The following is a 72089-nucleotide window of genomic DNA, read 5'->3' on the forward strand; positions in this document are numbered from 1 at the left end:
TAACGGATACACTCGGTATACAACGCTGCCATCCAGCGCTTGCTCCAAAGCCTCCCCGCAACGCACCACCCAGATCGCTGGTTCTCTGCTTCTTAGAGCACAGAGTAAAGGAACAGGTGCTGTCCACAGCATGGAGAAAAAAGGAGGTGCGAGTTGAGGACAAGAGGATTTATTTTGACCATGACTACCCCTCTGAGATCTTAAAGAAAAGGAAGACATACGCGGGGATACTGAGGGTACTCAAGTCCAAGGGGATTTGTTTCCAAACGCCGTACCCGGCTAAATTAAGAGTATTCTTCGAGAACGGTGCCCAAAGCTACGAGAGTGCAGCCGAGGCGGCCAAGGACTTGAGTATAAGAGGACTTCCGATGGAAAATGTTAGAGTACTGGACTCGTCAGCCAAAGAACAACTGAACACAACAACTCGGAAGGCGGTAGGACCAGAGCGAAACCGCACCAAAGTAGACAAGGATTGGATAAGGAAAAAACTAAAGAGCTTCCAATGGAGTCAGTCCAGACCCTAGTGACTGAGAAGGATAATCAGAATGCTTGTGTCCCCTGACGAGATTGAGGGGTAAGTTAGTAAAGACTTTTAAAGGGAAAATACGCTTTAAAATTGACTGATAACACCCACACAGACTTTGGGATTTGATATAACTGGGGAAATTGGACACTTACTAGGGGGACTGAAGTTAAAATGAGTCAAAGCGTATAACTAAGGGGAAAAATATTTATACTCCAATCCGGGACAAAGCTTGGATTACCGGGTTACTCTCAATAGTTAATGTTTGGTGTTATATATAAATGTTAAATAAACCTATCACTATTTTTCGAACCTGTTTAAGTTAAAAGTCGAAACTGATTGAACTGGGACAGTTGGGAAACAACAACAGTGCTCTATACACCTGAGAGTGCTTTTGACGGCACTGTAGAGAGGCCCTCGACGGACGCGAGGATTTCCTCTCCATTGGATGGTTGCAGGTCAAACCATGGACATGGAAGTCAACTGTCTTTTGTTACGTTTTTTATTTTTGTTGCTAAAAATGTATGTAAATTGTTAATTATGTTAAGCAGGTTGTCATGGGAAAAGGCTCAAATAATCACGTGGTACGAAACTAAGGCATGCATAAACAGGAATATACAGTAGTAACGCTTAATGTCAATGGTTTGCACAGTCCAATTAAGAGAAGCAAGATCATCGCTAAAATGAAAAGGGAAAGAATACAAATAATTTATTGGCAAGAGACTCATTTGCCCTCATCAGAACATGAGAAACTGAAGAAAATGGGTTTTCAAAATACATATTATTCATCTCACAAATCCGGGCGTAGAAGAGGAGTGGCCATTTTGATTTCTAATAGTGTAAATTTCGAATTTATCTGAAACTAAAGATAAAGAAGGCAGGTACATTCTAGTAAGAGGCAGATTAGACGGCGAGGAAGTCACATTGCTCAATGTATACGGGGTATAAGCAATAAGGGGTTTTTCAAGAAAATATTTTATTTAATAGCAACAGAATCACATGGAACACTTATATGTGGTGGAGACTTAAATGTCCAGCTCCAGCCAAGGGTAGATACAACAAACCCCTCTAAATCAAAGAGCCCATATGCTAAAATGATTCATAAATTACTAAAAGAAATGGATTTATGTGATGTATGGAGAGACCAACACCCAACGGATAGGCAATTTTCCTTTTACTCAGCCGCACACAATATGCATTCAAGAATTGATTATATATTTATGGAAAACTCAGACAGACACAAAATCAAGAATTGCTACATGGGGATTAGAGATGTGTCTGACCATGCAGGGGTATATCTTATTATACGTCTCGGAAATCGAAAGAAAGACACGATCTGGAAACTCAATACAAGTATATTAAACGACAAAACGATCCAGAAACAGATACAGAACGAATTTGAGTTGTATTTTCAAGAAAACGATAACGGTGAAGTGACGCCAAGCACTCTGTGGGATGCTGCTAAGGCAGTACTCCGGGGTAGAATTATTGCCATCTCGTCCGCACGTAAAAAAGAAAAACAGAAAAGGCTTTTAAACATACAAGAAGAAATGAGAAATCTGGAGACAGAATATGCTAAACACAAAAACTTACAAACATTGGCCGAACTAAACAAACTGAAACAAGAGCTGAATGGGATATACGATGACGAAATAGAAAGACAACTCAAATTTGCTAAACAAAAATACTATGAGACGGGACCTAAAGCAACTAAATTATTAGCGTGGCGGATACGGAAACAGCGGATAAAAAATACAGTAAATAGAATTAAGAATCCGAGGACACAGAAAACAGGCAGTGAATTAAACGATATTCAGGAATCCTTTGAGTTATTCTACAAAAACCTATACACTCAACCAACTAGGCCAGATACCCCAATCCTAAAAAACTTCCTAGAATCATTAGATTTACCCTCAATAGGAGAAAAACAAAATGATGCACTAACGGCGGAAATTACGGAGGAACAATTAAATAAGGCAATATCAAAGTTGAAAGCCAACAAAGCACCGGGTGCAGACGGATTTCCGTCTGAATTCTACAAAACGTTCCGTGCACAAATAACACCCAATTTACTACATTGCTTTAATTACATATTAAGAGGAGGGGTAGCCCCACAGTCCTGGAAAGAAGCAATTATTTCGGTTATCCCAAAGGAAGGGAAAGATAGGGAGGAATGTGGTTCATATAGACCAATATCCGTCCTAAATGTGGACTACAAATTATTTGCCTCTATTTTATCTAATAGACTGGAGGGTATTATTCCAGAGATGATAGATCTGGACCAAACCGGATTTATATTGGAGAGACAGACACAGGATAATCTAAGGAGAACGGTGCAAATATTGAGTCATATCACAAAAGAAAATACAAGTACGGTGTTATTGAGTCTAGACGCTGAGAAAGCTTTCGACTCCGTGGGATGGGTCTATTTGTATCAGGTACTAACTAGATTCGGCTTTAACAGCAAATTTATTAATTGTGTTAAAACATTGTATTCCTCACCAACAGCCAGAATAAAAATTAACGGACACCTATCTAAAACAATCACCCTAGAAAGGGGAACACGTCAGGGATGCCCACTAAGCCCCTCTCTGTTCGCATTATTTATTGAACCATTGGCACAAGCAATAAGAGAGGACTCTGAGATAAAAGGAATTATAATTAAAGGAGACGAACACAAGATATGTATGTACGCAGACGATGTTCTGCTATTCCTGACGAGCCCTAATTCTAGCCTTCCGAAACTGATGTCTCTCTTAAAAACATACAATATATACTCAGGATACAAGATAAATATACATAAGACACAAGCACTAGTTTATAACTTTAAGCCTAATTTAAACATGAGGCAACAATGTAAATTCAAGTGGAATTCTTCTTCGTTAAAATATCTAGGAATAACTTTAACAAAAGACATATCAAAACTCTATGAACACAACTATGGACCTATCTGCAAAGAGATTAAATCTGACATAACTAACTGGAATTTGCTTCCACTAGATATGAGCAATCGCATAGAAATAATTAAAATGAATGTGTTGCCACGGTTACTCTATCTTTTCCAATCCTTGCCGTTGGACATACCACAAAGACAATTTAACGAATGGGATGCGATGATCTCAAGGTTTATCTGGAATGGCCGAAGGCCAAGAATTAGATTTAAGACACTGCAACTGGCAAAGGAGAAAGGAGGGCTGGCCCTACCGTGCATACAAGGTTATTTTTTTGCTGCACAACTAAAACCCCTGATATGCTGGTGTATGCCAAGCTATGAGTCTAGGTGGAAAACGCTGGAAATCTCTCAGATGGCCACTCCTCAGCAATCACTGCTTGGGAATAGAAACCTAGCGGAAAGGAACTACGGAAACATGAGTGTGTGGACTGTGTTTTCAGTCAAGCTATGGTTTAGGGTCTTGAGGAAATTAAAAATAGAAAGTCAGGCAGGGCCACTGAAGTGGATAGCATATGACCCAGATTTCGAACCCTCGAAATTGGATGCAAGGTTTAAATACTGGGCACAGAGGGGAATTACTTCGTATTGCTCGATCACCTCGAAGGGAAAGTTACTGAGCTACCAAACACTGTCGGAGACATATAGTCTGGAACAGCAAGATTTTTATAGATACTTACAAGTTAGGGATTACTTTAATAAGAAACTTAAGAGTACAGAAGTAGAGGAAGATAATATAATCACAGCAAAAGGCGAACCATTTCCATATCTTCTGGGAGTGTCCAAGAATACAAACTTACTGGAGGGAAGTAGCAGCAGAAATTGGAAAAATATTAGGAGAGGAGCTGGCTTTCTCATTTGTTACGCTGTACCTTGGAAAAACACATGAAATCATACTGGATAGTGATAAATATCTGTTAAAGATACTCTTAGCAAGTGGCCGGAAAGCCATAACCCGAAAATGGTTCCAGAGAGACCCTCCAACAAAGGATCAATGGAGAGCAATTGTGGACGACATATATAATATGGAGAGGCTTACATTTATGGTGAGATACAAAATGGACAAATGCATTGAACATTGGGTGAAATGGATTATGTATACAAGCCTTTGAAGAACAAAGTGATAATATACTGTTAAATATACAAGGAAAAAAGTACTATTTTGACTCTGTATTGCCCATGATGACCTGTTGTTTGTTGTTTCTTGTTCTCAAAATGTATAAAAAAATAAAAAAAATAAAAAAAAAATGTGACCAAGTATAGCCTTATTTCTATACCACATAAAAAAATAAAAAATAATAATGAAGCTCTAGTGTTTGAAGCCAAAAAGGTACTTTTCAATAGAAGAACAGTAGTGAATCTTAGATCAGTTGTATCCCACTCCTGACCAAATCCTTGTGTGTTGCATATGGCAAACTCCATATTCGACTTAAAAGTGGCATAGTCCTTGTGCAAGGGGAGACACAAGCAGTTCACGCATGTGTTTGCAGTTGGAAACTTCTCTCTCACTGAAGCAGACAAAGGTAAGTTATCTACAGCGTGTAAGAACTCAATGGATGGCTGTGGCTTTAATCCAATTGCAGGCAGAACATTACATCCAGTTGCAAACATAAGGATTTTGTCCAGTGAGCAGATAGAGCTGCCTTCTGAAAAATAAGAGAAGAATGTGAAAAGGCTGAGTACTAAGATATGTAGGAGTTTTATTTATGTGTGTGTTAATGGTCTATGCCTTTTTTTATGTGCACTAACTGTTCCAATTACCCAAGAAACCACAAATACCAATCGGTCCGATTACTTGCCTTCTGCATCCAGAAGATAGTCCCTCCAAAAGGCTACTGTAAGGTTTTCTACTGCCCGCCTGTTACTTCCAGCATTGGAGTAACGAATTTCAAATAATTCATCCAGGCTGTCTGCAGTAAGTGGCTTTTGAGGGCTGCAAAAAAGGGGTCTGAAGGCATCTTTATGTTTAACAACAACATCCAACAATCCTAGAGTCTTCAGGCCCTCCTTGAATCTTCAGGAAAAATAAGAAAAATGGGATGCTGGAGTTAGTTGTTAAATCAGAAACTAATCCTAAACAGGGTAATCACAACATGGAGAAGAGGAGACAACCTGACTCAACAAATGTACTCATTTTCAAGAGACAGGATCACTAGTTGAAAAAGTTAAAAAAAAAGGACAACAGGCTAAATTTGAATTGGCATAAAACCCACTCCATTGTTAATCCTTACAAGTAAAATAGTATGGCATTCAGACCTATGCCATACTATCCAAATATGTCAAAAATATTATGAAATATCATCATTATTAATGAGTTTAATGGTCTACGATTTAAGTATTAAGTATAAAAGTATTCTTGAGAGCCGAGTAATCATACATCATACTTACCGTTCAAGCGGACCGTGGAGTCTGTTCACAACTTGGAACAAGAGGATGTCTTGCAAAAGCAGATCTTTGTCTTGCAGGCACTTTACAGCTCGAAGGCAGCCTGCATTTGCTAGGTATTCACTCATACCCTCTGTTGCCTGATAAAACTCCTCCATGGATGCAGCATGTGAAATCTGCAGAATTATAAGCATTTTTAAACCCGTTATGTATATTGTGAAATGAAAGTAAAAACATTTTTGAATACGACAATGTACAGTTATTTAATTTAGAAAAAATACGTTTGTGAATTTAGCTGTCAAGTCAAAGTCATTCACATCTTCGATGGTGGGTGACACATTGCCATTGGTGAGGCACTCAAATAAGGTGGGTGAAATAAAATCCTGGCGATGGTCCCCCATGAACCATGCTGACAGCAATTGCTGTTCCAATAAAGTAGTATCGATCTTCTCTCACAGCTAAGGTGAAAAAATTGACAATAATTATATGGTTGTGAAGGATGACACACCAGATTCAGTATCAGTCAAAACTGTCTTAAACATTCTTCCACCCAAACTGAAAATCCTAGTTATATGGTGACTTGCCTACTGACTCAAGAGCAAGGTTTTTCCGTCCATCTGGGCCTGCAAACATTGAAGATTTCTCAATCTCCTCTGTAAGCAAGGTGAGGAACTCTCTCCTTGGGCCTCCCAAATCAACAGCTTCCTCAAAATTTCCACATTCATCAGAGAATTTGACAGAAATTCTCTTGAAGGGATTGTAGGACTTCCAACTAAACGCTCTGAGTGCACCATCCAGCACATTTTTCCTATTTATATTAAATCTGCAACTTGAATTGTAGTTTATTTCTTTCCCAAGTTCCAAAAGTATATTTTCTGTAGAACATTCCAAGTTCCTAACAATGCCATAAGGTATACAAAAAAAAGTATTAACAAACAATTGAAACAAACAAAAAATTGTAAGTGCACACAAATTAGTTTAAAGCAACAATTTCAAGCACAATATAAACTACTTACACAACTTCAGAAGCATCTAGAAGTTCATCTGGCTCCAGAATCTCATTGTCTGGCATTATCTCAATCTCATTGTCTGGCATTATGTCAATGTAGTTGGAGTATGTTGCTGATCCAGGATCTAGTACTTGTAAGTCACCTACAACCTGAATGTGATCGGAGTACATATCTTCCAGAGAAGGTACTTCAAGGTCATCACTAACTTCAGATTGATCTGACGTTCGCGAAACAACTAGATGTTGCTGTTGAAAAATGTCCTTTGAGAAAATAACACAAAACAAGCATAAATTATTACAAGTAAAAATCTGTCATATATCCAATTTTGGTAATACGTTATATGTCATAAATTAAAAGGATTTAAACACAATGGTAGTGTAAGTGGACCCTTAAATTATGTGTGGCTTTAGATCATCCTGTAATAGTTAGAAACACTTATGGGAATTTATTCACCTGCACATCCTGGATGTCCATCCATCGAACATGAATGTTCATGGGGAAATTAAAGTAGTGAATAAGAAGAGTTCCAGAAACTGTGTTGATAATAGATACAAAGGGTGTAGCTGCCCTAATGTAGAAATATTCACTGGCTAAAGGATGTGAGCCAATGAAGTCAAACACAACCTGAAAAACAGAAAATAATTTTACTGACCACACAGTCCAAGTGTATTTGCTTTGAGGTAGGTTTTGGCACATATTCACATTTGGTTAATCGGTTTGGTTGCACTATTTGTTCTGAAGTCTAAATGTTGCAAGCAGGTTGCAAGCTCGAAGTGATGTAACTTCAAAGCAATTTCAATACATAGCTAAAAGCACTTAAAAATCTTAAAATTGTTTCCACGATTTGACCAATAGTTGGCGCTGTTGCGTGAACAAAACAAATGCAAGCCAATGGGGACCAACGGTTTTCTGTTTACCAACATTCTTCAAAATATCTTACTATTTGTTCTGCAGTAGAACGTAAAAAAGGTTCGAAATGACAGGAAGGTTAGTAAATAATGACAGAATTTTCATTTTTAAGGTGAACTATTCCTTTCGCATTTTGTTTAATTATAGGGCTATACCCATAAATCCAAAAAAACTCTTCATATATATTAGCTATGGCGGTTTCATCAAAAACAGAGTGCGATTGAACAAAAATGTATGTGAAAGTGTTGGTCGGGAAAGAGGGACTTGTTTGGAGCCTTCAAATTTGCCAAGGTAACATTTTAGACTGTTCTATGTAAAAAATTGGATGACATTTTATACATAGACACAACGGTAGAAGAAGAAAACTACCAGTTTGTCGTTAAGGGTCAAGCCCTGCATATGACATTGTCTTAATTATTCAACATCTTTTACCTGTATTTGTTCTGATGTTAGGAACTTTCTAATTTCTACTGTCCCATCTGGGAAAGTAAATTTTAGAGGTATGCCATCAGCAGGTTCCTCAGTCCTCCTGCTTTGTCTTTCTTCTATTCTCTGAGACAGAAATATATGACACTGCCTTTGAAAACCAGGCTGAAGTCTCAAAATGTCATTATGCGATAACGACCATCAGTTTTATTGGAAGCATTAATGTCACTATGATTTCATTATTTTACACACTCTTACTCAGTTAATATAAAATATATCAAGATAACAGTTTCATATTCACACAATTTATTTAGAAAACAGTAAAACACAAAGAAAATTCGCAAACTGGGTCACATACTATATTTTTCGTAGGTAACCCAATGTAATAGGCAGAAGACTTCTAAAGACTGATTTTCTGAGAAAATGTAAGAAAAAACAGACAATGCACCTTTAAGCGTCGTTCTTCAAATTCTTCAAATTCCTGTCTTCGCCGATCCTGTCAATATGTGAAATCATCAGTATACAAGTATCAAGAATATTTTGGGTCACATTGGCATAAACATATACAATGCTAAAAAAAGAATTACTTTTCCCTGATCAGCTCTTAATGATTCATTATATTCTATGTCTTGTTGCCTCCTTAAAGCCCTCCATTCCTATAAAGACATTTTCATGACGTCATTAATTTTTATATAATGTATTGGTAACAACATTTAAGAAATAAGGATAAAAGCATTGCAGTCCTAAAAAAGACAGCAAAGTTACCAATGACCTAGCAATAAAACAAAATCACATTATAATCTCAATTCATGAATTCAACTGAATATTTCTTAAGAATAGAATCACCTCTAAATCACTTGCTGTTACAGGAAGCATCTCCTGTAGACTGCTTGCAGGATCTGTTGCAGTAATGTTTGGAGGTTGACTCTGAGGCACGTTGCTTGTCTGTAAATTGCATCACCATGATTTGTTAAAATATTTCAGAAAACATGGATAACATAATTGCAGTGCTAAGAACAAGTGTTACAACAATGCATATCAAAGACCGTTAAGTCCTACAAGTAGAGCTCAATTGGGAGATAATTGCGCTAGCAATACAAAGGGTTGTGGGTGCAAACCCAGGGGACACACATAATGATAAAAGACGATTATAGGCTAAATACACAGTAAGCTGCTTTGGACAAAAGTGTCCGCTAAATACAATAATGTAAATGCAAAGTTACCATAGCAATAAACAACATCAGATTAGAATCTCAATTCATGTGATCAACTGAATAACTCTTAAGAATAGAATCACCTCTAAATCACTTGCTGTTACAGGAAGCATCTCCTGTAGACTGCTTTCTGGATCTGTTGCAGTAATGTTTGGAGGTTGACTATTAGGCACGTTGCTTGTCTGTAATTGCATCACCATGATTTGATAAAATATTTCAGAAAACATGGATAAAATCATAAAATCAGTAGCTACCAAAGCAATAAACATTATGTTCTGTACCTGGCTCACTTCAGCACGCGGGAGAACATAAAGCGTGCTTTTCCCGACAACCTTCTTCAGATCTCTCACAGAGTTTGCTTGGACCTTCTTGATTTTTTTACCCTTGTCAACTTTAGCCAACTCAAAGCCCACAAGATTCAAACTAACCATAGGGAAGCTCTGAAAAACAAAACGGTTTAGATCTGCCAGGTTCCAGTTTAAGTCTATAGTTGACAGCATGCCATCTGCTACCTCTTTTGCTGGAACTCCTTGAAAAATATATTGTAAATAAAAAAGTTTATAGAGAACAATTCTTTTCAAAACTTAAAGTGTAAGCGCTGACTTAAATTTTTTTACAATTATGCATTGTAAACAACATTGTAAAAATTTTTATAATACAATGAATTACTCCATTGCTTAGGAGTACATGACAAACCTAATCCATTATTCGTGAGAGCATTCCGGTCAAACAAGGATGGAAGGCTCTGAATGTCTGGTCCTGGGAGAAGAAAAAGGCCCACTTGCCAGGATGAACGTCCTCTTCTTGTGGATGCGCCTAATCAAAAGATGTATTGTGAATGTTGTTGTTCAGAATCATTCTCCTGTTGGGTTCTTATCAATACATCAACTTATTATTCCTGGTTTTGTTTAAAGAAAAGGACATATCATCATATCATAGTCTCCACTGAGAGTAAGTAGTTGCATTAAGGAAAGGGCTCAAAATTGACCTTGCAAGTTGGACAATTCCAAATTTAGCTGTTTTGTCGCCTGCAAATGTCAGCAATGGAAGAGAACGTTTACAAAAACCTTTACATTTTTATTGCATTTGATCCCTTCCAAATCGTACCCATTGATCTATATAAATGACTGGATTGCTCATAGATCGTAACGGAAAGGCAACGGAAGTGTTTGAGCAGCCATGTTGGTATGCCCAAAAACCGAAGCTTTTTCTATGCGGTTTGGCCATTCGTCCACACGAACGCAGTACCCGGTCACTGAAACTGAACTTTGGGGAAGATTTTTAGGAACTCCATTTTTAGTGTTGTCGTGTAGACGGTGAAAGCAGAGATTTGGGGTATGATGTTGGAATGCGTGCAGCTATATCCTTTGTTTGACGTCAGATTCCAGTCTTCTGATTAGCCAACATGGTTTTATGGTTAGGGTTATATCGCCAGCTGCTGGTTTGGCATGCTTTTGACAGCGCTTAAAAGCGTGTTTTTGTGTGGATGCGGTCCAGAGGCAGTGTTTTTTAATGGATGGCAGTGTAGCAAATGTTGCAAAAACTCACTTAAGGCATTATCATGTATTTAATATATTGGACGATGGCTTGCAGGTTTCAGCAGTTATGAGAAAACTTGGACTGTACTAACTAAAACTGCATGTATGCATATGATGCTGATGCAGTTTTATTAAAAAGAGAGACATGAGGAATCTATAAATAATATATTGTATATTTGTTGTATATTTTAATGAAAATTAAATGTTTCAATAAATACATTTGAAATGTAATGATCATGTTCAATGCATTTTAATGTAAAATAAACAAATAAATAAATATAAAGGTAGGTTACGTTATTTAAATACAGTATTTATACTGTATATAAGAGTATCCCTGCACAGTTCCAGACATCATCCGTAATATAAGTGCACTTCTTTTTTTTTGAGAATTTTCAATGTGAATGCACTAGTATTTTTACAACAAAATGGTGTAGAATGTTGCATATGTGCGCGATTTTGGACGCACCTTGTGCCTGTGCATCAGACGTTTAGTAAACGGCCCGTGGGCATGACGTCCTGTCTGAGGCTGGGACTCTCTTCTCTCGAGACTTGGCCGTAGTTTCGGCGCCAATTCTGACAAAATTTCTAACCCGCATATGCGCTTCTTCAAGTCGCCGCAAAAAGTGCAACACACTTAGTTCAAATGTAATATCTAAATTAAGTAACATTAAAAGTATTGACATTAAGACATTAATGTTACAAATTATTTACTAACACAAAAAAATGTTAAGTACATTAAAGGAACGCAGCACGAGTCCACGAAAACTAAATTCCACAAAAACGCACCCTTTGAGACCTATAATTCCTGCGCAGGCTTTGGTTGGGAAATTACTGGGATTGCGCTGTCTAACGTTAAGCCCATAGCACATTGAGTCCGAAATTTGCGTCCGAAATTCCCGCACATTAAAAACTAAATACGACCTCACGTTGTGTCATTTACATTTACACACTGCCTATGATATTTTCGTCCGTCATAAAAAAATATGACCGGGTTCGATTTTCTGCTTTTTCCGCATCCGTCAAGCATTTTGAGTGGCCTTTTATAACAATTCGGAGACACCGTACAAACGAGAGCCAATTACGAAAAACGCATACAAAATTTCGGCCTGTATGTGCAAAACATAATGTTACTCTCAATTTTGTCAGCGAATATTTTTATATGCCCTACGTTTTTTGAATAATACATCACATTTTAATGACAAGGTCATCCCCAATGCTTACTAAGTGTAATGTATGTATATCCACTGAAAATTACTAACCTTGAACCTGATTCAAGGTTACTAACCTTGAACCTGATTCTGAACTTTGATCAGAGTTACAAATGATCTGCTTTTAGCGTCTGACCATGGCTGTATTTCGTTATTGGTGCTGCTAGACCTCAGTGCCGCATTTGACACCATTGACCACAGCATACTTCTACATAGACTCGAAAATTACGTCGGCATTAACGGAATAGCATTGAAATGGTTTAAGTCTTATTTATCCGACTGTTTTCAATTTGTAGCAATAAACAATGAGGTGTCCCGCAAATCACAAGTCCAGTACGGCGTACCACAGGGCTCAGTCTTGGGACCTCTGCTCTTCGCATTATACATGCTACCTCTAGGAGATATAATAAAGCGACACGGAATTAGCTTTCACTGTTATGCTGATGATAATCAACTTTATATTTCCTCGATGCCTCATGAAACCCAGCAGTTTCATCGAATAAAGGATTGCATAGTTGACTTAAAAATGTGGATGAGTAACAATTTTTTACTACTAAACTCGGACAAAACAGAAGTGTTACTTACTGGACCGAAAACTGCTATGCGTAACAACCAAGAATACTGCTTAACGATTGACGGATGCACTATAAAATCCTCGTCATCAGCTAAGAATCTTGGCGTTGTATTCGACAGTACTCTGTCATTTGAAAGCCATGTCGCCAACACCTGTAAAATTGCATTTTTCCATTTTAAGAATATATCTAAATTACGTCATATGCTGTCACTGTCAGATGCAGAGAAATTAATTCATGCATTCATGAAATCAAGACTAGATTACTGTAATGCACTTCTAGGTGGTTGCCCTGCGGGCCTATTACAAAAACTGCAACTGGTTCAAAACGCGGCAGCTCGAGTTCTTACACGTACAAAAAAGTATGAGCATATAACCCCGGTTCTGTCAACCTTGCACTGGTTACCTATAAAGCATCGCATTAACTTTAAGATCTTGCTTATTACCTATAAAGCCCTAAATGGTCTAGCGCCGCAGTATTTGAATGAACTTCTATTGTATTACAGACCTCCACGTACATTACGCTCTCAGGGGTCCTGTCAGTTGGTAATACCTAGAATTTCAAAATCAAGTGCAGGTGGTAGATCCTTTTCTTATCTAGCGCCTAAACTTTGGAATATTCTTCCCTGCACGGTCCGGTAGGCAGACACACTCTGTCAGTTCAAATCTAGACTAAAGACTCATTTTTTTAATCTTGCATAGACTACGCCTCCATAATATTAATCCTCAGAGGATTTAGGCTGCATTATTTAGATCAACCGGAACCAGGAACACATCCAACAACAAATTATGTACTTGTTGCATCAAAGAGTGCAGAACAGTACTCTACTCTCAGCCAGTCTTGTCTCTTTGTTCCAAGGTTACCGCAGGATGCAGTTCATGCCCAGACCTGATGGCAGAGAGCTAAGAGGATAGAGCTGGATAAAGGACGCGACAACTTTGTTTTTCCAACAACATTTCAAATGCTATTAGATTGTTAATGATAATCTTAAATCCTTAATTTTTATATTTTTATTAAGCCTTGTTGTGCAAGCACTGTTGAGCTTGTGCAGAGGCAGCAGCTTTTGCCAGAGGGGAACTGGAATCCCCTGGTTGGGCCTGGGTTCCCTGAGGTTTTTTTTCTCGATGGGACTTTTGGGTTCCTCACCACCGTTTGCATATTGTTTTGCACTATCTGCCTGGCTGGGGGGGTTCTTTAGAATTCATACTTGTATTAAATGTGTCTCATGTACAGCTGCTTTGTAACAATGAAAATTGTAAAAAGCGCTATATAAATAAAGTTGAGTTGATTTCTACGTCTCCTGAAGAGCAATCTGGTCTGGGTCAAAATGTTGGATGCTCCATTAGCTGATGTGGAAGCCATTAATTCGTGTCTTGCACGCTGAAGGGCATTAAACACTCTATCAAAAACGGCTACTACAGGTTGCTCATGCTCAGTTTGTAATAAATTGGAGCCGGCTTGTTGTTGCGTGTCATCCATAACAACTATTCGATATCATTACGTTGCAGTAGTATGCTTATAAAAAAGTGCGGCAATGCGACGTCACTACACTAGGGGCTGGGCATATAAAATGGGAACATGACGTTGGCAACGAAATGGATTCTGGGACTTTAGGACAGCAGTAGAGTAGGGAATTATAGTGGAGTTTGCTGTTTAAATGTTTATTATACCATTAAAACACAACAGAAAGTAGAACGTTTGCTGTGATATGAACTAAAATATCTGCTCTCATCTCATGACCGGAGTGTAAAACGGATCTGAAAAGATCTTTCCATCTTAGAAACAACTTCATGGTGGAAGTGAAACTTGGATGAAAATAAAAACTTGACCAAACGCGCCTTATCATATTCGTATTTATTATTACAGATTCATTATTTCTGATCCGATAGCCCTATGTAAGTGCTCACACCATAATGTGTGAAAATACCTTTATGTCGTTTGTAGCTCGTTGTGGTCACTCCGTGGGAGCACAAGGATTTAAAATATTAGTCAATTTATTCCAAGTGATAACAGGAAGACAGTTTTGGAGGGTGCAGCGCATCTTACTCTATAATCACGGACACAATACAATATGACATGCATAAAAGTTGTAAATATATTACAAAAAAATTAGGACATAAAGATGTATATGAAGCGTTCATTTGCAAAAACAGATAACTCGATTAACATAATTAAATTGAATGTCCATTGGACAATGCACAATAAAAACATGATTAATGAAGATTAATAAATACTTGGTTATCCACTTTTGCAGATCATCTATTTATAATAAACCGTGATATTGTCACAAAAAAACACAACATGAACAAAACAAAAGCGCTTTCTGTCCACAATAAGTGAAAACGGAGACCAATAGGAAACATAACATTATCTATTTGAACAGGTTCTACAAATGATAAACTATTATATTTAGAGCTGTGTACTTGCAATCATGCAAAGGTGCACACTACAACACGTGTAAGTATGTGGTTATATGTGTGTGCGTGAGTGAAGATAAGTTACACATTGTTACCTTCGAACCCATCAGTATGGACGAAGGTAACACACTGGATTTTTGTGTTACTCTGGTTTTTATTTTTAAACTGACCATGACCTTGTTAATATGTAACTGCAAACACCTTATGTATTTTATCTTTGAAAAAAAATATTAAATTACATTTGATTTTAAATTTCAGTTTGATCAAACGTTTAAAAAAAAACGATAGTACAAACTTGAATTGTTTTGAATATTTTATGATTGGTTATGTCAATGCATTTTATAAAAAGTTTTTATACTTTGAACAATATGAAAATTAAATTAATTTAAATCAGCATAATCTAATTACATTAGCAAAGGAATGAAAGTAAGTGTTACTTTTATCCCGACAGGAACTCCAGACATTTAAACCCGATTTACTTTTATAATGAAAAACTCTGACAAGACAGACTTCAGGATGTGTTACAGGACTGAATCACCTGTAGATTGATCATTACTGTGACACATGAAACATGAAGCATTTAGCAGGTTCGAGCAGTTTAAGGCATCTATGAGGTCTTGCTGTCGTTGACCAGAACCACATTGTATGTCAGTACTCCAAATGCAAAAAAATGCCATGGTTAATCACTGATACTTAAGACAGACAACATATGCATACATACATACACACATATAATAATCATTGCAGTGCAGCAGACTGCAACACCCTAGAGTGGACAGTGAATACAGCTGAGAAAATCTTCCGTGCCCCCTCCCCTTTATTATAGATATATTTATCTACAAATTTTGCTACGGGCGTGACTTGGCACCTGTCAATTGATAATTCACCAAGCCACCAGGAAAACTAACCAACCTCGGTCCTCTACGATGTTCTACTGCAGAGATTTAGGTCTTGCTATAAACGATGGCTAAAATAATCTGTTTGGCTATGAGAGATGGCATTGCAACTTCCAACTGATAATACGCAAGCAACAAGTGAAACGAACCAGCTCTCATGTCCCTAAAGTGTTTGATGGAGAGATGAAGGTCTACCTAGATGGTTGCTAATGTAATCTGCTTGGTTTCTAGGCAGTGGATTTGCAGCTGCCAATTAATGATTCCCCGACTCATGAGTGAATCAAACCAAACACCATATCTCTATGATGTTGTGATGCATAGACATAGGTCTTGCTAAACGGTTGCAAAGGTATGCTGTTTGGTTGTTAGGCAGTGGCCTGGCAATTGTAAATTGATGATAGACCAAAGGCTTCTTGCCGGTATGAATCATAAACCACACCCTATGGCTCAATGATGTACGGATTTGAAAATATCCCTGTTTGACACATCCACAACGGATGACACTCTCCCACACCAATTAAAATGACAATAATGGTCAGTTATGTTAATTACAGACTATGCATGCTTACAGTAATATGCATAAAAAGGGTGTAAACTGATAATACCTAAGGGACTATAGTGCAATAAACCAATCCTCATGCCTCAAACATAACATTTTGTTTAATTTTTTACTTCTCATATAATAATTAATTCTCTGCATAACGTTTCCATATGTTTCTTTCTTTTATTTTCTCTTATCTGGTGTGCATAGTGTTTTTGTGTCATTATGCATGTTATCTCTCGAGCAGTGCTCTGTGCATATCTGTGTGTCTTTGTTTTATGCATGTGTTGTGTGCCTGTGTTTTGTCCGCTGTGTGAGTGTGAGCATGTGTGTGTGTGTTTAGCTGTGCAGCTTGACTTCTTCAAGTGTGTTGGAGACATTGCCACAGGTCTTCTGGAATAAGTCTGTCTCTCATTTTTTTCTATTTAATGTAATAATAAACAGACTAGATGAGGACAAGACCACATCTCTGTGTGGAGCATATCTATTGTTGTCAAACTCTGAGTACATTCAAAAATCTCGCTGGATTATCAGAAATAATGACAAAGGGAATGCTTGGAAATGTAAACTTTAATTTCCTAGAGACAAAATTCACCAAAATATAAATAACTGGCTTAAAACATTTTGTAGGGGTGAAAAAACTAAAACGTGCCTAGGACTTTTGCACAGTACTGTACATATGCATGTATAATACACACCAGAAAGCAAGGCCCTACAGTTGACCATATATTTTGTGATAATATTCAGATAATTTGTGTCCCTTTCCACTTTATCCTGGACATGTTTATTGTTCCTTCATCAAAGCTACATTCATTGTGATCTGGTGAGTCTGAAGGCCATTGAAGTGCAGTAAGCTCCTTGTCATATTCAGAAAACCAGTCTGAGATCATTTGAGCTTTCTGACGTGGTCCATTATCCTGCAAAAAAAGGCATTAAAATGCATGATATTTCACCCTTTTTGACTGTTAAAAAATGTTAAAAGTAGTTAAAAGTTGACTGTTAAAAGTAGCTTCACTGCATAATTGCTAGATAATATTTCGTAACATGGATGAGGTTAAATTGATATTTTTAAGTAACTTAACTTACAGTTTCACTGTTTGAGAAGAGACCTCTTAGCAACAATCAGGGCAGTGCAATTTCAAAGATTGGTGGGAAACTTTGGCTATTTCTAATTATTCTGGGAGCTATCCCACCATCAAAGTGTCTATGGCAGGGGTTCTCAAACTGGGGTGCAGGGAACCCTGGTGGTCTGCAATCCATAGCCATTGGGTCCGTAATATTATCTATAAATGAAAAAAATGTGGTTGATTATTGTAACACCCATTTTAATGGTAAGTCTTAAGAAAAAAGGATATGTATAAATGCTGCAATGAAACCATGTGAAGGTGGTATTTAACATGATTCAATGTAAAATGTGTTTTAATTTTTCACTATTACACGGGTCTGAAGTATTAAGGTTGGGAAATACAAAATAAATAGTTTAATCCTATCTAAGGGTGCAACTGTTATATTTTTCAAGGGGTCCTTGAAAAATAATCTCCCATGTAAGGGGTCCCTGGCTCCAAAGTGTTTGAGAACTCCTATGGACCTTACAACACTGGGATTACTTGACTATCCAACATAAAAAGTAGACTACTGATATAGAAAAATATCTTCATTTTGTGCGTGTAGCAGTCTCTGATATAATCTACAGACATGATTCACATTCATATACTTTAATTACACCAAAAAGACCTCCAGGAGAAGCAGCAGTGTAGTCCCAGAGTACAGAGGGATTATTTTTGGCAGCCTGTAAAAGAGAAAGACATTGAAAAACCGCAGTTAGGACTCTTTCCTTTAACCAGAAAGTGCTTCAGCATTCTGACATATGCATCAAATGCTGTAGAGCGGTACATTTTGTTTAACCAGTTTAAGGACCATTCCCATTTTGGTAAGGACGAGATATGCAGTTAATTTGCCCATCTACAAAACCTTCACCACGTTAGAAAAATATGAAAACTCCTGAACTACCAACTGAGCATTGAGCTGCTCAGCATCTTTCCCTGCGATTGTGAACTACCTGCAATTACTGGGTTTGTTTGCTTTTGGACCTAAATGATAAAATGCTGAATACAAACGATTCCCTTGTTTTGGAAAATGTATTTTGTATTACAGTAGGACATATTAGATTAGATTCAACTTTATTGTCATTACACATATACAAGTACAGTGTAACGAAATGTAGTTTAGGTCTAACCAGAAGTGCAATTAGCAAGTGCAGGATATAGTGTGAATAATTACAGAATACAATGTTAGGAAAATTCTTTACATTGGGCATGTACTATGAAAATACTTTACAGAAGGAATGTTCTATGACAGTAGGTATGTACTATGAACAATATAAACAGAAGGCTATATACTGTGAACATTAATGTACAGGTGGTTATGAACAGATAGCAATTTAGACTATACAATAGTACAAGTGACTTAAGTGTGCATTAATTATAGACATTAGCTATTAAAGTTACAGTGCAATAGATGAGTTACTGTGGTTATTGAAGTTACAGTGCAGTAGATGAGTTAATGCAGTTATTAAGGTTACAGTGCAGTAGATGAGGTAATGCAGTTATGAAAGTTACAGTGCAGTAGATGAGGTAATGCAGTTATACATTTACAGTGCAGTAGATTAGTTAGTGCAGTTATTGAAGTTACAGTGCAGTAGATGAGTTAATGCAGTTATTAAGGTTACAGTGCAGTAGATGAGGTAATGCAGTTATTGAAGTTACAGTGCAGTAGATGAGGTAATGCAGTTATTGAAGTTACAGTGCAATAGATGAGTTAATGCGGTTATTGAAGTTACAGTGCAGTAGAGAAGTTGGTGCAGTTATTGAAGTTACAGTGCAGTAGATGAGGTAATGCAGTTATGAAAGTTACAGTGCAGTAGATGAGGTAATGCAGTTATGAAAGTTACAGTGCAGTAGATGAGGTAATGCAGTTATGAGAGTAGTCCATTAGTGCAAATGAGCATTCAGTATAATATTCCTGGTGTGCAAGTGAGCAGTATAGAGTGAAGTTGATGCTATGTGTGTGTAAACAGTCCGGTAGAGCAGATACATGAATTACTGGTGTGTACAGTTCAGTCATGCATGGCAGCCCTGTAGTGCAATGTAAACAATGCAATAGCAGCATTAAAGTTATAGTTATGAGGGGTAGTGGAATCAGTGGGGGGCAGAGTTCAATAATGAAACAGTTCTGGGAAAAAAGCAAACAATCACTTAATTTGAGGTGTTTTTTTCAGAAAACAAGACATCATTTCTTATTATATTTCATGTGGCTAGTAAATGTATCTTGATTTAAGATTTTTTTGATATTTGAACTGACAACAGGACAAAACTACTAAGTTAGAAAAGCAATTTTTGCAGTGTATATTCTGTGCTTTGTCCCATGTAGGTTATTATTGACAAATATATTTGTGTGTGTTCTTTTATAGCACTCGGTCATCTTAAGCTTTGTTAAAATGTGGTGTTTAAATGAAGCTTGCACTTACTACAATGATGGTAATAATTTAATGAATAAGCTTCAAGTGAATTTGAGAGAGAGTGTGTGTGTGTGTGTCAGTGTGAGAGATTGTGAGTATGTGCGTCTGCAAAAGTGTGTGCGTCTGCGAGTGTGTGCATCTGCGGGTGTCTGTCTGCAGTTTAGTGTAGAGAACAAGTTCTGACATTAAAACAAATCCTGTCAAATTTTCTGATTTGTATTGTTCTTTATTTTTTATAAATTATTTATTGTTCTGACAGCTCAGGTGGCACTTTATTTAAAAATAAGTCTATATATTTGGCAGATGTAAAACATACATGTGTATGTTTTTTGTGTTAGTCCATTTTTATTTTATTATTATTATAACAGCTCAGGGATGTTCAAGGAGCAACATGTTTGTGCAGTTTCTAAAGATTTAAGTTCTGTTTTTGAATAAAGGGTTGGAAATGAATGCTTTTCTTGGTTTATGTTTTTATCAGATTCATCGATTAATCGAAAAAATAATTTATAGATTAATCGATTATTAAAATAATCGTTAGTTGCAGCCCTAGTCCCCAGGAACTTAAAACTGCAAACACGTTCAACAGCCATCCTATTAATGTGGATGGGGTCGTGTGTGCCTCCTTTCGCCTTCCTGAAGTCCACGATGATCTCCTTTGTCTTGGAGGTGTTAAGTGGCAGGCTGTTGTTTGAGCACCATGGGCCCAGGTGCCGGTCCTCCTCCCTGTAATTCAATTCAATTCAACAAGAGAAATATGACCATCAGACCATCCCAGCTCAGACCACTACATCCCCAACCAAGAGCAAAGACTGACTATTTGTCTTATTAATGCTGAAGTTACAATATTTGGTATTAAATGCTAAACTTAAATCACATGTCAGCAGTTTGACTGCAGCTATGACACGTCAGAGGGGATCTGGCCCTCCCCGTTGAGCCTGGTTTCTCCCGAGGTTTTTTTCTCCATTAATCAATCATTGGAGTTTGGGTTCCTCGCCACAGCAGGGCAGTGTTGGCCTGCTCACCGGGAGACTGCATTCATTCATCTATTTATTTATTTAGAAATTAGATATTATTTATTAGAATAAAACACCATTTGTATACTCGTTGTATAAACACCATGCACTGTGCTGTGTTCTAACTTATCTGTTTTTCCTGTTTGCCCCTGTAAAGCTGCTTTGAAACAATACACATTGTGAAAAGCGCTATATAAATAAACTTGAATTGAATTGAATAATTAGATTGCAGTCTTTGATTGAAAAATATTGCCACCTTTGAAATGTGAGATGAACTGAGCAGCTTCAGTGTGCCTTATTTACAGTTGAACTGCAAAGTAACAAATCCCTGTTTTTAACTCAACTCAACTTTATTTATATAGCGCTTTTTTACAATTTTCATTGTTACAAAGCAGCTGTACATGAGACACATTTAATACAAGTATGAATTCTAAAGCAGCCCCCCCGGCCAGGCAGATAGTGCAAAACAATATGCAAACGGTGGTGAGGAACCCAAAACTCCCATCGAGAAAAAAAACCCTCAACAGTGCTTGCACAACAAGGCTTAATAAAAATATAAAAATTAAGGATTTAAGATTATCATTAACAATCTAATATCATTTGAAATGTTGTAGGAAAAACAAAGTTGTCGCGTCCTTTATCCAGCTCTATCCTCTTAGCTCTTGTCAGGTCACCGCTTCCCATTCTCAGCTCTGCCATCAGGTCTGGGCATGAACTGCATCCTTCGGTAACCTTGGAACAAAGAGACAAGACTGGCTGAGAGTAGAGTACTGTTCTGCACTCTTTGATGCAACAAGTACATCATTTGTTGTTGGACGTGTTCCTGGTTCCGGTTGATCTAAATATTGCAGCCTAAATCCTCTCAGGATTAATATTATGGAGGTGTAGTGTATGCAAGATTAAAAAGATGACTCTTTAGTCTAGATTTAAACTAACAGAGTGTGTCTGCCTCCCGGACCGTGCAGGGAAGAATATTCCAAAGTTTAGGCGCTAGATAAGAAAAGGATCTACCACCTGCACTTGATTTTGAAATTCTAGGTATTACCAACTGACAGGACCCCTTAGAGCGTAATGTACGTGGAGGTCTGTAATACAATAGAAGTTCATTCAAATACTGCAGCGCTAGACCATGTAGGGCTTTATAGGTAATAAGCAAGATCTTAAAGTTAATGCGATGCTTTATAGGTAACCAGTGCAAGGTTGACAGAACCGGGTTATATGCTCATACTTTTTTGTATGTGTAAGAACTCGAGCTGCCGCGTTTTGAACCAGTTGCAGTTTTTGTAATAGGCCCGCAGGGCAACCACCTAGAAGTGCATTACAGTAATCTAGTCTTGATGTCATGAATGCATGAATTAATTTCTCTGCATCTGACAGTGACAGCATATGACGTAATTTAGATATATTCTTAAAATGGAAAAATGCAATTTTACAGGTGTTGGCGACATGGCTTTCAAATGACAGAGTACTGTCGAATACAACGCCAAGATTCTTAGCTGATGACGAGGATTTTATGGAGCATCCGTCAATCGTTAAGCAGGTTGTTACGCATAGCAGTTTTCGGTCCAGTAAGTAACACTTCTGTTTTGTCCGAGTTTAGTAGTAAAAAATTGTTACTCATCCACATTTTTAAGTCAACTATGCAATCCTTTATTCGATGAAACTGCTGGGTTTCATGAGGCATCGAGGAAATATAAAGTTGTGTATCATCAGCATAACAGTGAAAGCTAATTCCGTGTCGCTTTTTTTATTTTAGTATCAAAAACGCCACTGCCCTAGCACCAGTCAACTGCTGTAGTTCAATCAGCTCACCTTAAGTGTGGTCTTTGCCTCCACAGCACGCCAAGTCTATCTCGGCTCAGCCTGAGACAGTTTGTATTGCCTTTTCCATCTCATCCTCGGTAAAGTGTGTCAGGGCACCATTACTAAGAACTGACATCAATAATGTATGTGGAACATGGGTATATAAACAATACAAAGATTTCAACCTTTTACTTTCCATTCTAAAAATAAAACACCATCACACTCCCTTTAACAACCACTACCACCTTCCATTTCCAAACCCTTTACTGTTTTACAAGCGCAGTCAAATTATTATTTTTGGCTAGACCACACAGTTATAAACAAGTGCTAATCATGTGTGGCATACCTTTCTAAAAGTATAAGATTGTTGCTAAACATACCGGGAACCTGTATGAAACAGAGAGACAAGAAAAAGCATACTTACTGATTATAATCACACTTCCATCCAACACTGATACTCAACAAAATTACTGATAAAGACAAAAACTGAAGAAAAATGATTTATTATTACGTATTTTAATGCCTTACCTCAGCTAACGTAGTCTGCTAATGGCATGCTAATGCGCACGCAGTAGTGATGGGAAGTTCGGATCATTTTACTGACTCGGACCTTTGAGTCTCGTTCAGCAAAATGAACGAATCTTTTTTCGAGTCATATCGTTAATTTTAGCAAAATATAATTCAAATATTACAGGTTACTTTCCAAACACATCTACTACTTATGCAAACGTTTATTACATTACAAACAATACACAACGTTAATGTTATAAGAAACAGAAAAGATAAATTAATTGTTAACATGGGTCTTAAGTCTATGATTAGCTCACCTCATCTGACAACAAGTCTTCGGGTCTGACGCGTTCGTTCATCACGTGACAGCCCCGTACGCATAAGCAATGCAGTCAGAGCCGGAAAGAGAATTGATTAGTTCACCTTGTCGCTACCCGATCCGTCCCGGAAACACGATTTGTTCCGCGCATGCGCGAAAGTGCGTCTACTTCCGGTAATTCCCATTTTCACGACAGTCGACTCGATGCGTTCTAATTGGCGCCACTTCCTGTTATTGTTACGAGTTTCAAATGTGTAACTGGAGTAACAAATGATTTCTTTTATAGCTTGGGGTTCACTTATCTCAGCTCTGGAAAACAGAATCACAGAATTAGTGAGTGAAAAAGCGAACCGCCATCTTCGTCTCCGAATCTCTGTCTCTGTCTCTTTATTACAAATTTCAATTTTACAAAACAATAAAACATTTCCCAAGTGTAATCATGTTTCAGTATACATTTGTTAATTTCAATTTAAACATTACAGGTTTTCTATACTCTCCACAGATCAGTGAGCAACATCTTTCATACTCACATTCACAGAAAATAATTGTGTCTTTACAAAAATCAACATCACTCTTTTGTTAAAGTGCAATAATATCAAAAGGATAAATCATGTCTTATACTTAGATATATTTGTTTTCTTTTCTTTTTTTACCTCAGGAATCCACCATAATACTAATGTAATCATGAATCATAAACCCTCTTTGGCTGTAAATGAATTACAATAATGACTTTAAAGTCAACACATGAATCACCATACACGTAGGGAAAACTGTTTAACTTACTATACCTTTTTTTAAACCCAGGACAGTCACCAAACTGCTTCCGTATAACATTAGGAAATAACTCCCCTTTTAGTTTTAAACAACATACCCCCATTAACATCTTATCTTAACATTAAGTGGCATATATAGTCTGTCAGGATACCTTAAAAACCCGAAACAAATCGTTATTAGAGTGAGAGGACACCAGCACACAGATTCACACATACGGTCACCATATACACGCCTCTTATTCGGCCGCTAGCGTAATTGTTGACAAAATGTGCTTCCCGCGATTATAGCCTAACGTGGCTTTTTAACTCAGCTTCACACGTCAAAAGTTCCATCACCAACTCATCACAGTTTCAATACGCGACATCCACTTCAGGAGGAAACTCAACCTTACAATTTTTACAGAATACTAACCTGGAAAACAGAATCACAGAATTAGTGAGTGAAAAAGCGAACCGCCATCTTCGTCTCCGAATCTCTGTCTGAGAGAAGAGGAAGGCGTCCGTCATCTAGGTAACGTGGTGTAACGATACCTACTCTTTGGTTCCGCTTTGTTTGGTTCCCCCCCCAAACTAATATTGTTTTCATAAATAAAAGTTTCAATTATACTAAAACGCTGATGGTTACTGTGTTCTCACGTAAGGGTGCATCACATTATCTTAGATGTTTTACGACAGTCTGTTAGTGGCGATGTTGGAGAGTACAAAAATGGTTGACCGCGCTATGGATTCGTTTGTGTTTTATGAACGACTTCAGAAATTTCTCTTAAAAGGAGAGATTCCTGACTGTCCTTCAGAGCGTCGTTAGGTTGACTGAGTGGGTGGGTGGGGTTTGGGTGGTTGTTTGGAATAACCAAATGTGTAAATAAATGTAATAAATACATAAATAACTTTTTCTGTGTGTTTCTTAAATGCAGACATTTGTTAAAATATTAGAAAAGTAAGGGCAATGCCCTGTTCCTTAATCAGCAATTTAAGTAAATGAATAGATGTTTGATTGTGTGACTGAGAGAGGCTGGGTGGGAGGTTGAGATTTAGTGAATGACTAAAGAAAATAAGGAACAAATGTAAAAATAAATTGGATGAATTCTGAAAATCCTACTTGTCAAGGGCAACCATGTAAGGATTTCAATAATCTAATTAGGTTATCAATTTGTGCCACAATTTGTGCCACATATAATTTTTTGCCAAAAAAAGGTTTTAAGAGAATCACTAATAAACATATTCATTTTAAGTTTATAGTTTTTCTATAAATAAAGAAGTATTTTTATATATAAAAATCAGTTTCTCACTCCTGACATATAATATTTTGTCATATTGTATTTTCTTGGAATCAAAAAATATAATAAAAAGAAACATAAAGATTATTAGAAAAAAAACTACTTTTCACTCACTTTTTTATTAAAACTGCCGTAAATTGTTTCGAACAGAAGTAGACGGAGTTTCACGCATGAGCGGAACAAATCGTGTTTGCCGTAAATTATTTCGGCCGGAAGTAGACGCACTTTCGCGCATGCGCGGAACAAATCGTGTTTCCAGGACTGATCGGGTAGCGACACACCTCTCGAGTCTTCGGGTTTGAGTCGTTCCTTCATCACGTGACAGCCCCGTACGCATAAGCAATGCAGTCAGAGCCGGAAAGAGAATTGATTAGTTCATCTCTCGAGTCTTCGGGTTTGAGTCGTTCCTTCATCACGTGCACGCAGCCATCCACTGTGACAGCATAAACAAAATGAGCACACGCTATTTATCTGCCAATCATTCCAACATTCCACACTGAAAAACACGAGAGCTAATGTTAGTTCAAGTCAGCTATAAAATATTGTAAAAAAATGGTAACTTAATTAGTGCTCAAATTCTGGTAACGCATAAAACGTAAACAGTCATTTGAAAAATAGCTAAGTTCCGTGACCGTTGGCAAGTTACATTTACATTTATGCATTTGGCAGACGCTTTTATCCAAAGCGACTTGCATTGCATTGTCCTATACATTTGTTTCTAAGCATGTGCAATCCCCTGGGATCGAACTAGTTAGTTAGTTAGTTTAGTGCCACAGTCTAATTTATCTATGCTGTAGTACAGCGGGTGCTTAACCATCAACATTATAGAGTCAAATAATTAACAAAATATGTTTTTTTCTAATTTACATCGGCTGAAAGTTTACCTGAAAACATCCGCCTCGCCTCTCTGCTGGGTTGCAAAAAGATGAATGTGCATGCGCAAATAGATAAGGGAGGCATCGGCTTGCCGCAATGAGGCGACATAAAGCCGATGTAAGGGAGAGCTGGGTAGAGCACTAAGTGGATAAATTATCCGCCTATGCCTGGCCGATATTAATTCGCGTTGTTTGGAAGGGGGCCCGACGTTTGCTATCTGGGTGTCGTCCCCGCTCTCCTCCATGAAAAGGGCTAAATCCACCGTTAGGCTACATCAAATATTAGTGCCCGCGTGCAAGATCTCAAATTTAACTTTACCATCTAACAAAGTTAAACTTATCACTATATTTCACATCAAAAACAATAAATAGTGATACTAAACACATCCTTATTTGTGTTTTTGTGCTAACCGATTAGCCAGACAAGCTAACATACAATGCCATCGTCATTTTGCATAGTATTAGTATGTTAACTCTGATTGGATGACAGATGGGTAATCATGTTTATGCAATAATGTGTTTTAATCAAGATATCTTTTTTTTTTATTATTGCTTCGAGCAAAATGCATAATACAACTACCATAACATAGTACAAAGAATGGTAACTTTTAGTATATTGCATTACATTCACGATATAAATGTTCACCATAAATATCTATTAACATCGAGACATTTCAGTGTACCATAAAATGAAAAAAAATACGAAAAAATATAATAATGAAAAATAAAAATAGAGGAAAGAAACGAGGATTATAACCAATCCAGCTTTGCTTTTTTTACGTATATTGCGTTCCTGACAGAGTCAATAAATCATAGTATTACTTTTCCTTGAGGAGTACATTCAATATTTTGAGAGTTTTAATTAATTACTTTCTTACTTTTATTCATTTTACAAAGGGTTACAAACATTTTCACTAACAGTTCACTACAAAAAACAGTAATATTAGGGCTAGAGCATGTAACTTTACATTTGTGTATGTATTTTTTTCCTAGCAAGCATACATTTTTAATAGCATTGTCTATTTCAATAGAACCAGTGTCTGAGTATAAACATAGGACCATTTCTTCTTTAATGTCAATCAGCTTATTGAAAGAATTAAAAACCAAAAGGGAAATCTCTATCCAAAATGATCTGGTAATTTTACATCTAAAGAACAAATGGATAATTGATTCATCTTCATCACCACAGAGAGAACATTCTGGTTGAATATCCATAAACTTAGACAAAAATAACTTGCATGGATAAATTTTATGGAGAATTTTAATATGAATTTCGGTAGCTTTGTTTGGAATCATAAAATTATTGTTTGTAGACCAAATATTGTGCGAAATTAATGAAGGATACATCTGTTTCCAAAACACTGTAGTTCTCGGGGCACTACTATTTATACCGATTATTGTTTTTCTAATATGCCAGTTATTACATTTTTTTCCAAGTAGGTCTACTCCACCTATCATTAGACGAGGCATTTCATCCCTTAACCTTGAATATTGAAATGATGATTTGACGAGGTGTAAAAGTTTAGGAGATATCCCCTTGATTACCCTTTGATATTCCATTCTTGTGATATTGACTTGGTTATATTCAATACATTTTTCATAGCTTATTCGGTTTACATTTTGTTCTATAAATTGGGACATGAAAATAACATTCTTTTCAAAACATTTTTTGTTAAAGATAGTCCTATTTTTATATAACACATATTGATTATTCCACGCAATGCATTTATGGGGTGAAAAGTTGTGCTTGAAGGCCAATTTCCATGACTCCAGTGCCTGCTTGTGAAAATTTGCTAACTTGACTGGTAATTTACCACATGCAAAATTACAGGTCAACAAAAACTTTAGCCCCCCACATCTATCAAATAACAGATTTGGTATAAAGAACCAAGGAGCATTTCTTCCTAGAATACAATATTTAATCCTGTTAATTTTGAAGACCTGGATGATCGTTTTGAAATCAATAGCATTTAATCCTCCTTCAGCATAACTCCTAATAATTGTCTTTCTTCTGATGTACTCAGTTTTGTTTTTCCAAATAAATTTGAATAGAATCGAGTCGATTGAAGATATTGTTTTTGAGTCCACGTACAAAGATAAGGCCGGGTAAACCAATCTGGAAATTCCTTCAGCCTTTGACAACAAAGTCCTTCCTTGTATAGTTAAGTCCCTTTGAAGCCATCCATTGAAGGTAGTCCTTGCTTTTTTTAACTTAAAAGTAAAATTGTCGTTCATTCTGTCCTTTGCAGATTTATTAATTGTAATTCAAGATATTTTACAGATTGTTTGACCTTAATTCCCTTGATATTGGTTTTGTTGGATTCATGAACAAATAATATTTCACTTTTGTCTGTGTTAATAATGAGACCAGAAGCTTTTGAAAAGATCTCTAAACCTTCCAGAACTTTCAACACCTGTCTGTCATCTTTAAGAAAAATACAAGTGTCATCTGCAAGATGAGAAATCAAAATGGAATTGTCACCAATTTTTATGCCTTCAGCATTGATACAGTTGACCATATAAAGATTTAATAATTCTGCTGCAATCAAAAATAAAAAAGGTGAAATAGGGCAATCCTGTCGAATACCTCTGCTAAGATTGAAACGTTTAGATGTACCTTCCGCTAATGATACACTACTATTGATATCTTTGTATATAGTTTTTACCATCTTTTTAAATTTGAGTCCAAAACCAAATTTATCTACAGCAATGTTTATGAAATCATGTTCTATTGAATCGAAGGCCTTATAAAAATCTATGAAAAAAATAAGGGCCTCTTTGTCAATGAGATCAGAATAATCCAATATGTCTAACACAAGTCGTATGTTATTTGCTATGTGTCTTCCCTTCATAAATCCAGATTGGGTAGTAGAGATAATTCCTTCAAACTATGGTTTTAATCTATTTGCAAATAAAGATGTTAGCAATTTATAATCTGAATTTAATAAAGTTATGGGACGCCAGTTTTCAATGTGATGAGCATCTTTATTTGGTTAAGGCAATAGAGTTATGAGACCTTGTTTCATGGACTCCACTAATTCACTAGAATTTAGGCATTCTTCGAAAACTAATAGTAACATTTCTCTAATATCCTTCCAAAACATTCTGTAAAATTCAAATGGTAGTCCATCAGGCCCAGGACTTTTATTTAAGGGAGTCTTGGACAAAATATTATCTAACTCTTCTAATTCTAGGGGGCTTTCACAATCGTTAGATTGCTGTAAGGACACTTTAGGTATGAATTGATCAACTTTTTGATAAAACATTTCAATCCATGTAGTATTATCCGATGAAGTATAAAGCTTTTGATAGAAAGATGAAACGTATGAATTAATAGATTTACTGTCAGAGGTTAGAGTGTTATTTATATACAAAGTTTGTATTTTTTTTAACTGTCCTCGTTGTTTTTCCAAATTGAAAAAGAAATTTGATTTTTTTTCTCCTTGTTCAAGCCATCTAGCTCTGGATCTTATAAAAGCACCTTTTGCTTTTTCTATGTATAACTTATCCAGAGTCTCTTTTAGTGTATGTAAAGTTTTAATTTCACTCTCATTTAGTTGTGCTTCCTTAAGGAGGGTGTTTATTTTTTCTTTTGAGTTTGTATTTTCTTTTTAGCGTCTTCTTTCCCATATTTAATTGAGAAATGCCTACATTAATTTTTTAATAATTCCCATTTTAAGGATATTGATATATCTTTCATATCTTTGTATTTCTGTATGATATTTTTTTACGCCTTGATATATAAATTATGTTCTAGAAAGGAACAGTTCAGTTTCCAATAGCCAGAGTTTACCCTTTTTGTGTTTTTATCGTTAGAAAGTAATAAAGAGATACCAGAATGGTCTGTTAAAGGGGTTGGAGAAATTTCACAAGTACTTATAAATTGAGGAAGACAATCTGAAACTAACCAGAGGTCTATTGTTGATTTACTAGACATATCATTTTTAAACCATGTAAATGAATCTATAGTATCAGGGAAAAGAAATCTAAAAAGATCCATTAGCGAGAGACTATCACAAAAATCATTTATAATGGGGTTGATAGTAGGGCCAGTAGTCCTTGATGGAAATCTATCAGTATTATTGTTAGGGGCCTCATTGAAATCACCGCCAGTAATCAAGTAAGCCGAAGGGTATTTATCTTTTAACTTCAATATCTTACAAGAAAGTTCTTGTAGCAAGACATTATTTGCAGCTTGGGTTCGGGGTAGTTCAGGTGGATACCAGGAAGGTGCACCTTTAAAGTTTCTAATCAATTGTGAAATCTTAGGAAACTAAAGTATGTAAAAATAATGAGACCCAGAGATAGCTGTTTGTTTAGCAGAAAATATAGGGTAATACCCTGGTTTATTTAACCCACCGAATTTGCAAAAAAGAATATAAAAGCTTTCCCCAAATCAAAATATCAAACAATATACAAAATAAATAACAAAGAAGTTCCCCTCCCTTATCTATTTACTAACAATTGAGAATACACAGAGAACTTTACATTAAACAAAAACGTCGCCACGTGTACTGAAACAAACCCTAGCAAATGCAGTGGTGGGCCCACTCACACATACGCATTCACACACGTTTCAGTTCACTCACGGTACTGCTTTCAACGGAGAAAAAAAAACACGGTGCAGGCCTGTGTTGGTCTTGCAAAACATTGAGTTCGCTGAACAAAATTTGCAACACATTGAGAGCGTGGAAATACTTGGTCCGGATGATCAAGGGCAGTGTGATTCATCGACAGGTCCGCCAGCGTAACCTCACTGCGGATAGCTATCGCGGCTACCTTCGATCACGCGTCCGGTCCTTTTCTCCCGCTCCGTCAGATGGGTCTCCGGCTTCGTTTCTCACTCAGTCGCTCAATAACACAGAGCCCGCGATCCTCTTTTCTGAACACCCCGCTCAGTTTCCTCCGCTTTACTCCTCTTTCTAGCGTTATCTATCTCTCAAACGCACCAGCACCATTGCTTCACACCTGTCCCCGCCAGAAGAAAAAGAAGACCAAAACCACGCTCTCCCCGCACTCACTTCCAATCACGAGTATCCGTTGTCCTACAGACATCCACACACTTATCTACACAGTATTAATACCCAAATTAACAATTAAATAGTAACATGAAATAAAATCACAAATATTGATCTCCTTTTAATTACGTAAAATGAATAGAATATTTCCCTCTCTAGAAATCAATGTCTCCAATTATTTATTTAAATTAAATAAACGTTTAATTTTTTTATAGTCCGGTGACTCATTTTTTAGTTAGAGATTAATCATAATCTACCGCGTTTTCATTACACTATAAAACCCAAGTTTACCACTGGGCTACACTAGTAGTTGTTTTTAAATACTGGATTTGAATTCAATGTCTACTAGTACCTATTTAATAGGCACTAGTAGTTATTCATTAAGTACTAGTACTTATATATTAGACACTAGTGTCTTTTACGGTTGTTACTAGTAACATTTCTTATCTTACTGGTCACAATTGTTTTTTTACCTGTCATATGTAATGACTAGTCAAAAAGGTCATTGTAGAGTTCAATCGCAAGTCTTACTAGTAAAATAAAATATCTTACTAGTCACTATTGACAAAAGTACTAGTATCTCGTGAATAGGTACTAGTCTAAATCTAATAAGTACTAGTAGCTGATAAACTTGTATACGTTTCTGATAAATAAGTACTAGTATCTAATGAATAAGTACTAGTAAAAATAGAATAAATACTAGTATATATTTATTAGGTACTAGTATCCAATGAATAAGTCCTAGTATCTAAAAAATAAGCATTGGTATCCGTTTGGCAGGCTCTAGTATCTTGAAAATAAGTACTAGTACCTAATAAATAAGTATCAGTACTTTAAGAATAAATACTAGTACCTAATAAATAGGTACTAGTGACTATTGGAAGACACACTAGTCAGAACTGAATAGTTGATATCTAAATGACAGATCTCCATAGAAATCAATGGCAAAAATCTGAAATGTGTTACTAGTAACAATAGAATAATTACTAGTCACTGATGCAATAAGTACTAGTATCAAATAAATAAGGACTAGTATCTATTTAATAAGTACTTGTAACTAATGATTAAATACTAGTATGTAATGAATAAGTACTAGTATCTAATGATTGAGTACTAGTATATATTGAATAAGTACTAGTATTTAATAAATAAGCACTAGTATCTAATTTTAGGTACTAGTATGTAATGAATAAGTACTAGTATCTAATTATTAAGTACTAGTATCCATTGAATAAGTACTAGTATCTAATAAATAAGCACTAGTATCTAATTTTTAGGTACTAGTATCTAATGAATAAGTACAAGTATCTAATGGAATAGTTACTAGTGACTAAACAATAAGTACTAGTAGCCTAAAAATAGACACTAGTAAACCTCAAGGGTTAAATGACAAAATGGCTTGCCATACGCAGACGCTGCTGCAGCCAGCGAAAAGAAGCGGAGCATCGTGTGGAGATTTTTCAAATCTGTGAATAAAAACAATGTGAACTGCGATGTATGGCAGTGGGCCTTTGGGGGTAAGAAGCCAAAGATTAAAAGTACATTATTATTTAAACACTTTTTTTATTATTTTGTTTCTCAAACAATTGTGTGCACTTTGTTTATAAATTCACTTAAAAACGTGTAATGAAAGGGAAACATGTTAATTTGTTATATAATTGTGTCTAAACATAACACTGAACAAAAACGGAAAAGCAGTTTTAAAAGCTGTGTTCTTCAGTAATAATTTTGTGCACAGGGAGAAATTGTTTTGTTATTAGATTAGATTAGATTCAACTTTATTCTCATTACACATATACAAGTACAGTGTAACAAAATGTAGTTTACAGTTGTGTTCAAAATTATTCAACCCCCAATGTTGTAAATGGTTTTAGGGAATTTAGTGTACATTTGTAATTGTATTCAGAATGAAATCCTACAAAGACTTCTTAAAGAACCATATGCAACTAAAATGACATCAATTAGTTTTGTAATACAGTAGTAAATGTTTCTTTTGTGAATTCTTCATTGACATAATTATTCAACCCCTTAAAGACTACCACTCTGAAGAACAGAGGTTCAATGAAGTGTTTTCAATCAGGTATTGAAAACACCTGTGGATATCAGGGAGCAGCAATAAAGCCTAATAAGCACCAATTAGGCAGCTTTAAAATGACTGTGATACTCAGCTCCTTCTAGACATTTACTGGTGTGGTTACAAACATGGTGAGGTCAAGAGAATGGTCCAGGAAGACAAGAGAACAGGTGATTACTCTTCACAGGAAGGGCAATGGCTATAAGAAGATTGCAAAGATGTTAAACATACCAAGAGACACCATAGGAAGCATCATTCGCAAATTCAAGGCAAAGGGCACTGTTGAAACGCTACCTGGTCGTGGCAGAAAGAAGATGCTGACTTCGACTGCTGTGCGCTACCTGAAGCGTAGAGTGGAGAAAAGTCCCCGTGTTACTGCTGAGGAACTGAGAAAAGATTTGTCAGATGTGGGTACTGAAGTTTCTGCTCAGACAATACGGCGCACCCTGCGTAATGAAGGCCTCCATGCCAGAACTCCCAGGCGCACCCCCTTGCTGTCCCCAAAGAAGAATAAGAAGAGTCGACTGCAGTATGCCAAAAGTCATGTGGACAAACCACAGAAGTTTTGGGATAGTGTTCTGTGGACCGATGAAACAAAATTAGAACTGTTTGGGCCCATGGATCAACGCTATGTTTGGAGGAGGAAGAAAAGAACACCTTGCCTACTGTGAAGCATGGCGGGGGGTCAATCATGCTTTGGGGCTGTTTTGCTTCTGCAGGTACTGGGAAGCTTCAGCGTGTGCAAGGTACCATGAATTCTCTTCAGTACCAGGAGATATTGGATGACAATGTGATGCAGTCCGTCACAAACCTGAGGCTTGGAAGACGTTGGACCTTTCAACAGGACAATGATCCCAAGCATACCTCCAAGTCCACTAGAGCATGGTTGCAGATTAAAGGCTGGAACATTTTGAAGTGGCCATCGCAGTCACCAGACTTAAATCCGATTGAGAACCTCTGGTGGGACTTAAAGAAAGCAGTTGCAGTGCGCAAGGCTAAGAATGTGACTGAACTGGAGGCTTTTGCCCATGAAGAATGGGTGAAGATACCCGTAGATCGCTGCAAGACACTTGTGTCAAGCTATGCTTCACGTTTAAAAGCTGTTATAACTGTAAAAGGATGTTGTACTAAGATTGAATGTCACTTGGGAGTTGAATAAAACTGATAATGATGTGAGCTCAGAAAAGACATTTGTGGTTATTTCATTATAAATGTTATGTTATATTTGTCTGACCTATGTTGTACCCCTGAAAAGGGGAAGATGATTAAATGACAGAAAACTCGCAATCGCTGTTTCTCCACTGCAAGCTTTATGTAGAATTTTCGTAATAATGGACATTAAACAGTTCTTTTTTTTAAATCAACCTTATTGACATCTTTCTCAACATACATTCAACAATTTTTACAGTACACATTTAAATAAATGAGTACACTTCTTTATAATAAGCTATTTGAAAACCATACTCTATAACAAGTATACAAAAAAATACAATAAAGCATTTAAGATTTAAACATTATGCATTTACAGTTACCTGAGAATCAACTCTTTTACATATTTCTCTTTTTAGTTATAAATGAGTATTAACTATATGACAAATCAATCATAAGCACGTAAATTCACTATTTCAGCATCTTAAATTCTCAATTCACCTTTCATACTGTATACATGCACCTTTGTTACCAAATCAACACTTAATAAACAAGATTACACCTTAAATACACAGATCTCTGAAATATTGAACATACTCGAGCTTCGCACCACATTATATAGGCCTAACGCCATGACCCACATGCTTAAAATGGAGTCCTAAGCTCGCGCATTACTAAACTAACAATTTCAGCATTTCTAACACACAATCAATAATATACGCGCGTCTGCATACTCTTTAACTTTATTATAACATCATTTCAAAGTATTGACTGATTATTATACTTCATACCTGAAAAGGGGAAGATGATTAAATGACAGAAAACACGCAATCGCTGTTTCTCCACTGCAAGCTTTATGTAGAATGGAGAAATCTCGCGAGCTCTCCCCCTAGTGTTCACGCAGACCAGCACAATCGATCCAGAACAATCGATCGTCCAACATATCGTGCCAATTAACTGATCACGGATAAACTCAGAATAACCATTAACAACATATTTATATTTAAATACTTTTCTACATATTCAAAATAGCAAATATATATTTAATATATAATATAACTATATATTTCAGTGTACACAGACTTATGCGTTTTTAAAATACACATGTTCCTTTTCAATCTGTCACACCTACACATGCCTCTTTGATTTAATTGTAAGCAGGATGACTGAATGATCATAATCAATGTCAAACCGACTAAAACAATCAATTTCAGAGGGGGTTGAATAATTTTGAACACAACAGTAAGTTGGTCAAACAGAGTTTAAATCAATAGATTCTGCAGTTTTGTTTTACTAGCACTTTTCAGATCAGAATCTCTTCTTTCTATGGCCATCCTCAGCAACGCTGGAATCATTAAAGAGGTATGTGGATCAGACTGAGCTTGACTGGGGAGATTAGTGCTTTCTGAAGGGTGCTCTCTATGGAGAAAAAAATAAATAGAGAATTGGCCATCAAAAATAGAATAAAAATAAATTTAGCAAATTAACAGTTAGCAAAACACTTGTACACAATGTAACAGAGTGGACACAATGCTGTGTGTTGATGGGGTACCACTCTGATTACCTCCTCATTGGTGGGCTTTTAAGTATTTCCAACTGGGCCAAAAACAGAGTCTGCTTGTGAATCACTGGAAAAAGGCTTCCAGACATCCTCTCTGAAATAACAGCAAACTTGAACAAAAGTCCAACTCATAAAGTCTGTCATAGTCTAAAGAGAAAGATAAAATAAAGGTGAATGTTAGCCTATAACATTATCTGCTATTATGCACATGAAAACCTGAATTACTCATATCTGCTAGAACATTAGTATAGCATAATTTGAACTGAACAGCTACTGTAATTCAGTTAAATGAACACAAGGCCATTAAAATCTTAAATCCAATTCATTAACACTTAAACAACAGTATTGCTTACAGTAAATATAGATACAAAAAATATACACGTCATTAAGAAACCAATGATATTTCGTTACACTTCACTGTTTGTAAAGCAAAAATATCCATAAACGTAACTTATCTCTGTTACGTTAACTGAACCCTGTTTTTTTAGTCTCGAGGTTAACGTAAACGTTATGTGTCTCGAGCTTTGTCGGTTGGATAAAATGCGCTTCAGTTCTTTTGTTAAAAACTAGCAATTGCAGCTGGTTCGACTTTGTTGGTGTTTTTTAAACGTCCATGGGATGGTATTCGCATATTAAAGAAAACTCAATCTGCAATTTAGCGTTTCCTTACACGGTTAAGGGCTGATTGGAATGTGTTTGCTACAAGATGTGGTATATGTGTGTGTGTGTAGCCTTGTGTACAAATGATTGGGGAAAGCAGATAATGCAGATTGGTGCCTCTAGGAATGTGAGTGCAGACAATAAATTAAAGGGTCAAAGACCAAAGGTGGAACAAAGAAGTGCATGCACACACATATCATTATCTGAGTACTTAGCTATGCAGAATTTGGGTATTGTGGGGTGTCATATGATGTTTGCAGACAAAGGAGAACGAAGCTGATTGAATCAAGAGAGGGAGGTACCGCCTAACCATGTTGTTAGAATGACACACTGGGTTGGTTCTTTGTCGAGACGACACAGCGCGCGCTGTTTCTGATCAATAAACTTCAACATTTGTTAGAGTTATTTGAGCTGCCTTTCTCTTCAATTCTTGACCACGCAGGACAGAAAAGTCCATCAGTTTATAATTACACAATACATTTTGTAAAGAGTTTATTTCTGTGGCACTGTTACTCACCTCGATAAATATTTGCTACTTTTCCGTATGAATCCTGGGGCCCGTTCTTCGTACGTCGCTTATTACATCCGAGATCAAATGACACATCCGAGATGATATCATCGTGCTAATCATGATCCGGCTAATTGGGTTCTTCGAACACACCTGCTGTTTATGATTAGTATCGCTGGATTGAGTTATCTGAGATAATTGCGCGTTCATGCGCTTGTTTAAAAGGGGATATGTATCGATAGTAGAAACAATGATCAGCAACGCTGCTATTGGCTGCTCACATGGCAAAAGAGCGCGCTCAGTTTTTCAACGCAGCAGAGCAAGAATTATTACTGGAAGGGTTTGCTATGCTTACAGTAATAATTTGAAAAAATAATTAAAACGCCAGTGGAGAGGGCTGGCAAAAAGTAGCAGACAAATTAAATGCGTAACTGTTCCATGTTATGGTTATATCACTTACAATTACAGTATATAGTCTTATTTTAATAATTTCATATATATTTCAATTTTCGTAAATAATTTGTTGCTGCGTTAAATTATGTCTATAATCCAAATTGCTTGTACAGTCATTTCGACAAATAAATATTGAGTTAATTTCTTTGACTTGTGAAGGTGAAAGCTGTATAACTAATGTAATTTTTTTTGCAATTTGATATTGATCATATTTTCTCCTTGTGTATTGTAATGCCATTGAGTTCTCCTCTTTTGTGTAGTTTTACATAATAAACCAACACTTTTATCTGTTCCCAAGAAAGTGGTGTCTGAAATATGTGCAGTAAGTGGACATTTATAACTTTACATCAAAAGGAAAGAAAGTGCAACACTTTGTAAAACCCATTTTTCTTTTGCACAGGACAGTGAAGAAACCCTCTCAGATGACTGTCCTTTGGAGGAATTACTTGTAAGTGCACAAATAACTTTATTTAATTTATAGGTGTGGACACATTATTTCTGACTGCAATATAGGAGGAGGAAACGCCTACAGACAGGCCTACAGCACAAAAATATACAGAGGTCGGCAGTCTACTTTTCCTTTTTCTGTTGCATGAGGCTTGTTGAGTTTTTTTTTTTTTTTAATGGCACAGGGGGATATCCGTACCCTATATAAACAGAATCTTCAACATAAAATTGAGTATTTTGCTCTTAAAAAAACAAAAATTAAGGGGAGAAATTGAACTTGACACCTTAAAGAAGAAAAAACTGGCACTAGAGATTGAGTTGCTTCAAAAGAAACTTCAGAGTAATTGCTTAAACCCTATTTTTCACAAAGAGCACTATTGCTGCCCTTGGATAACTATATATCTTATTGCAGGCAAAAGATGACCATCACTGGCTTTTCTTGAGAAACAATCATTGAAATAAAACTCCATGAACTAAGCATGTTGTCTTCTATTATTCATTTAATGAAAGTTTATGTGTAAAAAAAAGAATTCATAAAATCGTGTTCCACAATACTGTCCTGTGCAGCTCTGCCACTATTGGTCCAAGTGCACTGGCTGGAGGTCATCATCAGGCTGCACCTCCACCACAGGGGTCCTCTCCAGGTGCAACCCTCAGACCCTTAAGACACTGAAATCTTCCTTTAGTTGGCCAAAGGTCATTTCAATGCGTGGCCTTGTCCTGGCTAGAGCTGCATTGTAACGGGTTTGTGGTCCAGGGAATGGTGTCATGAAGTACTGCCTGCCTGAAGGCATAGCCCCTGTCGCCAAACAGGATCCCATCGTCAGCACCTGGGAAAATGCAGTTTTGATAGGCTCAGAATAAAATTATGTAATACAGTGAGTTTTAAATAATTTTTCCTTACCACGTTCAAATAATGTGCATAAATGTGACTCTCTGAAAATCTTGGAGTCACCCACAGAACCAGGCCATGTGGCTTCCACATTTGTGATGTGGAACATGGAGTCGCACACCATCTAAAATATTTGAAATCAGTCTGCATACTTTTTGATTACGTTACTTTTATTTATTTATTGCTTATCTGGAATAAGAATAATTGTTATAGTAATTTACTTGCACATTTACACTGTGAAATCCCTTTCTGTTCAAAAAATCCCCTTCATTTGGGCCAGGTGGGGCCTTGATGGGGACCTGTGTGCAGTCTATGGCACAAATAACATTAGGGAAGCCTGAGGAACAAATACTGTAAATCCTAGGCTACTTTTTGGCATGATCATGATTCCATGATCTTCATTAACAATTATAATGTACCTACAATGGCAAAAAAAATCTGCTTCACAGCCTGTGGTCTTAAGTGGCATGGAAATACCACAAAGCCCCCTAAAAACTGTTTGAGTGACAGATAAACTTTGCGAGTGGCACGACATACAGCATTTTTACCCAGGTATTCTGCATCTCCAATAGTGTAAAGGAAAGTGCCACTCGCAAAGAAAACCCCGACTGCGACGAGTCGAACATTTAACGTGTGGCTCCAACAAGTTGATAATGTATATTACACCCTCCAGAGAAAAACGATATCTCTCAATCAGTAGATTATCGCGCTGCGCTAAAGGATCCTGTCGATCTCGCAAAAAGCGATTAATTCGAAAAGCTCTTTGAATTATTCTGGTACCTTCAGCAACGCATTCCTGACGTAAAAACGGACAAGACATGTCTGCGAAAGACTTCCCATATCACCTCCGCTTATAAAGCCGTGATCTAATCCTGTTTACATGAAGTAAGCCTGCTCCCGAGCAGGTTCAAGCTTACGGACCTGTTGCTATGACAGCAAGTCCAGGATGAGCTTCGAAGAACCAAACAATCCAAGATCATGCCAAATCGTCAACAATCAAATCCAGCTAACCGAGTTAGCGACGTACGAAGAACGGGCCCCTGGTCCAATGACGAAGTTTTCTCCTCAGGAAGCTTTAAACTCGCGCTTGCATGGTGCGTGCACATGATTGGCGAACTGTTGCTAGGTTACGTGACGTGCTCTGGTCAAAGGTAGTTCTGAGCAGGTCCAGCTCAGGTTTTAAGCGATTTAAGTGCTTGTTCATGGTGGAATTTTATCCATCCATCCATCCATTTTCTACCGCTTATCCGAACTACCTCGGGTCACGGGGAGCCTGCGCCTATCTCAGGAGTCATCGGGCATCAAGGCAGGATACACCCTGGATGGAGTGCCAACCCATCGCAGGGCACACACACTCACTCATTCACTCACGTACTCACACCCTACGGACAATTTTTCCAGAGATGCCAATCAACCTACCATGCATGTCTTTGGACCAGGGGAGGAAACCGGAGTACCCGGAGGAAACCCCCGAGGCACGGGGAGAACATGCAAACTCCACACACACAAGTCGGAAGCGGGAATCGAACCCCCAACCCTGGAGGTGTGAGGCGAACGTGCTAACCACTAAGCCACCGTGCCCCCCTGTGGAACTTTATAATATATGTAAATAAGATTAAAACGGGTACGGTCAATACCTTTTCTATATGAAAATTGAAATTGAACTGTATACGGAAAAAATCATTTAAAACAATGATGTGATAAAGTGGTAAACACTTCCAACTCAGTTTTGTGGGCATAACAAGACTATAGTTATTGAGAATATTGACAATGCTTTTGATAATTTATCTGACTATTGCCTATTTATAATTTGTTATATTTTGCTATTCACCCAGTATGTGACACACTAAAGACATTGGAAATTAGTAGTCTACTTGAATGCAGTTTCCCAAAGGAAGGCCAGGGCATTGAGATCATAGTAAATGATTAAAAATGTCATTACATAAGCTTAAATCACAAAACATTAATATATAATATTTCACCAAATAACACAAAGCAAAGTTAACACATGAGAAAAAGGCAATAGCCTTTAAATTGAGTTTGTGATATAATTTCGGGTGACTTCGCACACCCATATGAAGTCTCTTATCCTTCCACATAATTTAATCTATGACTAACAGCTCTCACAACCCAGAATTATCTTGTTGTTTTTAATCCTTTCCCCAACTAAAGAGACTTAGAGAGAGTTGAGATCCTAAATAACTATATAGCCTACTGAGGGCTTAATGGGTTCCTTTTAATGCAGTGGTGCTATATAGCACCTTAACAACCCCAAAGAACCAATGAAGAACCGCTGAAGAACCATACAGGTGCTTAACTGGTTCTTTATACAGTAGCGGTGCTATATAGCACCTCAATCATCCCAAAGAACCGGTGAAGAACCAGTGAAGAACCATTTTTTTTCTGTGTGTATCTGGCATATGTCAGAGATATGAGATATGTCAGACATCTTCCTTAACAATGTTCAAAGCGGATCTACAGACGATGAAACGATCTTAAGCAGACGTCTCCGCGAGGTACGTGTGCTATCTGGGTTTGCTCTAGATCCTGTTTGGGGAAGTAACATTACTTATGGCCATGAGATAACGTAAAGTTTATAATATCATTAATGCATTCGCTGGACGAATGCATACAAACATAGATATACTTGATTTAACCAATCAGACACCGCAAAATATGTATATTTAATAACGATTATTATACTTATTTTCCTTTGAGCTAAACTAATTCCTTAACTGAAATTGATTTTTTTTTTGATTTCACAACAATAGAAATCAAAAGGAACACAATGCAATCTACATATAAATCCACAACTGCTCCAGACTGTACACATGATATCACAAGTAAAGGCAAAGAACAAAAACAAATACATGCAGTAAAATCTAAATAATATAAAAGTATTACTATATAACCTTCATGACTCTCCTCCCAACGCATCACTCTACTTAAATCTTAAGTGTCTAATACCCTCTGGACCCCCTTTTATAAGAATCAACTTATTATTATCCACATTACAAAAAAGAAGTATGTCACTCTTCCAAAACAAAATCACCCTTAAAAATAATCACTCGTAAACTGGTCGGGAGATGTTCTAACACTGGCCTCCATATCCAGTCAAAGATGGTGTTGTTTCCCCTAATCACAGCAGTTAGCCTTTCCATAGGCAGGATTCTAAAGATCTCACCATACCAAAGTGAAAGAGATGGAGATTTAGGAGTGATCCACATAATCAAAAGTAGCAAAAGTTTATCACATAGCAAAAAACCATTAGCATCCAAAGCAATATCTTTCGGGGGCAAGCCTACCAGGAAATACCTGGGTCCTTATTAAATGGTATGTAAAAATTAAACCCAACTGGCGTGCTATGAGGTCCCAGAACATTGAAATGGCTGGACAGTGCCAAAAACAGTGCATAAAGGTGCCTATTTCCCTCTGGCATTTGTAACACAGTGAGGAATGTTGTTTATCCAACTTATTAAGTATGTGCGGGGTAATAAATAGCCTAAGGAGAATTTTGAAATAAGGTGTTGCGTCCGCTACAGACGCAACAGGACCTGCTCCAATTCGCAACCCCTTGGCGACTCATCTTGAAGTTTAACAGCGGCATCAACAAAATGTCGAATCTGAAGGTAGCCCCAAAAATGTTTGCGTCCAAACTTAAACTTTTCCTGTAATTGGCCGAAAGTCATAAAAGAAGTGTCATAATATAAATCACTAATCGTCTTAATCCCCACTGCATGCCATTTGTGAAATATAGATTTTTTTACCCCGGGGAGAAAGTCTCTATTGTGAATTAAAGGTGTCAGAGTTGAAAGAATGCCTCTTCACCCTGCAAAAGCCATCATGTCCTGCCACATTTTCACTGTGTTAAATAAGATAGGGTTGTTTCTTATATTGGGCATAGACTTAAGACCCTTATGATTCGTAAGCAGATTTAGTAAAGAAAAAGGCAGTGCAGCCCACTCATCCACACAAGTTGCAGGGTCAAGATGAGAATGCAGCCATATGCAAATTGTACGGGTATGGCAGGCCCAGTTGTAATACTTCAAATTAGGTAATGCCTGCCCTCCCCTATCTACCGGTTACTGTAGGATTTTCATCCTTACCCTAGGCCTTTTCCCCCTCCAAATAAACTTTGAGAAAGTTCTTTTCAAACCAGTTATACTTTTAATGGGAAATCTAAGTGGCCACATTTGCATAGGGTATAAGATTCTAGGAAGGATGTTCATTCATTGAAACAGGTTTTAAAGTCTCAAAAGAGAAACTGCAATGGGTAAAAATTAAGGTGACCTATTTGGGACATGTGCTTACGCAGGGTCTTAGAGCAATATCCACAGACAGGGTCCAGCTGATCAGAAATGTTAAGTCCCCATTAACAGTTCAGCAGCTACAAAGCCTCCTGGGACTAATTAACTATTGTAGACAGTGGATACCTGACTGCGCAATTCATGATATGCACCTGACGGGTTTGATAGATCACAAAACTCCGCCAAACACACCACTGACGTGGACTGCGGAAGCAGATGAACATTTCAATGCCTTGAAAGCAGCTATCACAACCGCACCAGCATTGGACCTGCCGGACACCACCAAGCCTTTTCACTTGCACGCTAGGGAGACAGTGGGTGCAGCCTTAGGGGTCCTTTTGCAACAGCATGGCTCGACATATAGGCCAGTAGCATATCTGTCTAAAAAGTTAGATAACATAGTCACAGGTATGCCAGCTTGTCTTCGTGCTGTGGCTGCAGCGGCTCTGATTGTGCAGATGGCTGAGAAAACTGTTCTGTCTTCTCTCGAGGGTGGGGCAGCCAAGGGCTATGACGAGATCCCCCAGGTGGAGCGTGCGGTTGCGGTGCACCTATGCCCGCAGACGGCTGCCACCTGGAGGAATAGACCTCGCCTTCCGTCCAAAGCCTGTAAGACTTCGGCATCCCTGGTGGCGAAGGCTTACAGTGCTGCGGGCCAGGCTGCCTCCTCTCTCCACGCCATGGCCATCCTGCAGGTCCATCAGGCTAAGGCGTTGAGAGAGTTCCACGAGGGCAAGGCCGACCCGGGTGTTATGCAGGAACTCCGTGCCGCCACTGACCTCGCTCTACAGGCGACTAAGGTGACGACACAGGCCCTGGGTCGGACGATGTCCACACTAGTGGTCCAGGAGAGACACCTCTGGCTCAACCTTGCGAGGATGAGTGACCTGTGAGGATGAGAGGCAGGGACACCTCCAAACTTCGGGCAGAGGTCTCCACCCTTCTGGCGAAACAGGAAATCGAGTCTGTCCCTGAAGCCAAGATGTTCAGCGGGTTTTACAGCCCGTACTTCATCGTTCCCAAAAAAGACGGAGGGTTGCGCCCCATCCTAGATCTGCGTACCCTGGACAAGCACCTTCACAAGTTGCCATTCAGGATGCTCACGCAGAGGCGCATCCTGACCTCTATCAGGTGTCAGGATTGGTTCGTGGCAATCGACCTGAAGGACACTTACTTTCATGTCTCGATCCTCCCTCGACACCGGCCGTTCCTACGGTTCGGGTTCGAGGGGTTGGCATATCAGTACAGAGTCCTCCCTTTCGGTCTGTCCCTGCGGGTACTAAACTATATCAACGACTGGCTTATCTTAGCACACTCGTAAGATCTGTTGTGTACACAGAGGGACCGGATGTTCCGGCATCTAGATCGATTGGGATTTCAGGTCAACCGAGAAAAGAGAACACTCCCCAGTGCAGAGCATCCTCTTTCTCGGTATGGAACTAAAGGGAAGAGGATCAAAAAGTATTACTGTTTGCGCCATACTGGCCCAACCGCACTTGGTTCTCGGAGCTAATGCTCTTGACAACAACTCCCCCCTGGCCCATTCCCCTGACAGATGACCTGCTCTCTCAGGGGATGGGCACGTTCTGGCATCCCAGGCCAGAGCTCTGGAACCTCCATGTCTGGTCTCTGGACGGGACGAGGAGATCCTGAGCAGGTTACACCCCTCTGTGGCTGAAACCATTGCACAGACCAGGGCCCCATCCACTAGGCGGTTATACGCCTACAAATGGCGCCTCTTCTAGTCCTGGTGTCTCGCACAACGAGAAGACCCACGGAGATGCTCGATCGGGATCGTGTTGTCCTTCCTGCAACAGAGATTAGAGACTAACATCACCCCTTCCACACTGAAAGTATATGTAGCCGCAATTGCCTCTCATCACGACTCAGTGGATGGAAAATCTCTCTTCCCGTAACCAAGTGGTGAATTTGCAGGCGATCCCCATCGGGGAGGAAGACCCAACCCGATCTGTGTTGTGTCCAGTACTCTACTTGGACCGCACGCAGAGCTTCAGGAGCTCTGATCAGCTCTTTGTCTGTGTTGGAGGACAGCAGAAGGGGAAGGCTGTCTCCAAGCAGAGATTAGCGCACTGGATCGTGGATGCCGTCACGACGGCATACCGGTAACAGAATCTCCCATGTCCATTGGCGGTTACAGCTCACTCCACACGGGGTATAGCCACCTCATGGGCACTGGGCAGAGGCGCGTCTCTAGCAAACATTTGTAGAGCTGCGGGTTGGGCTACGCCCAACACCTTCACAAGGTTTTACAACCTCCGCGTAAACCCGGTGTCAGCCCACGTCCAGCATGGCGACATGTAGGACTGGCATTTGGGAGGTCGTATGCCTGCAAAAGCACCTTCCCACCCTCCAAGATGTCCGATCATTATGATATCTACCTTTTTTCTTACCCAAACACATGGCTTAGAAACTGGTACCCCACCAACCTTCCTTCTTACCCAAACACTGGTTAAGAACAGGCATTCCATCCATCACTAAACAAGCACCCCCTGGGGGTTGGCTGGGCAGAGCAGCCTTACCCCTTAGGCTGGGATATCATATGACCTATCACAGATAGCTCTAACCGGACCTAGTGCCACCAGACGTCTGTAACACCCCCTCCGTGGGCTGTTCCGTCTGATGTATCCTCATGAGAATGGTTCCCACTCCTGGTAACCCATGAACTTCCCCAGGTGGACCTCCACCTCGCGTTCCATGGGTTCTCCTCCAAGGACGAGACCATACCTACATCCACCATATTCCTCCCCGCGGGTAGGAGGTGGCCTCTGCTGCGCTTCTATGATTAAGAGTTGCGCTTACCCGGTGTTAACCCGAGCCCGACGGCCTCTCGCAAGTAGAGAGCAAAGGCCCCGTCCGTGAAAGGTTATCGGTCAGGCCTGTACCCATCTTTCTCCAGGAAAGCTCTGGAAGCCCCCGACCACTACACTGGAAGGTTACAGTTTTGCAAAGGTTCGAGCTGACATGCCCAGGCCTGTTACCATCGCTTCGCTAGAGATTGTGATGCGATACAGCGTTGTGGCGTTTTCCATAGGCAACCCCATCTGTCGTTCTCGACACAACGTTGAGAGACCGACAGAAAGGGAACGTCTTGGTTACGTATGTAACCTCAGTTTCCTGATGGAGGGAACGAGACATTGTGTCCCTTATGCCACAAACACGTATCGTATTCTGCTGCAGTCGTGAGAGGCTCCCTGGCTCTTCAGAACAAGAGGTAAATGAATGCTGCACGCTGGCTTCGTTTTATACCGGACATCCGGGGCGGAGACCGGCATGCAAATTTCATTCGCCAAATTTCATTGGCCTTTTCTATAGTAGTCAGAGTTGATTGGTTCTCAAGGGCGAACCCCATCTGTCGTTCTCGACACAACGTCTCGTTCCCTCCATCAGGGAACTGAGGTTACATACGTAACCAAGACGTTCTCTTGGGTCGAGTTTGGGTTTTTTGACAAGGGGCTGACAGCCACCTTAAATGCTTTAGGCACATGTTAACATCGTTAATTTTTAACATCGTTAAAAATTCTTTCTCAAATATCTTGGTTCATAAATTCATCACTGTTATGCTGATAATCAGAATCTGAAGTTGCTGATGACTTATTTTTGTTAATTTAGCCACGGTGTTAAATAAAAACCTAGGGTTGTGATGGTTTTCTTCTATTAGTGATGAAAAGTAGGCAGATCTATACGTTTTTATGGCATTCCTGTATTTTCGAGTACTATCCTTCCATGCTATACGAAATACCTCTAAATTAGTTTTCTTAAAGTTCCGCTTCATTTTACGGGACGCTTTCTTTATAGCCTGAGTGTGTTCATTATACCATGGTGTTGGGCAGCCATTTTTTATCTTTTTTAAACGCAGAAGAGCAACTGTGTCTGATGTTTCAGAGAAGGTAGAGTTAAAATTTTCAATAGTAATGTCAAGATCGTCAACGTTTTTACTCATGCTAGATATTTGAGACAATTCAGGCAGATTGTCGAGAATCGCATCTTTGGTAGTTGAAGTAATCGTTCTACCGTATTTGTAACAAGGAGTTTGATTTGCAGCCGTGGGCCAGTGAAGCAAATCTAATATCAGATAATGATCCGAAATGTCTTTACTCTGCTGAACGATTTTAACATCGTCCACATTTATACCATAAAATAGTATTAAATCTAAAGTATGATTACGAAGGTGAGTGGGTCCTGACACATGTTGACTAACGCCCATGGAGTTAAGAGTGTCTTTGAAAGCCATTCCCAAGGCATCTGTATCATTATCTACAGGGATGTTAAAGTCACTAACGACAAGGACTCTATCTGCGGCCAGTGCTAGTTCTGATAAGAACCCACCAAATTCTTTGATAAAGTCTATGTGGTGCACTGAGGCCTAAATACAATAGCTAGAATAAATTAAAAAAAATGTTTTGTTCTTAGTATTAGGTGTTGATACGTGAAGTACCGTGACTTCAAAAGAATTGTATTTAAAATTAGACTTCTGAGACGTGATAAAATAATTATTGTGAAGTGCAGCGACACCTCCCCCTCTACCTTTTAGACGAGGCTCGTGTTTATAGTAATAATCTTGGGGAACGGATTCATTTAGAGTAATATAATCATCTGGCTTTAGCCATGTTTCTGTCAAACAGAGCATGTCTATTTTATGATTGGTTATCATATCGTTAACAAAAAGTGCTTTATTTGAGAGAGATCTAATATTAAGCAATCCGAGTCGTAACAATTCATTATCTGTATTTTGTTCATGTTTGATTTGTTTAACGTCTATTAAATTACTTTCAAGAGGTTTACGCATTATCTTATGTTTGCTAATCCGGGGGACCGACACAGTCTCTATTTTATGTTCTTTGTCAGAAGGGATTATTACATGTTGTATATTTTGTGTATTCTGTAACGTGAGACGGCAAGCAGACAGTTGGTTAAGCCATTCTGTCTCCTTCCTGACCTGGGCCCCAGGTAGTCAGCCTAAAGCCTAAAGTATTATTAAGACTGTGTGCCAAATTTCTAGAGAGGAGGGAAACCCCATCCCAGGAGGGATGGAGACCATCTCGATTCAACAGGTCAGGTCTGCCCTCAAAACTCTTCCAGTTATGTATAAAATCTATATTATTCTGCAGGCACCACTCAGACAACCAGCCATTTAGTGATGATAATCTGCTATATATCTCATCACCACGGAAAGCAGTGAGGGGGCCAGAGAATATTACAGTGTCTGACATCGTGCTTGCGAGCTAACACACCTCTTTAATATTATCTTTAGTTATCTCCGATTGACGGAGTCTAACATCATTTGTGCCGACAAGAATAACAATCTTACTGAATTTACGATTAGCCTTAGCCAGCACATTTAAATTTGACTTGATGTCAGGCCCTCTGGCTCCCGGTAAACATTTGACTATGGTGGCTGGTGCCTCTCTGTTAACGTCAGGACAATAGAATCACCGATCACTAGGGCACTTTCAGCAGGTTTCTCAGTCGGTGCGTCACTGAGTGGGGCAAACCTGTTCGAGACTTTAATTGGAACGGTTGAGTGATGTTTTGTCTTGCGATTATGCCGTCTCACGGTAACAAAGTTTCCGATTTTCAACCAGAATAGAGCTGTGTGCACTAACATTGCTCGCATCCAAAGTGTTTTCTACGGTCCTAACAGTCTTACTATCCTCAAATAAAGATTGGATGCAAGACTCTAATTCTAAGACCTTCTCCGTCAGCCTAACTACTTCCCTGCATTTATCGCATGTAAAACCCTCGCCGCTGACAGAGAAGGCTAAGCCAAACATATGACATGAGGTGCAAGTAACAACAATAGGAATAGAAGCCATGACTCACCGGGTATGAAGTGCAATCCTAACTTACCAAGGTTGCTTGATGAGTCTTAGTAAATACGCTTAAAAAGAGAAACGGTTAGCACACAAGACAAATGGGGGAGATGATATTTCACAGTGTAAACAGAAGGCAAGCTAACACGCTAATACTATGCTAGCAGCGTTACGTTTTAATTAATATAGGTTTAGAATATAAAGCTATTAATAATTCGTCAACGACAGTGATAGGTAACGATAATAAAATACACTAATATTAAGACCAAGAACAAATGTGAGGTGAAGAAAGTGTCAGAGGATACAAACTAGCCGCCGGCAGCGATGCAATCAGGAACCGGAAACCCAATCAGGAACCGGAAGTTGTTACACTTCACTGTACATTCACTTGCTTTGGCCACCCAAAGCAAGAAGATAGAAGGCCCATTGAGCCAACAGTGCTGACTCCGTAATCACCCCTGAGTGCACCAAGGGCCCAATTCTTATTGAGAATTCTTCTCAGAGGCGGAAAGAGAATAAAGAGAATAATTAGCGTAGCTGCTGTTCATTAACTATGCATTAAGTGAAAGCTTGGCTGAAAAGATGTGTCTGTAATCTAGATTTAAATTGGGAGAGTGTGTCTGACCCTCGAATAGTATCAGGAAGGCTATTCCAGAGTTTAGGTGCTACATATGAGAAAGCTCGTCCCCCTTTCGTGGATTTTGTTATTCTAGGTGTTGTCAAAAGTCCTAAGTTTTGAGATCTTAGAGAGCGTGATGGGTTGTAACGTGATAAAAGCTCGGTTAAGTAAGTAGGTGCTAAACCGTTCAGGGCTTTGTAAGTAATTAAAAGAATTTTAAAATCAATACGATACTTAATGGGTAGCCAGTGAAGCGATGATAAAACTGGGGTTATGTGATCGTATTTTATTGTCCTAGTAATTCCCACGCAAGCAACTTCGATTTGACTTGTTTCTTTCTTCGTTGTTGTTAGAAGGTGATAGTTCTGGTTGTCTTCGTAACAGTTATGAACATCACTGTACTTTCATGTAATTTCATATTGACCTTGAATCAGTTTTATATCATTTAAAATGTCATATACAAATAACACTAGTTCATAATAAGTTATGACAAATAAGCATGGATGACATGAGCTCCACTGACTTTACTGTTACGGTCTCTGTTGCTGGTTGTGTAATTGCAGGACCACTCTCTTGTACATGCCACTCTTCATTACAAACAATTTTCATTAAACATAGGCAGTATGAATGTACTAGTATTACATTATTAGTATTTTATCTAGGAAGTTTAGCCTCCAATCTAAGAATGTTTTGCTTTCACACTTTGATTTAGAACTAGAGGGATTACTTTAAATTGGGTCTCTTATTTTTTATATTTTTGGCATTTGATTGTGTAATAACTTTACCTAATATTGACAGGGGGCATAATATTGCTTTCTCTACTGTATATTAAACAATTTAAAGCCAAAAACTGTTTGTTTTTGTTGATTGTCAAGAAAATATAAAATACTGTAAGGATTTATTTTTCTCACAATTTCTTTTTAAGAGACGAGGAATCAGTTTACTGAGTTCTGGAGTCAGACGGAGGGTTTGCATTGCACTTGGAAAACAACTACCTGAAATTTCAAAAGACTCAGAACCAACTAAAGCCCACAAAGTTTACACATTTTGCATCACCAATGAAGCAGCAATGATGGTTGATGTAAGCACTTTAAGTGTTTTGGAGCTGAGGAAGCCAACACCTGTATTAACATCTATTCTTCAAACTAGTAAGTCCATCAGGGTCATAGTATTGACAGGGACAGTAGAGATGCCCAGACCTCTTGCTGCAGTTTTCTGTATAGGATTTTAGCTGCCCAACAGTTTTTGGCCTTGTTGGTCAATCTTTGTTTCATAATTCTTTAAAATATACAGTATTGGTTCAAATTTGCAAACGCTTATGTTTTTTCACCTATGAATTATGTTGTGACTAAAAGCATCTAAAATAAATCAACACTACCTCCTATTTTAGCATCTTCAGTGTGGCCACCCTTTGATTAAAATCTATGTGTATATGTATATAAATAGAATTTTTGTTTTCTAATGAAATTGACATGTTGGCACAATTATAATTTTAACTGGAAAAGTTATTTTTAAACATTTTGTAAGATTTTTAAAACTGGTACTGTATATTGAAAGTTCTGATTGTTAAAAGACTGTTCTGAGAACTGTTTTTCATTTTGAAGTACCCAAGAGTTTTTTGTCTCTGTCCCATATTTTTTTATATCTTGCTGGCATCAAAATTAAAATCCTATGTACTGTAGAGTTGTGGTCAGAAGAGTACACACCCCTTGCAGAGAAAATGTTGAAAATGTATTAAAAGTTCGTTTTTGAATTATTACTGCCCTGTTATTTCACGTAACGGACATTTTCATAAAGTTTTTTACACATAATTATCTACATTTATAAGTAAGCCAGTTCAAGACTTAACATACCTGCACGACTGGTTCTTAATATTGTACGACATTACATGAACCATCAGTGAATTTTTTTAATGTCTTGTAATAGTTGTTTATCTAACTGTTTTCTGAAGGATTTTTCTGAAAGACCTGTGGACAGTTTAATGGTGTAACTCCTTCACAATCTTTGCTTTTTCAGCATCTTCTGCATTATTGACCATTTTGCATGAGTGACTGAATGATGAGATTCATCTTTTTATTCTAAGGAGAATTGAGAGACTCAATTACACAACTGTTACAAAATATTCAAACATTCCATAATACTCTAGAAGTCTGTTAATGCTTGGATGATTCGATTTTTATTTGAATTACTTCTCAGGGTTTCTTACATTTTCTCACTTGAAGTTAGAATTGTATTTGATAATACTTCAATTTTAATTAAACCAACTTAATTGAATTTGAACTTTGATCAAAACAATCAGATTGTACTTTTAAGGTGTGTAGGATTAACTCTCAATGGCCTAATTTGTGTATCTCAGTTATTCATTAAATGTTTTAACTGACTTTACTTTACTATGACTCCATAGCGCCCCCTACATACGGGATCCCTCATAGACCTTAGTGTGGAGCCAGTTCTCCCCCGCACCAGAAAGGAGAAACCCTCCTTCCCTATCCTAACCTCCCTCTCTCTTGACTTACGTGATTTTGTTTTTCTTCATCCTATCAGAGACTGAACCTGTCTGAAAGCACCCAGACCGCATCTCCGCAGACGGCTGACTACCCAGAACCAGTCGAGACACACACACGGCCATCAACTGATAGACAACAATAGAATTGTGCTCAAGTGCGGGAACTTCTGCTTTCCAGCCAGCCAACTCGTCTGAAATGCATTGCCAGGTCACAAATGTAAGGAATGACATCTCAGCTGGTCGTGACTCAGTCTCAAGGTCGAACCAGCCGACGACTCAAACGTTTCCTGCCCTTACATGCCAAAGGCACATCACCAAGTGACATGATGATAAGAGGCACCCTACAGGAACTATGGGCAGAATTCTCTGCTTTACACTGTTCACACGCTCTCCACAACAACATCAGCATCAGACATTTCCTCTTCTGCCAAGTGCGCACAGTTTCCATTGGACTCATGCCTGTCAACCATGGTAGTGGCCCAGGACACCTATGCCTTGAACTTGAAATGGATAACCAATGCTGAACCTGCTACTTCCTGGTTCTCGCCAATCTCACAGCCCCATGGGGGCCCTCTCAAGTGCGAGAACTTTCTACTAGATTTTCAACAGCCCAGAGCTTTGCACTCTGGTGAATAAATGAGACTGTAGCACCTGCATTCACCAAAACGGGTCACCGTTCAGCTCAACACACAGTGTGACCAAGCCTTTAACCATACATATTCAATGGAATACATGGCCCACTCTGGAAGTCACACCCCCTTTTACTGAATAAGTCATCTTTTTGCAGCGTGCATACTGTACAAGTGAGTACATTTACCAAATATTTTGAACAATGTCTTTATGAAGAGAATGACATTGGATTACCACTCCAAGGAGATGGACCACGCCCTGCACCTGCCATCAACTGCCAGTGCTAGAGCTTCTCTTCACAAAAGACAACGATGCAGAACTAATGTCAACTACATGGCCCCACTCACAGAACCACATGACATTACATCCCAAGCTAGCTGCATCCTGGGGTCACAGAACACCACCTACAAGGTCTGTGAACTGTTAAAAAGAACTGTCCACTCATGTAAATCATGACGGTGCCATGTATACACCAAATGACACCTGCGCTTCACCACATGCCTGATTTACCCTTGCTGAATGGAGATCCATCTGAAACCTGGACTTGCCAAACACTGCCTTAACACTGGTCTACACTGACAGCGGGACCAGAACGTAAGGGAGGTAGCCAAGCACCAGCAGAACACAGCTCTTACCACAGCCTGAGGTCAGACGGCACCACCACAACATCCCCAGGGCCAGCTAAGAGACTCCAATCTTGTCACGCCCTACACCGCTCACCAGTACTTCAATGAAAGACACTGGAGCGTGACACCTGCTTTTGCCCAGCAATCACTGCAGAAAATGTGACGGCCAGAGAGTATGTTCCACCCGGCAAGATTCACAAGAGGAACGTGATGTGAGTGACAAGATTGTGTATCATAACTTTACCCAGCTACGTGTGATTTTGGGGTGGGTTAGCGAGACAATGCCACTCGCCATGACACCGCACTCCAGGAATTTGCATGGAAGCCGATCATTCCATCCCACCTGCTGTTTCATCCAGGACTGCTGTGCATCTCCGGGGAGACAGGAAACACTCGAACCAACCTGTTGCAAGAACCAGCAAACAGGTGCAGGGCTGTTCTCCCATGACGTCCAAGCAGGATGGAAAAAATGAAAGGTGCCTAAGTTGAGACAATGCCCGACCACTTGGGAACATTCTCTGCCAGTATGTCAAGATGCTGGGAACAAATAGGAACCTCCATTCATCCTGCCATCATGATCCAACTATCCAACGTCAGCTGAAGTTTACATTCGCACTTCACCTTCCGTAAGGGGGGAGATGTAGGGACTGCATCATTGAGAGGAAATCCATAAACTCCCCCACTCCCCCATGTTTTTGTCCTGGTTTCTTGATTATCCATCAAAAGACCTTAGCAAAACCTGGTTCCAGAGGTCTGGTTGTAGGTTTTGTTATCTCACTGAGAGTCTTGATAACTCTTTGGTTACCCTGTGGGATATTTATGACTCCTAAGGTTCAAAGCATTGGAGAAGCTAACCAGAGAAACTTCTCTGACAATAGGAACTTATGTGTTTAAACTGTCCTTTCCTATAAATGTATCTAAATATCTGGTTATATATTGGCGCTCATGCCATTTTAAATAGTCTGTAACTGTTAGATATACAAGTTTAATTCAGGCGTGGTTTGTATTCGTACATCCGAAATAATCATTACTTCATGCAATTCAAACCTGTCCATTCTATATATCTAAATGTTCCTCTTTCAATTCCTTATTGTTGATACATATTGTGTGACCATAGAACACATTACAATCATTATGTTATAATTTGGACTGGTATCTTGTAAAGTTACTTACAAGTCATAAGATGCAAATTGGCCATTGAGTGGACAAAGAATCTCTTCCCCCACTCAACTTTGATTGGCCGACTCAAACTCTGAGGGCATGCCCTTTATGAAGTTAAATGTCGACCGTGACACAGTTTTTGCTTCTCTTCTCTTTTGCTCTCTTCCTGAATCAGTCAATTTTTTTCGTTGGACCTTTCCTCTCACCTCCCCCTAACTGGAGAAGGAACAATAGACTCTGCTGCCACGCACAGCTCAACGAGCTACACGGCCAGTCACGAGGGCCGAGGCTTGCAACTTTAAACAAGGCATGCAACTTTCAGCAGGACCGCAACTTTCAGCAGAACCACAACTTTCAATTCAATTCAAGTTTATTTATATAGCGCTTTTCACAATGTGTATTGTTTCAAAGCAGCTTTACAGGGGCAAACAGGAAAAACAGAAAAGTTAAAACACAGCACAGTGCATGGTATTTATACAACGAGTAAGTTCATTCTAATAAATAACATCTAATTTCTAAATAAATAAATGAATGAATGCAGTCTCCCGGTGAGCAGGCCAACACTGCCCTGCTGTGGCGAGGAACCCAAACTCCAATGATTGATTAATGGAGAAAAAAACCTCGGGAGAAACCAGGCTCAACCGGGAGGGCCAGATCCCCTCTGACGTGTCATAGCTGCACTCAGACTGGTGACATGTGATTTTAGTTTAGCATTTAATACCAAATATTGTAACTTCAGCATTAATAAGACAAATAGTCCGTCTTTGCTCTTGGTTGGGGATGTAGTGGTCTGAGCTGAGATGGTCCGATGGTCATATTTCTCTTGGCAGCTGGTGGAATTGCCTTAGATGGAGCTGGGATGGTCAGTCAGTCTGCAGCTGTATCTGGTGTAATCTCAAATTGGGGATGGGCATCTGTCGATCGTCTGGACATGTTGGAACTTCTTACGACCTCGGGATGGGCATCTGTCGGTCGTCTGGACATGGTGGAACTTCTTCCTACCTCGGGATGGGCATCCCGAGGCAGAGGCGGAAAGAGAATAAAGAGAATAATTAGCGTAGCTGCTGTTCATTAACTATGCATTAAGTGAAAGCTTGGCTGAAAAGATGTGTCTTTAATCTAGATTTAAATTGGGAGAGTGTGTCTGACCCTCGAATAGTATCAGGAAGGCTATTCCAGAGTTTAGGTGCTACGTATGAGAAAGCTCGTCCACCTTTGGTGGATTTTGTTATTCTAGGTATTGTCAAAAGTCCTAAGTTTTGAGATCTCAGCGAGCGTGATGGGTTGTAACGTGATAAAAGCTCGGTTAAGTAAGTAGGTGCTAAACCGTTCAGGGCTTTGTAAGTAATTAAAATAATTTTAAAATCAATGCGATACTTAATGGGTAGCCAGTGAAGCGATGATAAAACTGGGGTTATGTGATCGTATTTTCTTGACCTAGTAAGAACTCTGGCAGCTGCATTCTGAACTAACTGTAGTTTGTTTATCGATGATACAGGACAACCACTAAGTAGAGCATTACAATAGTCAAGCCGTGAGGTCACAAATGCATGAATAAGCTTTTCTGCGTCTGCAACACATAAACTATTTCGTAATTTGGCAACATTTCTAAGGTGGAAGAAGGCTGTTTTTGTGATATTTGAGATGTGATTTTTAAATGACAGGTTGCCGTCTAATATAACGCCTAGGTCTTTAACTGTATTTGTTGGAGTAACAGTGCAGCTTTCAATTTGCAGGCTGTAATCGGAGATATTCGGTTTACTTAATTTTGGTGCTATAAGTAATATTTCTGTTTTGCTAGAGTTTAAAAGGAGGAAATTACTAGTCATCCAATGTTTTATGTCCTCGATGCACTCTGCCAGTTTGGATAGCTTAAAGGAATCATCTGGTCTTGATGAGATATATAGCTGAGTATCATCTGCATAACAGTGGAAGCTAATTCCATGTTTTCTAATAATGTTGCCGAGGGGCAGCATGTATATGGAGAAAAGCAAGGGTCCTAAAACCGATCCCTGTGGTAATCCATAATTGACTTGCGTAAGATTTGACGATTTCCCATTTAAATGGACGTATTGATATCGGTCTGTTAAGTAAGATCTGAACCATTGCAGTGCCTGTCCCTGAATACCGATATAATGGTGTAAACGATCTAGTAGTATTTTATGGTCTACAGTATCGAAAGCAGCACTAAGGTCAAGCAGGACTAAGAGTGAGATGTTTCCTTTATCTGAAGCAATAAGAAGGTCATTTGTAATTCTAACGAGCGCAGTTTCAGTGCTGTGATGCGGTCTAAAGCCAGACTGAAACTTTTCGTGCATGTCATTATTTTGTAGGAAGGTACACAGTTGAGTTGACACTACTTTTTCTAGTATTTTAGACAAGTACGGGAGATTTGAAATCGGTCTATAGCTTCCAAGTTCATTTGGGTCTAAATTTGGTTTTTTGATAAGAGGCTTAATTACAGCCAGTTTAAAGGGTCCTGGGACATGTCCTAGATTAATAGACGAGTTGATTATGTTACAAATGGGCTCAATTACAGCAGGTAGTAACTCTTTTAATAAAGTAGTCGGAATGGGGTCTAATAAGCATGTCGTCGGTTTGGATGTTGCAATAATTTTAATTAAATCTTCCTGATTTATAGGAGAAAAACACTCTAGCTTTTCTTTTTGGGTGACGGTTGAAACTAATTCTTCCGACAAACTTGGAGGTTTGGTTTTAGCTATGTTGTCTCGTATTATTTCGATTTTCTCTGTAAAAAATTTCATGAATTCATTGCTACCAAGGTGCGGCGGAATACCCAGGTCAGGTGGAGTCTGTTTGTTTGTTAATTTAGCAATTGTACTAAATAAAAACCTTGGATTGTTTTTGTTATTTTCTATGAGGTTACGGAAGTGCTCGGCTTTTGCTGCTTTTAGTGCCTTTTTGTAACAGCTTGCACTCTCTTTCCATGCAATTTTAAAGACCTCTAATTGGGTTTGTTTCCATTTTCGCTCCAGTTTACGCGTTTCTCTTTTTAGGGCGCGAGTGGTGTTATCATACCATGGTGCTATGTTCTTTTCATTTATCCTTTTTGACTTCATAGGTGCGACCGCTTCTAATGTATTAGAGAAAATAGTGCCCATGTTGCTGGTCATGTCATCGAGCAATTTTATATTCGTTGGAAAGGTTATTAGAGAAGTCAGATCTGGCAAGTTCTTTACGAAACTATCTTTAGTAGTTGAGGTGATTGTTCTACCTTGTCGATAACGAGATATACAACTGATTTCTGCAGTGCGCAGTGTACATATTATAAGATGGTGATCGGAAACATCGTCGCTTTGAGGTATAATATCGATATTGGTTAGATCGGCTCCGTGAGATATAATCAAGTCTAGGGTATGATTAAGGCGATGAGTAGGTCTATTGATGTATTGTGTTACACCACAAGAGTCTAGTAGTTCTTTAAACGCCACAGCTAATGGATCGTTAGCACTGTCTACGTGGATATTAAAATCTCCAACAATCAGTACTTTATCGACGTTAACCAATAGATCCGATAAGAAGTCTGCGAACTCTATCAGAAAATTAGTGTAAGGCCCAGGGGGTCTATACACAGTAACCAATGTAAGAGAGACCAATGATTTTTTACTTTTGTTTGGAACTGTTATGTTCAACGCAAGCATTTCAAATGATTTAAATGTATGCATTGTTCTCCGAGTAACGGTAAGAAAGTCTCTAAAGATTGTTGCGACACCACCACCTCGACCAACCGGACGTGGCTCATGAATATAACCGTAGCTTGGAGGAGTAGACTCATTTAGACCAAAATAATCATTTGGCTTAAGCCAGGTTTCAGTGAGGCAAAGTATATCAAAACTGTTGTCTGTGATCATTTCATTTACAATAACTGCTTTTGGATTTAGTGATCTAATATTAAGTAGCCCAAACTTTAGGCGTTGGTTTTGCTCATTAAATATATTGTCTTTTGGTTTAATCATGATAAGATTTTTTCTCTGACTTTTAAATAAATTATTATTTGGTTGTATTATTCGGGGGACAGACACAGTCTCTATGCATTTGAAAGCAGTAACATTCTTAACAGTTGGGTGAGAAGAACACAGACTGTAGTTAAAATTTGTACTTACTAGTCAAATGGTGCGTAGCGTCTTTGAGATGTTGTCAGACAGAATTTCCGCTCCAATGCTGCTGGGGTGCAGCCCGTCGGGGCGGAAAAGCCTAGGTCGCTCCCAGAACAGATCAAAATTATTTACAAAGAGCAGCTTCTGTTCAATACACCATGACATTAACCAATTATTAAGCATAAATAGTCTACTGAACTTTTCGTTCCCTCGTCGGTAAGTTGGAAGCGGCCCTGATACGATGATCCTCGCCGTGGGCGATGCGTTGCGAACAGTATCGACCAGACTCCTGAAGTCCCTCTTCAGGATCTCCGACTGCCGCATTCTCACATCATTCACCCCCGCGTGCAGAACTACGGCTCCTACTCTTGCATCCTCCTTCAGAATCGCAGTTACCTGTGCAGACACATCGAGAACACGGGCGCCAGGAAAACAGTGAGTGCGCACCTTACCTGCATTGAAGGAGGCGCGTACGTTCCGGACGATTGAGTCTCCGATGACCACAGCGTTGGATTTCGTCTCGCAGAGGGCGGCAAAGCGATTTCTCGTAGAAATCTCGAAGACCGGTCGCGGCGGTGGGGGAGAGGTCATCGCTCCGGTCCTGGATTTCGCCTTCCGCCGTGTGTGTGCAGGTGCAGGAGTGAAGTTCATTTCGGCTCGTCGTGATCTTGAAGCCTGGGCTCTGTGCATAGAAACACACGGAGTAGAAGTGATAGGAGTATTACAATCACGTCGAACACTTACCGCAGCTTTGCGAGCGTCAGCCCGGGATGTTTCCATCGCCGTTTTACGTTCTCGCAGACGTGTTTGCCTCTCGAGTAGATCGTGGATCTGCTTCTCCAATACTTCCAGTTCTGACTGAAGTGCGAAGAAAGATTCATCATCTGCACTCAAAGGTAACGTTAAACACATATCTGAATCATCAGCCATTAGTGGTGTCATAATGAGAACAGTGAGTTAAGCAGTAAAGGCAATATTCAGAAACTAAAGGCTGGGAATGCTAACAGCCTGAGTGCTAATAGCGAATGATCGTATAAAACAAATCTATCTGTGCGTTATATGACGATATTTGGTATGGGATACACTTAAGGATAGGTTTAACCCTCTGTGAGTTATCAATTTACAATATAAATATTAAGAAATAACAGGAATAAACGATATATTTAGAAAAAGTTTGACGGAGCTCTGTCTCAAACCACGCTCTCTCAGCGAACAGGAAGAGGACCCGAACTTTAAACAGGACCGCATTCTGAAATCCTCTGAACATTTCCATCACTCCAATCGCATACGAGTACTTCCAGCACAGAGCTTTGCAAGTATTCTGTTTCCATAGAATAGCTGCATTAAATCTGTGCCTCTTTTTTAAAGATGATTTTAATGAACCAATGAAGAACCGCTGAAGAACCATACAGGTGCTTAACTGGTTCTTTATACAGTAGCGGTGCTATATAGCACCTCAATCATCCCAAAGAACCGGTGAAGAACCAGTGAAGAACCATTTTTTTTCTGTGTGTATCTGGCAGAGATATGTCAGACATCTTCTTTAACAATGTTCAAAGCCGATCTACAGACCATGAAACGATCTTAAGCAGACGTCTCCGCGAGGTACGTGTGCTATCTGGGTTTGCTCTAGATCCTGTTTGGTAAAGTAACGTTACTTATGGCCATGAGATAACGTAAAGTTTATACTATCATTAATGCATTTGCTGCACGAATGCATACAAATATTGTTATTATTGATATTACCAATCAGACACCATAAAATATGTATATTTAATTACTATTGTTATACTTATTTTCCTTTGAGCTAAACTAATTCCTTAACTGAAATTGATGTTTTAAATAACTCATGGATGTGATCTTGAAAGATCTGGTGGAGAATCATATTTGGTGAGCTAAACTCATCTTTATTTTAACATACAGCTAAAATACTGTACATACTGTATTTAATACAATGAAAGTGTGGCAGGACATGATGGCTTTTGCAGGGAGAAGAGGCATTCTTCTGACACCTTTAAATCACAATAGAGACTCGAAAACCTGTGTAGAAACCCGTGATACAAAATTCAATATTTCAAAGATGGCATACAGTGGGGATTAAGACGATTAGTGATTTATATTGTGACGATTCCTTTATGACTTTCGGGCAATTTCAGGAATTTTGGGGCCACCTTCAGATTCAACATTTTGTTGATGCCGCTGTTAAACTTCAGGATGAGGTGCCAAGGGGTTGCGAGTTGGAGCAGTTCCTGTTGCGTCTGCAGGGGACACAACACCTTATTTCAAAATTGTACTCTTTTCTGTATTCGATGTGTCCGGATAGCATCGATCAAATCAGGCACATTTGGGAGAAAGAGCTCCGTAACAAATATACTGATGATGATGTTGAATCCATCAGATGGCAGTTGAATCCATCAGAAAAACTTTTTTTTTTCTTTTAACAGATTGGCGGAGACTCAATACAAAATTCTGCTTAGGCTATTTATTACCATACTTAATAAGATGGATTAACAACATTCTCCATTGTACAGAGGGATGCCAGAGGGAAATTGGCACCTTTATGCATTGTTTTTGGCATTGTCCAGCCATTTCAAGGTTCAGGGATCTCATTCCACGCCAGATGGGTTTAATTTTTGAGATACCATTTAAAAAGGACCCTGGGTATTTCCTAGTAGGCTTGCCCCCAAAAGACATTACTTGGATGCTAATGGGTTTTTGCTGTGTGATGAGCTTTTGCTCCTAGCTGGGAAATGTATTTTGATTATGTGGATCAATCCTAAATCTCCATCTCTTTCACTTTGGTATCGTGAGATCTTAGAATCCTGCCTATGGAAAGGCTAACTCTTGTGATTAGGGGAAACAACACCATCTGTGACCGGATATGGAGGCCAGTGTTAGAACATCTACCGACCAGTTATCAAGTGATTATTTTTAAGGGTGATTTTTTTGGAAAGAGTGACATTCTTTTTTGTATTGTGGATCATAACAAGCCAGAAGGGGCGGGGCTTATGGCTATATAAGCAGACACATCGCCGTAGTGTCTTCAGGTTAATTCGACTGAAGCGACAACCATATGCAGCTTGTAAGCACGGCAAGGAACGCAGTACTCGTTCCCGTATCTCAGGGAACAGAGGTTACGTAAGTAACCGAGTACGTTCCCTTTCGATACTTCACTCGTACTGCGTAGCAGGACGCTATGGGGAACCAATACAATCCCGCCGTTCTACAAGTGGAACGAAAAACAACAAAATTCCAGAGCTGTGGCTCGAGAATAGGTATGAGGCAGGGAAACCTGCCAAATCCGGTTAATCGTCCCAAGGGAATGCTAGGTGCCGGTGTGGTTGAGGGCAACCATGGCCAAGCGTTCTAGTCTTAGGCAGAAAGGACCCGGGCGTGTGAGGCTGGAAGGTCCAGACTGTAGAATCTGGTAAATGTGGAAGGCGAAGCCCAGCAGGCTGCCGCACAAATATCCGCTATGGATATTTGTGATATGCCCTCGACCCGTAGGGCAAGGGGTTGAATGCATTGGGGAGATATGCCGCCTATTGGGGGCTTGACTCCCGTGGAGAGTGGAAGATTGCTCTTTTTCTGGCAATGTTTGTGTTTTATTAAAGTATCCACTAGAACAGCGGTGGGTTGTGCGGGAATGAGAACAGACCCAGCATTTGCAACAACATAGGTAAACACATTTTTGCCGGCACCCGGGACAGAACGGGGTGCTTGGGCACATACCAGAGCTTTCTTTAGAGAAGGTCCAGCAACAGCGAGACACGGTAACTTCCTCTTCCTCACATAGGTCTCAGGATGGTGCGAAACCCTCTAATGCTGGTCCGAAGAGGCCGGTGGCGGAAATCGGAGCATCGAGGAAGGGGACCTTGTCAGCCTCCTTGACTCTGTGTGTCAGCCATAGATGACGCTCGAGTACCACGGTGCTGGCCATGGATCTGCCTATCGCCTGGGCCATGACCTTGGTGGCGTATAGAGCAAGGTCCGTTGCGCCCCGCAGCTCTTTGAAGGGCGTGATGTCAGTGCCAGACTCGTCCATCCCCTGGAGAAGTTTGGCCTGGTATACCTGGAGCACTGCCATGGAATGCAGTGCTGAAGCTGCTTGGCCGGCAGACGAAAAAGCGCGTCCAGGAAGGGCCGATGTGTTTCTGCACGGCTTGGAGGGATGAGCTGCTTTCGCCTTTCAACCGATGGCCGAAGGCGGACACAGATGTGCGGCCACCGACTCATCCAGGGGAGGCAGCTTCTCATAGCCTTTTTCCTCTGCGCCGTCAACCTAGGTGAGAGCGGAGGAGGATGAGGGTCGTAGGCGGGCCGAGTAGGGAGTGCGCCATAACCTGGTGAGTTTGTTGTGAACTTCCGGGAAGAACGGTGACGTCCGCTGACGAGGGGCTGAGTGGCGCCCCGGCAGGAACCATTCGTCCAAACGGCTGCGAGTGGGCTCCTCCGGAGAGGATCACTCCAAGCCCAGCTCTTCCACAGCCTTAGTGAGGACCCGAAAAAGCTCGCAGTCCACACCTGCCGCGGGTTCGCTGTGCACTACAGACGGCAGGGGGGCGGGGTCGAAAGCCGAGCCCGACAGCTCCTCCCCGTCTGAAGCCGCTAACGACATAGCGTCGTCTTCCTCGAATTCGCTTACGCCAAACGAGACCGTGTCACCGGTGGATGCCGATGGACGCTGGTCAGGCTGGAGGAAGCAAACCGGCGAAATATCTCTCCGTGGAGAAAGCGAGGCACGCCGAACGGACGTGAGCTCGCTCTTTCCCGAGCGCTTAGTTCCTCTACCCCGCTGCTTCGTCTCCGCTGGGGATTGAAGCGGGAGGGATCGAGGAGCGGAATCGCTCTCTGAAAAGAAAGCTATACTCGAGCGCAGAGAGGAGAGACTCATGCTCTCACAGTGAGGGCATTCCGTCTCTCTGAGTGCGTCTTGAGCGTGGGAAACTCCCAAGCATGAGACGCACTCGCCGTGACCGTCAGCGGCGTGGAGGTGGACCCCACACGAGTGACAGGTATGGCGCGGCATTTGCAACAACGCCGCAGGAAATTTGCTCGGAAATTTTGTCTTTTAGAGTTCTTTGCCGGATAGCGGCAGGGAAAAGGATACAGCGCTGCTGAAACTAGCGGAATCGCTGAGCAGAGAGGTCCAATCCGCTGCAAGGCTCTTTCGACGGCGAAGCTATCAGTCCGGGTAGCGAGGTAGAAGTCGTCGCTGAAGGAGAAGAGATCTGAAGACACTACGGCGATGTGTCTGCTTATATAGACATAAGCCCCGCCCCTTCTGGGGCCTTCATCGTCATAGGTCCGTGCAGCTTCGCTTCCATTGGCGCAAAGTTTTACTTTGCACGCACCAATGGCCGTGCAGTATTCACTGCGTTATTGAAAAGCTTCAGTCATCGGAGAAAAAGGAGTTTTCCCCATAGCGTCCTGCTACGCAGTACGAGTGAAGTATCGAAAGGGAACCAGTCTTAAGTAGCACGGGAACATTTTGAGGAAAAGACAAAAATACAGTCTATGGGTCAAAATGATAGATCTTTCTTTTATGCCAAAAAACCTTAGAATACTAAAAAAAGATCATTTTCCATAAAGATATTTAGGAAAATTCCTACCTAAATCAGTAAAAACTTCATTTTTGCGAGTGGATGGCCTGCTACAGCATCTCTGATTATGAACTTCAAGGGCGATTATCTCAGTATTTTGGTTTTTTTGCTCCCTCAGATTCCAGAGCTTTAAACTGTTGTATCTCCACAAAATATTGTCTTATCCTGACAACCTTTACATCGTTAGCAAGCTTAACTACTCAGCTTTCAGATTATGTACAAATCTCAATTTCGAAAAAATGACCCATAAGACTGGTTTTGTTGTCCAGGGTCACATATATTAATAATTTTATATCATTTTTATTTCCTCTGTCTTCTTTTTATTTTATTTTATTATTAATATTTTGAATTATATATTATTTTGATTTTGTTTTATGTATTTATTTTTGTTCTTCGCATTTACTTGAGATGTCATCTGTACAGTCTGGTCAGTTGTGGATTTATATGTGTATTGCCTTTTGTTCCTTAATGGGTTCAAGTTCATGTTTTTCCAATTGCTCTATTTGTATTTTTGTGATGTTTCAATTGTTGTAAGATCCCCAAAAAAATGCAGTTTTCAGTTCAAAGCCCTTGTTTCTCACTCTCCCAGCACTCAGAATGAGCATTAAAGAAAACTGACTCTGATCCTTTATTTAACGCATTTTTTCATTATGCACACAGACAGTTTTTCACAAAATGCAGTTTTTAAGTGGTGAGCTCATGCTTCTCACTCTACAGGCACTCAGAATGAGCATTTAAGAAAACTGACTCTGATCCTTTAATTAACGCATTTTTTTTAATATACACACAGCCAGTTTTACACAACATGCAGTTTTCAGTTCAAAGCCCTTGTTTCTCACTCTCCCAGCACTCCGAATGAGCGCTTCAGAAAACTAACTCTGATCATTTGCTGAGCACACTTTTTCATTATGCACACAGCCAGTTTTACACATAATGCAGTTTTTAAGTGGAGAGCCCATGTTTATAACTCTCCATGCACTCAGAATGAGCATTAAAGAATACTGAATCTGATCCTTTATTTAACGCACTTTTTTAATATGCACACAGCCAGTTTTACACAAAATGCAGTTTTCAGTTCAAAGTCCATGTTTCTTATTCTCCCAGAAATTGGAATGAGAAAGTAAGAAAACTGATTCTGATCCTTTGCTAATCGTACTTTTTTATTATGCACACAGCCAGTTTTACACATAATGCAGTTTTTAAGTGGAGAGCCCATGTTTCTCACTCTCCCAGCTCTCAGAATGAGCGCTTAAGAAAACAAACTCTGATCCAGTGCTGAGCACACTTTTTCATTATGCACACAGCCAGTTTAACACATAATGCAGTTTTTAAGTGGAGAGCCCATGTTTCTCACTCTCCCTGCTCTCAGAATGAGCATTTAAGAAAACTGACTCTTATCCTTTATTTAACGCACTTTTTTAATATGCACACAGCCAGTTTTACACAACATGCAGTTTTCAGTTCAAAGCCCTTGTTTCCCACTCTCCCAGCACTGAGAATGAGCGCTTAAGAAAACTAACTCTGATCATTTGCTGAGCACACTTTTTCATTATGCACACAGCCAGTTTTACACAAAATGCAGTTTCTAAGTGGAGAGCCCATGTTTCTCACTCTTCCAAAACTCAGAATGAGCGTTTAAGAAAACTGACGATGATCCTTTGCTAAAAGCACTTTTTCATTATGCACACAGCCAGTTTTACACAAAATGCAGTTTTCAGTTCAAAGCCCTTGTTTCTTACTCTCACTGCACTCAGAATGAGCAGTTAGGAAAACTGACTGTGATCCTTTGCTAAACGCACTTTTTCATTATGTCCCCAGACTGTTTTAAGCAGAATGCAGTTCTTAAGTGGAGAGCCCATTTTTCTCACTCTCCCAGCACTCAGAATGAGCGTTTAAGAAAACTGACTCTGATCCTTTATTTAACACACTTGTTTAATATGCACATAATTAGTTTACATAAAATGCAGTTTTTAAGTGGAGAGCCCATGTTTCTCACTCTCCCAGCACTCAGAATGAGCATTTAAGAAAACTCACTCTGATCCTTTATTTAACGCACTTTTTTAATATGCACACAGCCAGTTTGACACAACATGCAGTTTTCAGTTCAAAGCCCATGTTTCTCACCCTCCCAGCACTCAGAATGAGCATTTAAGAAAACTGACTATGATCCTTTGCTAAAAGCACTTTTTCATTATAAACATTGCCAGTTTTACACAAAATGCAGTTTTCAGTTCAAAGCGCTTGTTTCCCACTCTCCCAGCACTCAGAAGGAGCGCTTAAGAAAACTAACTCTGATCATTTGCTGAGCACACTTTTTCATTATGCACACAGCCAATTTTTCACAAAATGCAGTTTTCAGTTCAAAGCCCTATTGTTTCTCACTCTCCCAGCACTCACAATGAGCATTCAAGAAAACTGACTCTTATCCTTTATTTAACGCACATTTTTAATATGCACACAGCCAGTTTTTCACAAAATGCAGTTTTCCGTTGAGAGCCCATCTTTCTCACTCTCCCAGCTCTCAGAATGAGCATTTAAGAAAACTGAATCTGATCCTTTGCTAAAAGCACTTTTTCATTATGCACACAGCCAGTTTTACACATAATGCAGATTTTAAGTGGAGAGCCCATGTTTCTCACTCTCCCAGCACTCAGAATGAGCATTTAAGAAAACTGACTCTGATCCTTTATTTAACGCACTTTTTTAATGTGCACATAGCCAGTTTTACACAAAATGCAGTTTTCAGTTCAAAGCCCTTGTTTCTCACTCTCCCAGCACTCACAATGAGCATTTAAGAAAACTGACTCTTATCCTTTATTTAACGCACATTTTTAATATGCACACAGCCAGTTTTACACAACATGCAGTTTTAAGTTGAGAGCCCATGTTTCTCACTCTCCCAGCACTCAGAATGAACATTCAAGAAAACTGACTCTGATCCTTTGCTAAAAGCACTTTTTCATTATAAACATTGCCAGTCTTACACAAAATGCAGTTTTCAGTTCAAAGCCCTTGTTTCTCACTCTCCCAGCACTCAGAATGAGCATTTAGAAAAACTGGCTCTGATCCTTTGCTAAACACACTTTTTCATTATGTCCCCATCCTGTTTTAAGCAGAATGCAGTTTTTAAGTGGAGAGCCCATATTTCTCACTCTCCCAGCACTGAGAATGAGCATTTAAGAAAACTGACTCTGATCCTTTTCTAAAAGCACTTTTTCATTAGGCACACAGCCAGTTTTACACAAAACGCAGTTTTTAAGTGGAAAGCCCATGTTTCTCACTCTCCCAGCACTCAGAATGAGCATTTAAGAAAACTGACTCTGATCATTTGCTGAGCACACTTTTTCATTATGCACACAGCCAATTTTACACAAAATGCAGTTTTCAGTTCAAAGCCCTATTGTTTCTCACTCTCCCAGCACTCACAATGAGCATTCAAAAAAACTGTCTCTGATCCTTTGCTAAAATAACTTTTTCATTATGCACATAGCCGGTTTTTCACAAAATGCAGTTTTAAGTTGAGAGCCCATGTTTCTCACTCTCCCAGCACTCAGAATGAGCATTTAAGAAAACTGACTCTGATCCTTTGCTAAAAGCATTTTTTGGTAACACTTTTTAATAACTGCACGCTATGAATCATTAGTTAAGCATCAGTACATAGTTAATTAATCATTTATGAAGCATTGGCCCCACATTAATAGACATTAGTAAGCAGTTTATAAATACAGCTATAAATGCTTTGTTCTTGATTTATAAGCATGTATATAATATGCTTAATAATCAAATTTTCATACTTTATTAAGGATGAATTCATCATCTCTAAATTAAGGATTACATTACTTACAAACCAGTTAGTTAGGAGTTGTCAGTGGTTCATGAGATCATTTAGAAAGTGTAAGTAAATGATTAATAAACTCTTTGAATGCACATTTATGCATCTTATTATTCTGACATATAGTAACAGTTACTTAATTTGATAATAAATGCTTTTTTAACACACATTCCTGCTGTAATTCATGATTAATTAAGGTAGTTATAAAACATTTACTAGTTGTCATTAACTATTTTTGTGAGCTCATCTAAAGTGAGGACTATGTATGCCTTGTAGAGCATTTACAAATGAGAGTTAAAGGCTCAGTTATCTTCTAAACAGAAATAGGAAAAACACAACACCGAGGGATAAAGAACATATAAATATTTATTTTAAGATGCAAAAGAAATTAAACTGTACAACTGTACATATTAATGAATATAAAACGATTTAATAAAAATAAAAAAATAAACATCTGCAAAATTAAAATTGTACAACCGAACATATAAATTAACATTAAATTAATTGATATAAAATGAAAAATAAACTTCTGAAAAAAATTAATTCCTGCACACCTCCAGAAAAAATATAACTGTGAAGTGATATGCAACTCTCATTTGTAAATGCTTTACAAGGCATACACAGTCCTCACTTTAGATGAGCTCACAAAAAATAGTTATCTAACAACTAGTAAATGTTTTATAACTACCTTAATTAATCATGAATTACAGCAGGAATGTGTGTTAAAAAAGCATTTATTATCAAATTAAGTAACTGTTACTATATGTCAGAATAATAAGATGTGCATTCAAAGAGTTTATTAATCATTTACTTACACTTTCTAAATGATCTCATGAACCACTGACAACTCCTAACTAACTGGTTTGTAAGTAATGTAATCCTTAATTTAGAAATGATGAATTTATCCTTAACAAAGTATGAAAATTTGATTATTAAGCATATTATATACATGCTTATAAATCAAGAACAAAGCATTTATAGCTGTATTTATAAACTGCTTACTAATGTCTATTAATGAGGGGGCAATGCTTCATAAATGATTAATTAACTGTGTACTGATGCTTAACTAATTATTCATAGCGTGCAGTTATTATAAAGTGTTACCCACTTTTTCATTATGCACACAGCCAGTTTTACACATAATGCAGATTTTAAGTGGAGAGCCCATGTTTCTCACTCTCCCAGCACTCAGAATGAGCATTTAAGAAAACTGACTCTGATCCTTTATTTAACGCACTTTTTTAATGTGCACATAGCCAGTTTTACACAAAATGCAGTTTTCAGTTCAAAGCCCTTGTTTCTCACTCTCCCAGCACTCACAATGAGCATTTAAGAAAACTGACTCTGATCCTTTATTTAACACACTTGTTTAATATGCACATAATTAGTTTACATAAAATGCAGTTTTTAAGTGGAGAGCCCATGTTTCTCACTCTCCCAGCACTCAGAATGAGCATTTAAGAAAACTCACTCTGATCCTTTATTTAACGCACTTTTTTAATATGCACACAGCCAGTTTGACACAACATGCAGTTTTCAGTTCAAAGCCCATGTTTCTCACCCTCCCAGCACTCAGAATGAGCATTTAAGAAAACTGACTCTGATCCTTTGCTAAAAGCACTTTTTCATTATAAACATTGCCAGTTTTACACAAAATGCAGTTTTCAGTTCAAAGCGCTTGTTTCCCACTCTCCCAGCACTCAGAATGAGCGCTTAAGAAAACTAACTCTGATCATTTGCTGAGCACACTTTTTCATTATGCACACAGCCAATTTTTCACAAAATGCAGTTTTCAGTTCAAAGCCCTATTGTTTCGCACTCTCCCAGCACTCACAATGAGCATTCAAGAAAACTGACTCTTATCCTTTATTTAACGCACATTTTTAATATGCACACAGCCAGTTTTTCACAAAATGCAGTTTTCCGTTGAGAGCCCATCTTTCTCACTCTCCCAGCTCTCAGAATGAGCATTTAAGAAAACTGAATCTGATCCTTTGCTAAAAGCACTTTTTCATTATGCACACAGCCAGTTTTACACATAATGCAGATTTTAAGTGGAGAGCCCATGTTTCTCACTCTCCCAGCACTCAGAATGAGCATTTAAGAAAACTGACTCTGATCCTTTATTTAACGCACTTTTTTAATGTGCACATAGCCAGTTTTACACAAAATGCAGTTTTCAGTTCAAAGCCCTTGTTTCTCACTTTCCCAGCACTCACAATGAGCATTTAAGAAAACTGACTCTTATCCTTTATTTAACGCACATTTTTAATATGCACACAGCCAGTTTTACACAACATGCAGTTTTAAGTTGAGAGCCCATGTTTCTCACTCTCCCAGCACTCAGAATGAACATTCAAGAAAACTGACTCTGATCCTTTGCTAAAAGCACTTTTTCATTATAAACATTGCCAGTCTTACACAAAATGCAGTTTTCAGTTCAAAGCCCTTGTTTCTCACTCTCCCAGCACTCTTAATGAGCATTTAAGAAAACTGACTCTGATCATTTGCTGAGCACACTTTTTCATTATGCACACAGCCAGTTTTACACAAAACGCAGTTTTTAAGTGGAAAGCCCATGTTTCTCACTCTCCCAGCACTCAGAATGAGCATTTAAGAAAACTGACTCTGATCATTTGCTGAGCACACTTTTTCATTATGCACACAGCCGGTTTTTCACAAAATGCAGTTTTAAGTTGAGAGCCCATGTTTCTCACTCTCCCAGCACTCAGAATGAGCATTTAAGAAAACTGTCTCTGATCCTTTGCTAAAATAACTTTTTCATTATGCACATAGCCGGTTTTTCACAAAATGCAGTTTTAAGTTGAGAGCCCATGTTTCTCACTCTCCCAGCACTCAGAATGAGCATTTAAGAAAACTGACTCTGATCCTTTGCTAAAAGCATTTTTTGGTAACACTTTTTAATAACTGCACGCTATGAATCATTAGTTAAGCATCAGTACATAGTTAATTAATCATTTATGAAGCATTGGCCCCACATTAATAGACATTAGTAAGCAGTTTATAAATACAGCTATAAATGCTTTGTTCTTGATTTATAAGCATGTATATAATATGCTTAATAATCAAATTTTCATACTTTATTAAGGATGAATTCATCATCTCTAAATTAAGGATTACATTACTTACAAACCAGTTAGTTAGGAGTTGTCAGTGGTTCATGAGATAATTTAGAAAGTGTAAGTAAATGATTAATAAACTCTTTGAATGCACATTTATGCATCTTATTATTCTGACATATAGTAACAGTTACTTAATTTGATAATAAATGCTTTTTTAACACACATTCCTGCTGTAATTCATGATTAATTAAGGTAGTTATAAAACATTTACTAGTTGTCATTAACTATTTTTGTGAGCTCATCTAAAGTGAGGACTATGTATGCCTTGTAGAGCA

At 38.8% G+C, this 72089-nt stretch overlaps 1 protein-coding gene and 1 long non-coding RNA gene across 7 annotated transcripts; both read right to left on the reverse strand.

The window, feature by feature from the left end:
* Window positions 1–17181: 17181 nt before the first annotated feature.
* Window positions 17182–26998, reverse strand: LOC130432884 (uncharacterized). 6 transcript variants are annotated; one of them, XR_008908493.1, is made up of 5 exons: window positions 26686–26997; window positions 23750–26234; window positions 23269–23309; window positions 17676–23051; window positions 17182–17506 (listed from the first exon to the last, which is right to left on the reverse strand). It is a non-coding gene; the product is annotated as an uncharacterized LOC130432884 (long non-coding RNA). The 6 variants fall into 6 exon arrangements; XR_008908497.1 differs by having other exon boundaries at window positions 17676–17872; window positions 18324–26234; XR_008908496.1 differs by having other exon boundaries at window positions 17676–17872; window positions 18313–26234.
* Window positions 26999–39026: 12028 nt separating this feature from the next.
* On the reverse strand, window positions 39027–40473 carry LOC130433142 (putative nuclease HARBI1). Its single transcript, XM_056762863.1, has 4 exons — window positions 40219–40473; window positions 39660–39748; window positions 39451–39562; window positions 39027–39376 (listed from the first exon to the last, which is right to left on the reverse strand). Exons 1-4 carry the CDS (start codon window positions 40256–40258, stop codon window positions 39249–39251), a joined length of 369 nt encoding a protein of 122 aa, XP_056618841.1. The 5' UTR covers window positions 40259–40473; the 3' UTR covers window positions 39027–39248.
* Window positions 40474–72089: the final 31616 nt, after the last annotated feature.

Source organism: Triplophysa dalaica, chromosome 12 (genome assembly GCF_015846415.1).
Source record: "Triplophysa dalaica isolate WHDGS20190420 chromosome 12, ASM1584641v1, whole genome shotgun sequence".
Classification (NCBI taxonomy): Eukaryota; Metazoa; Chordata; class Actinopteri; order Cypriniformes; family Nemacheilidae; genus Triplophysa; species Triplophysa dalaica.

Coding starts and splice junctions, on each gene's coding strand:
- LOC130433142 (XM_056762863.1), bottom strand. CDS start 40,258: ATGTCTTGTCCGTTTTTACGTCAGGAATGCGTTGCTGAAG. Junction 39,749..40,218: donor TCAGGAATGCGTTGCTGAAG/GTACCAGAATAA, acceptor TTTGTGCCATAG/ACTGCACACAGGTCCCCATC. Junction 39,563..39,659: donor TTCACAGTGTAAATGTGCAA/GTAAATTACTAT, acceptor CAAATATTTTAG/ATGGTGTGCGACTCCATGTT.